The sequence below is a fragment of the Empidonax traillii genome, unplaced genomic scaffold (assembly GCF_003031625.1).
Source record: "Empidonax traillii isolate 1590-97213 ecotype Southwest subspecies unplaced genomic scaffold, ASM303162v1 scaffold174:size915687, whole genome shotgun sequence".
NCBI lineage: Eukaryota > Metazoa > Chordata > Aves > Passeriformes > Tyrannidae > Empidonax > Empidonax traillii.
The window spans coordinates 441,936-511,006 of record NW_020955367.1 but is presented as its reverse complement, the minus strand read 5'-3'; the positions used below and the strand labels follow the sequence as shown (position 1 = coordinate 511,006).

Sequence of the window (69,071 nt, the reverse complement as noted above, 5' to 3'; positions counted from 1 at the left end):
GACCTGGGAGAGCTCTCCAAGGTAACTTCATGCCTCTTTGGTCTCACAGTCAGATCCTCCTCTCCCTGTGGACATTTGTCCAGAGCAGCTCTGCAGCGTCCCCTGGCCAGATGGTGATTCCTGAACTCAGCACTGGAAGTTTGTGGACTAACAGAGTCAAGATTCTGTCAGCACTTTCCCGGGTTGCTTTCCTAGAAGATTTGTGCTCTTTTTAGACAGTGACACTTTTGCTTTTCTTTTAGGAGTGTGGAGACTTTTCCTTTAGGAGTGAAGCTCACACCCCTGTGGAACTACTCTGTAGTTTTGAGTGAAATGCCCCTCCCTTCACTTTCTTAAAAAGTACTCAGGAGCTCTCATCAGCTGAACACTGTGTCCTTAGTGCTGCTTGGTAGTTCTTCCTTGAAGTTCTGACTCAGTGTGTCTTTTCTGGTAAATGCTGTGGGAAGTTGTCTCATTCCTTTGTTTTCCTTTCCAGGTTACAAAGGTGAAGACAGACCGTCCTTTGCCTGAGAATCCTTATCACTCTAGAGCCAGACCAGAGCCAAACCCACCCATTGAAGGGGAGCTGAAGCCTTCTCCCTTTGGCAGCAGGTTCTTTTTCTGGACCTGGTGAAGTGGGCAGGCTGTGCCTCAGGTGCAGGGATGTGTTGCTGCACGTGTAAATTGTCCGGTGTGCGCTGGGTATAAGTAACGATTAAAGAGCCCCAAACCGTCACGTGGCTGAGCAGAGTTCTTTAAACTCCCCCTGACAGCAAGGAGAACAATGCATTTCCCTGTTTGCTCTGCAGTCACACAGCCCCTGGGACCCCCTGAGCCCCAGTCACGCCAGCGGGCTGGCGCTCACACAGCTTTGCCCATGACGTGTGCAGATGTAGCCCAGGTCTCTGACTACTGTCCCCATCAATCACAAACTGGTGTGAGACTTCATTTACCTACTGAGAACATTGCCATTTGCATCAAGGAAACCCTGGGAACAAACAAGTCGTTAATGCCTTCCTTTAGTCCCGCACCTGATAATTGTGCGTTTTTGCCAAGGGCCTCCTGCAGGGATTTGACCTGGAATCAGTCTTGGAGCACGTGCTTAGTCTGATGAGCTCAGTGCTGTTTCTGACGTAGAGAGCCCTGTTGTACTTGCCAGCTGCTCATTCCTCCTGCAGCAAGGTCAGTGGCTTCCATACTTTTTATTTTTTTACTGGGGCAACCCAGGCTACTTCACTGTAAGAATCTCACTCTGTTTGCAGCACCTTGAAGGAAAAATGGCCTTCTGAAGGATCTTGTGTCCCATTGAGCAGACACAGATTCCCTGTAAGAAAGTGGCTTCCATTCTGTCTCAAGGCCCTGACTTGAAGGGTTTGGGGCAGATCCTTCCTGTTGTTCCATTGTGATGTTCTTTTTGATAGAGGAGTCAATCAGCTTTTTAAAATCCATCTTTTCTGTGATATCTGAAAGTGATACATTTCGTGGGAATTGGATCTGATCTCCCATTCGCCTCTACCCAATAGCAAAAACATTATTACAAGGTCAGAAAAAAATCCAATGAACTTGTTTTCCCAAAGCAGTTTAACTTGCTCTGGGTCAAGTTGTGTCACCTGAGCCACGGCAAAGAGTGGAACTGCTCCTTGAGTAGCCTGCTGTTACCGGGATCTGGAGACTTAACATCTCCTTGTTTGAGGTAGGATTAAACCGTAATGGGTCTGTAGCTGCAGCATATGTTTCTGATCCATGGAGCTGGAGGGAAAATTGTATAACATTTATCTAAAAATAGCTCCTGCACTGTGTGGCTCCTGGGTTCTTGCTACTCTCTGCTGGGGTGCGTTGACTGAAACTCAAAGCAGGTGCTCCAAGTGTATACATGTTTGCATTTTAATGTCCATGTCAGGCTGTCTGAGCAGCTCCTTGTCTAAACCTGCTAGAACCCTTTGCAGTTTCTCCTCTGAGGTCACTGCCAGCATCTCAGAGCAGCCACGTCTTGCTGAGGAAAGATAACCACTGTCTGCAGAGACTGAAATCAGGACAAGCTTGGGGTCTAATTACATTCAGCTGAGTGAGTGAAATGAGGTTTGGCCCAGCAGAGGATAAATTGTTCTGGGATGTTAACATCAGATCTTTGGTTGCTGACCCACTCCAACAGTTAGGCCACCTCACAGAAAGAGGTTTTAGATATTAAGATATCACCATGTTTCACTTACAACATACTGTTGTCAACAAAATGCACGAACCATTGCGCTGCTGAACATCTGCTTTTGAATGAACAGGCGTGGGCATTCCAGTAGTCAGCCCCTAATCATAATTAAAGAGTATTTTTTCCCAATTAATTGCTTCTGAAAAGAAGGATGTGCATAAAATAGGGGGGGCAGGTTTTTTAGACAGCCTGTTAGGAACCCCACCCTTAAGTTGGCTAATACTGTAAGCAAAAAAAAAATAAGAGTGATTTATGCTGCAGCCTCAAAGGTTTTAGATTGTTCATCTGTTTCATGACAGCTGAATCTACAGCCTCCTGGGTCAGGGGTGGGGGATCCAGGACTGATGCACTGACTGTTAAATGTCAGAATTAACTGTCTGCTGGCCTAAAGCCCCTCTTCAGTTTGAAGCAGGACTGGGCAGGTGAGAGTACAAAGGAGATCAGCAGAGGAGGACAATGAAGTCATGAAGTCAAGTAGAATTCAGCTACACAGTGAGCACTTCCTTCATTAACCTCTCTGAGATAATTGCTTCTTGTCCTTATCTCTTGGCTAAATCTCTACAAAAAGAAAGCGTTGCCAGAGGTTTTTCATGGTGCTTTGGATACAGCCTGTATGTAGCTATTTCTGCTCAAAATCCCCAAACATAGATGCTCCTTTGGAGCAGTCATGTTTTCTTGGAAACTGGAACAAGTGGATGTCAAGACGGAGTAAAGACCATAAAAGTGTTTTTGAGGAATGTGTCTTGACAATTTTTTGGCAGATGGAGAGCAGACGCCACAGATTCAACACAAATGTTTCACTGGTGCTGTGAGAAGTGTTAACTTGTTTTGCTGAGGGCTCTCAGCTCTGCCAAAGCTTCTAATCACGTGTCAAAATTAACAATATGTGAAGCCAGGGTCGTGGCAGCGTGCCCCCAACCATGCTCCTTTCTCTCAGATTATGGGTGGGAGGAGTAAAATCCAAATGTAATTTCTAATCTCAGGAAGGTGGGAGTGTGTGTTTTCTAGTGCAGCAGGAGCACAACAGCACATTTCTGAGGAGAAAGTGCCCCTCCAAGACATCTGGGAGTTTGACGTGCCCTGATCTCAAACAGCTCTGCTCGAATCTCGAGGAAAAACGCCTGGAGAAGGTACTGTTAGCAAAGAAAATCCCTGAGTCCCACAGCAGCTCCCACTCTGCTCCCAGCCATGGGGCTGAGCAAGTGCAGGGAAGGAACTGGTTTTATTTAGCTCCCCTGCAAGTTCCACAGTTCTGTTGCACCCCTGCTGTAAAACACACTGCTGGGTGGCAGTTTGGGCGGGACAAGCCTTTGAAGTATTTATAAACTGAGACTGGGGAGGGCAAAACCCACTCGTGTTCTCCTTGCCCCCTGGCTGGGGTTGCAGTCTGGTTCTGGAGTGGATCAATAAGGTGTTTCCCCACTCCCTTCAAATGAAAAGAGAAACCTGCATCTTTTTACCAAAGGTTCAGGATTTTAAAGAACCTTTTCCTTCAGAACAAGGACGCTCCTGTAAAGCTAGAGAAGAAATGTGGAGCTCAGGATTGTACAATCCTTTGGAAGGTGGTTGTGTGCTCTTACACTGGAAGAGTTCAGAAGCCAGGATCCGTCTGGGCCTTAACAGGAGATTTCAGACTCCCTCTTGTGGCTGTGTTAAGCTGATTTTGGGCATCTGTGGGAAGATTTTGCCATCGTGTAAATCCAAAGGCTACTTCAGTATAGAAACCTGATTAGATCTTTTGTCTTTGCTACAAAATTCACTTGAACGTTGTGGCAAGTTGATTTTTTCCTGCATGTAAAAACTCTCGAGTATGAAGTGAGAGGAGGAAGAAAAATGGTTTGAAAACATCCTGATCAGCTCGATCACGTTTGATGTGATTTGAGGAAGTTAAGGCAGAGTTGAAGTAGATGGAGGTGGTTGGGAAATCCCAGTGTACATTGCATTTGCTCCTCTGAATCCAGAAGGGAGGTGGGCCTGGTGCTGCAGGGAACAGGGTGGTTCTGAGCTGGGGGGGCAGCGTAGGCAGCGTGGGACAGGCAAGGATGGGGAGCTGCTCAATTGCAGAATTTACCAAAATCACACTATTTCTCTTTGTTAGGATCAGACACGACCACGCTGAGTGGCCCTGATAACACAACCCTGTGCTTCTGTTCGTGCTTTTCTGAGAAACACCTGAGATCACGTTTGTCTGTTGCAGATGCCTGAACAAAAGGATTCCAACCTGTGAGTTCCTGTGCTCTTGGCTGGGCTCGGCGAGTGCAGGTGGTTCAGGGGAGCGTTTGGTTCAGGCTGTGCTCTGCAGCACAAAATGCCAAAGCAGCTTCTGCAGTTTTGATAGGGTTTAATTTCATTTCTCCCTCCTCACCGGGGTAAATGAGGGCTGGGAAGAATGGCCTGTTGCTTTGTTAAGCTCGGCTTTGGCTCCAATTCTGGCACCAAGAAAGGAAATAAAATAGAGGGAAGGGGAGCTCCATAAAAGAGCTATGGGTCTGCTCCTAAGTTGATACGTTAAACCATACAAAACCCTGACTCTGAGGCACTGCTCTAATATTTGTAAAATCAGCATGGCAGCTCTGTGAAGGGCTATGAGTCACCCTGAGGGTGGTTCAGCTCTTTTTAAGCAGCAGCACAGCCTTCTGCTTCCACGCAGACAGGAGTGAGGATTGTAATGGAGTCAGAATTACCCCTTTGCTTCGAGCACTGTCTGACCTCTGCTTTGTGCTCGCTGCCTCCCGGGTGCCGCTGTGCCGAGAGGGAACCCGGCACATCTTTGCCTGGGAGGGAAGGGCTGGCTGGAGCCCCTGCACGTGGATCCCAGCGGTGCAACCCGCTGTCCCCGCTGTCCCCACTGTCCCCGCTGTCCCAGCCGTGCTCTCCACGCTCGGTGTGGCGGCTCTGCCTGGCTGCTCGTGCGGGATGGACTCAGGTGTGGCCCTGCTTGGCCCTGGCGCTCGGGAAGGCGCTGACAGCGGGGCTGACCCGGGCCATGTGCGCGCAGCGGGAGGCTCTGCCCGGCCCCAGGCGCGGCCCCAGGCGCTCGTGGCCAGCCTGGGCTCCAGGCTAAACAGAGGAAGGTGAGGGTCAGCTGCGGAGAGCTCTGCCCAAGGCTCAGGAAGCACATTTTGGCAGAGGAAAGAAATACAATACCGGCAGGGAGGGAAACTCGACTTCCATCCAACCCCCTCCAAGGAGCTTTTGGCTCCCTACAGCTGCTGGAGTCTTTACTACCAGTTGCTGGGCTCTTTATTTTTACAGGCTGTCGCGTGTTTGTTTTCTGTCTCTTAACACCAGCGCGTTGCAGAGGGGACAGAGCGGGGCAGAGCAGGAGCAGGGGGACTGGAGGGTACAGCCCTGCCTGGGGGATAGGCAGCCCAGCTTCCCTTTCCTGCCTGTCACTATCTCATTGTGTGGCCTTGGGGCACTGTCGCTTCCCTCTCTGCCCTGGCTCCTCTGCGATGGGGTGGTTCCACCCAACACACATCTCTGCTTGTTTACTGTCTTTGTCCTTGGCAAGGGCCTCAGAGGAGTCTTGGGGGAAGCTCTGCCTGGCCAGGGCAGGCACAGCCCCAAGGCCCAGCACTGCTCTCCTTCCCCAGAGCGGGAGCCACACCCGGGGATGGAGTGCGGGTGGGCAGAGAGGTGGCCGTCACCTACCCTGGCCGTCACCTACCCTGGCCACTGAGCCCAGCACGTTTGAAGCTCGTTCCTCTGCAGGTTCTGCCCAGCTTGCCCTTTGTGGGTGTGCTGGTGGGCAGCTCTCTGGCTGGGGAGGCACCTGGAGACCGTGCTGAGGGATGGAAGATGAGGGGTGTCCCTCTGAGCAGTCTTGGAGAGGTATTTCCAATTCTGAACTCCTCAGGTCTCTCCTGCCTTTCAGAGATCGTAAGGACACACCCTGCCTTCCCCTTTGAGCTGTTCTTTGCCTCGGTGGCCAGGAATGGCGCAGGGAGCCAGGGAGGTGGTTCCAGGAGCCAAAGTCCCCAGAACACGTGTGGCACCCAGTCCTTGCAGACCCTGCTCTGCTCTCCATCATCGCTTGCCTTTGTTTCTTCTAACCATGAGCGAAACCAGTTGTGGGAGGTTGTGTTCAGGCACGACATAATCTGAGTCTGGGACTCCCCTGGAAGAATCCTCTTTAAGATTTATGAGTCTGGCTGAAACCATGAAGGTGCCGTGCTCTAAACGATCAGTAATTAATAAGGGGAGGTTTCTGCTTTCTTGTGTTCTTTGTTAGGAAACAGAGTGTCTCTGGCTACATCAGTTGTGTTTTCCTTCAGGAAGGTCTGTCAGAGGCACATTAACATGTTCTTAGAGCCGCTCTCCATTCTCTGTTGCTGGTAGCAGATAATTTGATTAAAAATATGTCACTTCCTTGCTCCTTTCTCTGAGTGTTGCCTTTCTGTGTTTGTTTCAGCTTGAACAGCAACAAGGGCCTGCAGGATTTATTTGCTGTTTATTGACATTTTCCCTTTCTGATGTGCATCCTTACCTTACCCCACAGAGTTCAGCTTGTGTCAGCCACAGAGGGGTGGTTTGAGGAAAGGCAGCATTAGCTGGAAATGCCTCTTCCACTTTGTTCCCTCCCAAAACATCCACATTAACAATGCACTTAAAAATCCTGAATTCGAACACCTACTTCCCTTTTGGCTGTTATTGACCTTAAAATATGTATTGCTATCCATTCCCATCTGCATCCTACTCTTGAGAGGATGTGTCACTCCATGTCATCTGGAACAGGCCTGCAGTGCTTCATTCTTTGAGCTGTGGATGGATCTGCTCCACCTCGGTGTTCCTGCCAACCTGTTCCTGCCACCTCCTCTCCTGCTTTTCCCTAGGGTTTGTAGCTGGGGTCACACAGGTTGCTCTCCCACCTGTAGCTTTAGCATCCATGCTTTCAGATGAAACCCTGTCTTAAATCAAGACTGGAGCTGTGGAGAACCTCGCTGACTCCAAGCCCCCTCTCGGTGTTTGTTTTCATTGCAGGCCCAACTGCCCCATGGATCTGGGTGGGGGGAGAAAGGCTGAGCCCCAGCAGCACTGCTGTAGCCCTGTGTCCACCTGTCTCCAGCACTTCCAGAGCACCAGCAGCTCCCAGGCCCTGGCGCTGGGCCAAGCCCGTCGGTGGGATGTGGGTGGCTGGGCCCTGGTGGGCAGGCAAAGCGCTGTCGGAACAAAACTCAATTGAAGCGATTCTTTTCCTCTCCCTTTGGCCTGCGAGGAAATCTTTTTCCATTTACTATAAAACATGGTCCTTAATAGTGCTGAAGTGTTCTACATATTTTAAATAAACATGAGTGGATTTGAGCCCAGGAGGACATGAAAGAATGCAGCATTTGCGGGGTACCGGCCCGGCACACATGTCAGCAATTTGGCTGCCTTGTGTACTTTGGCTTTTAAAAAAGCATTTAAAAGTAAACAAACGAAGGAAAATCTGGCAGCTGGATTTCAAAGTAAATTGCTTTCAGCTGATATACCCCGTTTCCAGCTTGCTTGGGTAGTATCAAGCCATAGAGATCCAGCGAGAAGAGCGAGCGGCCAAGGAGAGGAGCGGGGGTGGGAGGGAGAACAAAAGCAGGGAAGTTCTGTGGATTTAATTCTTCCATTTCCTTCCTTTGCAGCAAACCCTCCCTGCCTGTCAGTGCCCTCACATCAGCCGGGCAGGTTCATGCTTCAGACGGCAAACTGTGCTCCATCTTCCCTCGGGCCCTGCTCTGCCAGGCTCTGCCTCCTTTCCATCAGGCCTGGAGCTGGGATGGGATGGGGTGGGATGGGATGGGATGGGATGGGAGTAGCATCCATAGGAGGGTGTTTGTTGGTAGAACTGTGACCTGCAGCTGCTCCATCAAACCCTCATCCCAACCAATGCCCCACTGAGCATGATGGAAGTCCCACCCCAAGCCCATACCAGTGGGATGAATCCATCCGTGAGGGGTTTGGGAGGTGTGGGCTGGGATGCTGCTCCCCCCGGAGTGCCAGCCCGGGGAGGGCATCACCCCTGTGCCGGTGGAGGGAAGCGGGGCTGGAAGTGCCAGAGATAAGAGAGCCATCAGAGCGGGGCTGTGGGGAGGCCCCGCTGCTGCGGAAGGGCCTGGTGTGTCCCCGAAGGAGGGGACTCAGCAAATGCTGACACAGATGATAGTGAGGTCCCGGGCTGGACAAAGGGGGAGGTTGCTGAGGTCACGCTTCGGCTCAGCTTTGGGATCCTTCTGCTTTGACTTGCGTTTCCTCAAGTTTATAAAACTTTCTGCGGGCTGGTTCAGTGGAAAGGGCAGAGGAAACTGGTGGGTCTGGAATGGTGGTGGGGCAGGGCTGGGGCAGGGCAGGGCCAGGGCTGCTCTGAGCCCTCCATCAGCCCCACACGCACAGCATTCGTGCCTGGGGCTGCGAGGTGGGGCGAGGGCAGCAGCCACCGAGTGTCCCTGAGGGGCTCCCAGAGGTGACACGAGTCCTGCTGTGGCACAGGAGCGCGGGGGGAGTGTCGTAGTTTTGCCAGGGCTCATCCAGTCCTCGGCATGTGCTGCTGCAGCAGGACTGGCTGTGCCCGTGCTCCAGCACGGCTCTGATTATCCCTTGGCACAGGAGGCCCCTGGCACTGCTGTCAGGGGCTGGCAGTGCCCACACGCACCTGCCGGCACCAACGAGCTCACTGGCCCTTCCTTGGCTCTCACTGATGTGATGGAAAGTCATTTTTTGGGTTCTCTCCCCTCTGCCACCCCCCCAGACTCGAGTGGGAAGGGGCTGCCCCTGCAGCAGGGTCTCCAGGGAAGGGGCAACACAGAGGATTTATTCCATGTGAGGAGTGGCCATGGGTGGGAGGTGGGAACACTGACGTGTCCTGTGGTGGGACGGAAACGACCCCCAGGAAGAGAGTTGCTCTGGAAGTCCCCAGAAAAGATATGTAAATGTATATGGCCGTTGTCATGGCTACCCCAGGAATCCCGGGGGAGGCAGAGCCCCTGGCCCAGCCCAGGTCAGGATTTGCATTCCTGGTGCAGCAGGACCCCACACACCCCACGGTGCTGGCACGGGAGCGGCCGGACTGTACCGACCCCTGTGCCACTGTCACCTCCCCAGCCTGGGCAGGGGACAGTGCCCCAGCACCATCCACTGCTCACCATCCTGCAGCAGCAGCCCAGGCACTGCAGCCCCTCACCGAGGTGGGTGCACCCCAGCCTGCTGAGGGGGTCTCCAGGGAGAGAACACCCTCAGGGGAGGGGGTCCCTCAGGTCCCATGTCAGGCTTTGTTGTGCAGCAGCAGCAAGCTGGGTGCAACCAGGAGGGAGATGAGGATGAGGATGCCAAATGTGCCCCTGACACACCTGCTCCAGGTGCACAACCCCCCAGGATGACCCAGCCCACCTCCCACCAGGCCGAGGAGGAGGAGGAGGAGGCCCTTCCCTGCAGCTCGTTTTCAGCTGATTCTATAAAGCTGTGAGGGAAGAGGGGCTTCCCTTCCCTGGTGCCTGTGGAGCCTCCCTGCCTGTGGTTCTGGTGAGTGCTGTGGGCACGGGGTTATGGTGGGGTGGATTGTGCCACAGGTCAGGCTGTGTCACCCATCAGCGTGGCTGTCAGGAGTCCTGGCAGGATTTGTCCCTTTGTGGGCACTGCAGGTGCTGTTGGCAAGTGCCTTTGTGTGAGCTCTGTGCCTGGGATGTGCCAGGCAGCAGCAGCCAGAGGGAGGCTGCAACTTGCTGGTGCCCTGAGTGCTGAAGTTCCTGGTGACCTGTTGTTTGCACATCCCCTCCAAGATGGGCAAAGAGGGTTTAAAGCTCCGTAGAAGAGACTGGTTGTTCCTGTAAACCGAGAAACGAGGGAAGGAGGAGAACCTGAGCCTGCTCCTGGTGTCACCTGGCTGTGGGCAGCATTGTCAGACCCGGCCCTTCTGGGTCCCCAACCCCCTGTGCAGAGGGACCCCTGGTCCCAAAGCCCCTCCCTGGCCATCCTGGGCTCTCTCCACAGTCCCAGGCTCGGCGTGCACGGCCGGGCTCTGTCTGCTGGTTCCTTATAATTTACAAGCCTTCCTCACATTAATCTTTTTATTTTTATTTTGACAAATGTATGTTTCCAGGAAGTTGGTGAGGTCAAAGCAGCATCTGTTGCTCGTTATTTTGGGGGATGCAGAGGGTCTTTGTGAGGGTTTCCAAAGCAACAAGGAATTAAGTGGTTTGTAGAGCGGAGAGCAGGAATGAGGAGTGGGCTGGGGCTTCCCGAAAGGCGCTGAAGATGCTGATGAAAATCAGATCAGCTCGGCTCTATTTTCTTGGAAACTTGATCTATTTTTCTTGTATGACTGTCAGCCTGACTCCTGTATTCCAAGTGCTAGGCCACTGCCAGCTCCACGTTTCAGCGCTGGGATTAGCGTGGCCCCGGCCAGACTCACTTTCCCCGGCTCGTGCCGTGCCGGCAGGGAGGACACGGGCTCTGTGGGATGGGAGTGGAGCTTTTGGGAGTGGCAGGGCAGGTCCCCCTGTCTGGGGACACAGGTCAGAGGCCTCTGGGATGGGCACCAGCCCCCTGTCCCCTGCCCCAGGGATGTCCTTCATTCCCCAAAGTCACACCATACACCCCACAGGGGGCCCGTGGCCAAAACTGCTTTTTCTTTCAAAACAAGCTGAGGAGAATCCAGTGCCAAGGCGAGGGCTGTGAGGAGCCCAGGAGATTTATCGCTGAGGAAATACTTTCTCCAGCGAGGGCTGACGGCCGCAGCAGGAACAATGGGAGATTCGCAACGTGAACAAAGCTGATTTCGTTCTTCTTTTTATCAATGCGTTTTCCTTGCGGATCCTCCCTTCCTGGAAGTGGGAGATGCAGCTTCCCCCGCGCGCCCGGCCGTGTAATCAGCAGGAATGGCCATATCCTGGCTGGGAAGCGAGCTGTGAAACGCTGTCGCCCGCGGTGATTTATGAGCCCGTGGCAGCGGCCAGCGGCGGGGCTGGCCCGGGGACAAAGGTGCCAGGGCGCGTGCAATATCCACGTATTCTTTCTGCTCCTCGCCGGGTCCCCGGGGAGCCGCCGGAGGAAGTTAATGGATTAGACACACACGTTCCACTTGATTTTTATTTTTTATTGCCGTGTCTCTCCAAATGCCTTTAGCAGATGCGCGAGCACAATGGGGTCGGGCGATGAGCGTCCCGGCCGGGCGGGCAGCGGGGCAGCAGCCAGCCTGGAAAGGTCAATGTGGAGAGTTGCTTGCGTGGGGACACAAGGACAGCCTGTCCTGGAGGGTACGGTCCTGCCCCACCGGGGCCGTGATCAGCACTGGTTTGGTGACTCCAGCTCGTCCGCAGCTGGGACTGACCGATGGCCTTGGGCCATCGCAGGGTCACTGGCAGAGGCAGTCGGTGCCAAGCGCATCTCTCGGGTCTCTTGCCCTGCCCGGAGCCACAACGTCCTTCCTGGGGGGCTCACGCCCGTGGAAGTGGATCGTTCCACTCCCCGCCACGCGCTCCTGCCGCATTATGCAATCCTCACCCGATACTGGGAATATGAAATAATTATTCCAAGTGATCAGATTTTAATTATGCAACACAGAGGATGATTATTGTACGCCAAATTGGTGCCGAGTGCTTAGTTATGTATATGCCAAATTTAGTCTATACTATTATACCCAGTGGGTGGCCGTAGACAATCAGGAAGTAATTAGTTTTGCTGGAGGTTGTTCGCCTGCCTGGTTCGCTGTGCCGTCTGGGGAGCGTCTTGCTGCGCTCCGTGAATACCGCGGGCTCCGAGTTCAATACCGTCTTTTTGTGACAAGCTAATAAGCTGTCTGCATGGCGGCCTGTAATTAGCGCTGTCGATATTCATTTGGAAACGCAGACCGCGCTGAGCGGCTCCGCTGACGGCGCTTCCCTTTGTGGAGGCTCCGGGCTGGTCCCTCCTCACCTCCGAGGAGCGCTGGTGGGAGCAGAGGGATGGGGATGCAGAGGTGTTGGATGTGCTGGAGTGTGTGTGGGACACGCTGAGGGAAGCACCAGCAATGAGGGTGCTGAGCCCCTGAGATCGAAACCTGTCCCCCTCCCACCCTGTGTGATCCCGTCCGTGTCCTCCGTGGAGGAGCTGCCACTGGTGCCAGGTGTGGGGTGTTCCCTGGGCCCTGTCCTGTGGGGCAGATGGGAATGTGGAGGGGGCTTTGCCTGGGATCGTGGGGCACTCAAGGAGCCCCAAGGATGGCTGGGACGAGCTGTGTTGCTGCGTGGTCTCACCTTTCCAGGCAGCCTGATCCCGGGGGCTCCCATGCAGAATTCCTGGGGGGCCTGGGGCTGCATGAGCTGGGAGATCACTGGGGCATCGTCCCATGGGGTGCTGTTTGCAGCTGGTCAGTGTTGTTTGTGGGGGCACCAGGAACCACCCCCTTCTGTGGGAATGGCCTGGATCTGCCGGGCAGGAATTGTCTGAAGTATGGAGCAACTTTTACCTCTGTTACACAAAGGAAACTTTCCTCCTCTTTCTGTCGGAGATGCTCACTCCACTGAGATGATTGGCATACTGGAGAGCTGAGAAACTAAATTGTTTATACACTAATGAATAGAAGCTTGATTGCAAGATCCTGTTTGGAAAATTATAGTGCTGAATTGAAGCCGTACAATTACATCCAAAATGCTGCATATTCATTTCATCTGCTTTGCATAGAGATTAACAAGCGAGCCCTAAAGCAGACTCTGAAATTAAAGCTAACACCAGATTTAGTCACAGGTTACAAACTAAATGGCATTGTTTGATGGATATGAATCTTTACCACCTGCCTGCCTGATGATTGCTAGCAGCTTAGCAGACAGCAAAGGAAAAAGTTTCTTCCCATGAAGGAAGCATAATAAGGCTGTGGGCTGGAAGTGCCCCCTCCCGACGCAGGCAGCCCCCCCGGCAGATGTTTGCAGTGGGCCCGGGGAAAGGGCTTCCTGTGCCCCACTCTGTCCTGCTGGAGACTGTGCCCACTCTGTGGAGGGATGGAGAGTAGCCCAGAGGTCCTGGGTGCTGGGTCCCTCCAGCTGAGTCCCCGCTCCTGCACGGGGGGAGGATCTCCCAGGGTCTATCCTGGAGCCTCCGTGCTGAATCCCACTTGGGTTCCCTTCCTCGCATTGCAGGGTGGGGATGCTGAGCAGGGCAGGGGGTCTCTTGCCTGTCCTGGCTGCAGGCAGCCCCCGGGGGGTCCCAGAACCCTGGCATGTCACTGGTCCCATCCCATCCTGCACCAGGCTTTGCCACCTGCCTGCCATTTGCCTCCTCCCGTCTTGCACTCCCATCCTGTGTGCTGGGGCCAGGATTTATTTTGGGAGCAGAAATGGGGACTAGAAAGGGCAAAGGGGGTGTGTGGGGAGCAGGGCCCTGCCCCGAGGATGCCCATCCTGGTGGAAGCTGTGGCAGGTGGTGATTGGTGCCATGCAGCCCGTGGGGGTGCTGCTGGGCCCGGGACAGGAGGGGTTCACTGGAGATGGGCCCTATCCCTATGGAATCTCCCTGCCCTGAGGCAGCACGTGTGGGGACACACAACCTCCCACTGTCCCCAGTCCTGCCAGGGGGAGCAGAGGGGGCTGCTGGGACCTGCACTGGGGCTGTAGGATGGGGAGGGTGTAGGGAATGGGCTGGCAGCTCAGGGACTCCACTGTCATTCCTAGTGTGGATCTTTCCTCTTTGGGAATACCTGTGCAGTCCCCAGTCTGACCCCACAGGCTCAGGACTCCCTCTGTGTGGGCCCCGTGGGGCAGAGACACAGCACTGGCTCTGCAAATCCAACACCTTTATTTTTTCCTTTAAAAGCCCGTTATGGAACTGCAGTGAACGGACACATCCTACAGACGGGCTGGGCGGTCACTACCGCACTACAGGGCAGCCCAGCCCCACTTCACAGCCCCCAGCCCCGTCACCAGCCCCCTCCCACCCTGTCACTGCCATGGCTGGCTCTGGGGTGCAATCACCCCCATCTCCCCCTGGGAGCAGCACCGTGCCAGGGACAGGCAGTGTGGCTGCTCCGAGTCTCCATTTCCGCTTGACACTTCCCAACTCGACTCTCCAACACCTTCCCAAAACCCTCTCACAACCAGCCAAGGTGGATAAGCATCCCCTTGCTCTCTCCCCAAAACCTGCCCTTTCACCCAACGCTCTTCCTCGGACCTTAACTCCTTCCAGGACACTCAGCTTCTGAGATCACACCCAAACCACGCTGTAACACCCTAAACCAGCCCAAGGAGCAGCCTCCTGCCTGCAGCCACCAGCAAGAGCCCAAGACACAGGATGTACCCATGGGTCCCCCCCACTGACACAGGCTCCCAGGGCCAGTCCTGCACCCATCTGTGGCCTCGGGGGGGGGTGGTCCCAGCCTGTGTGGGCAGTGGGTGCTGGGGAGTGGGAAAAGGCACCTGTGGAGGGAGGCAGTGGTGGCTTCGCCGTGTGGGGACACAGTGGTGGGGCTGCTGTTCCCAAAAAGCTGGGCTGGGCACAGCGTGGCACTGGTAGGCACAGACTGCCCTGGAGAGACACAGTGGGGTGGCAGTGGGGACCCGCCTTGGGATGGTGGGCAGGGGAGTGACACCGTGGCTGTGCCACATGGCCTTGCTCAGGATACCAAGGGCAGCAACCCCTGAACCAGAACAGCCTCGTGTGAGGGTGTTCCCAGCCCTGCACCGTGCCCTGCCCTGCCCAGGGCTTCCACCCTTCAGTTCCCAGGGATTTTCTGCCATGGAGCATCCCTGGCTGTGAGAGCAGGGACAGGACAGTGGACGGCAGTGTGAGCTGGTGCAGACCGAGGGCAGGGCTGGCCAGGTCCCATCCTGTGTGGTGGCCCCATAGGTGGTGGGGGAGCTGTTACGTGGCATGGGGACAGCAAGGGGACCTGCCTCACAGCCTGGGCACAGGGACACCCAGCACAGGGTTGTGGATGGAGCCGCTGGGGCTGCTGCCACCAGCTGCCACCCACTGCAGTCCCACTAAGAGAGGACCCTGCTGGGCCCCACGGCAGCGTCCAGCTCATCTTCGGAGAAGCTGATGTGCAAGCAGGTGTCGTCCGCAGGGGAGAAGGGCAGGGACCTGTCCGTGGGGCTGCCCAGGCCTGCCAACTCCTTGGCCAGGGCCCCGCTGGCTGCTGGGTCACGGCTGCTGGCCAAGGGGGACATTGGCCCGCTCTCTCCAGTCCTGTCCTTGCCCAGGCTGCGCTGGCACGTCCCGGCAGGGCCTGGCTCCGTGCTGGAGGCGGCGCTCCGTGTGGGAGTCCTTGCCTCAGAGTCCAAGAGGGTGAGGGAGCTGGCAGCGATGCTGGTGAGGCTGGAGATGCTGGCACTGGGCAGGCTCAGGTTGGCAGCGCTCTCAGGCTTCACCTCCACCTCCAGGCTCGGGGAGGTCTTGCTTGACCTTTTGCGTAGGATGGGCGGTGGCGGGTTGAGCTTGGGAATGGGTGGCTGCCGCCTGGGAAGGCAAAGAGAGTGAGGAGGTGATGGGCAAATACTTACCTGCACCGCTCAGGGTGCTCCTGGGCCAGCTGGTGGGAGGCAGAGGTGGCACATCCTACCTGTCCTCGTCCCCTCTGTCCGTGTCATCCACCTTCTGCCGGCCGCTCCCGTTGAGCAGAGTGAATTCACCGACCTCGGAGCCCTCCACGCGCCGGCTGAGCCCATCCTGCCCCTCCAGGCACTCGTCCCCCTCCTTGCTGCCGTAGCGGTGGCTGCCCCTGTCCAGGCTGACGAGGTTGAGGTAGGAGTCCCTGGGGCCCAGGGTGGGCAGCGAGCCGGGGCCCACGGGGCTGCCCAGGATGCTGGCGGGGGTGGAGGTGGACGGCAGGTGGACGTCCAGGCTGTAGTGGTTCTTCAGGTTCAGGGAGAGGGACTGCGCCAGGGACAGGTTTTGCAAGGAGCGGTCAACTGTGAGAGACAGACAAAGGGAAATGTGAAAACTGGGGACCTCCAACCCAGCTGCTCCCCTAGACTGCGAGGGGTGCAGAAATGCCCTGAAGCCACCCAGAGCCTGCTGGGATGGTACTGGGAGCACCCCAGTTGCTCGCTGCGATCACAAGGGCTGTGGTCCAGAGGGATGGAGCTGGGGGCAGGCCAGCACCCAAACAACCCTAGTGGGGGGGTGTCACTATGCTCACCCGGCTGCCGGTGCTCGTCCCGGTGCTCCTCGCGGGCCTCCAGCACCGTGAGCTGCCGCACCAGAAGCGAGACGTGCTGCAGCAGGTCGCGGTTGGTCAGCAGCAGCTGCCGGACTCGGGCCTGCGCCTCGATCCGCGCCGCCGTCTCGGCCGCCAGTTGGTCCTTCAGCAGCTGCACCTGCGGGCAGGGCCGGGGCGATGCGGGGAGGGAAGGGATGATGCGGGGAGGGAAGGGATGATGCGGACCGGGCCGGGCCGGCCGGAGCATCCCCGGGAGCGTCCCCGGGACCGGCGGAGCGGCGGCGCCACAGCGCCCCCTGCCGGCCCCGCCGCGGCACCCCGGTGACCCCCCCGAGCTGGTCCAGGGGCAGGCGGGGGATGCGGCGGCATCCCCGGTGTGTGTGTGTAGGGTCTGTTGTCCCCCCGCTAACGAGAAACGAGCAGGGAAGGTGCCCAGCCGCGGGCCTCCCCACGCTAATGCTGGTTTGGGGGAAGAGGCACTGAGGGGGTGATTTCCATCCAAAAATGGGATGAAACGGGGTGAAATGGGAGCTGGGGGCTCTGCCGGACCCTGCCACGCTCCTGGAGCGGTGTGAGGTGGTGCGTGCAGCCAGCCCCGGGTCTGGGGCAGCTCAGCTGTGCTGCAAGCGATGCCGCACGGGACGCCACAAGCAATGCTGCGAGTTGCGCTGCAAGCGATGCTGCGAGCGGAGCTGCAAACCCTGGTGGGAGCTGTGCCACAAGGAATGCTGCCAGCAGTGCTGCCAGGGCCCTGGCCCCGCTGTCAGCCCAGCCCAGCCAGGCTGGAGCAGGGAGAGGAGAAGGGCTGGTGCCACCTGAGGGGAGGGCAGGACGCGTACCTGGGCCACAGCCACCTGCGTCTGCTGCTGCTGCTGGAGGAGCTGCTGCTGGAGCAGCTGGAGGCAGTGCTGGGAGGCCAGTGGGGTGATGGAGGCCGAGGAGCAGGGGCTGCTCGGGCTGAGCAGCTGCTGGGAGCTGGCCAGGTGGAGGGAGCAGTTCTCAGCATCCTGGGCACAAAGAAATGGGCAGGTGAGCGGATTGACCGGCTCAGGCTGGGATTTGGATTGTGCTTCCCCACAGCTCTGACCCCAGTGCAGCAGAGGGGCCCCTGCACCCCTGGCACTCAGGGGGATGTTGAAGGGGCAGCCCTGGGCTCGGTGTCAGGCTCTGCATGTCTGTGTGATCCCCAGGACAGTGTGTCTGGAGTGGCTCCTGCTCACAGAGAGCTGGCAGGGCTGCACTGGCTTTCTGGGGAGAGCAGGTCCCCCTGGGAGGAGACAGCAGGAAGTGACCCCAACACCCCACCACCTTTCCGTGATGTGGCTTCCCAGGCTGGACAGTATCCTGGTGTCTGGAGCATTTGGCAGTGCCTGCAGCCCTTCCTGCCCCTGCCCTCCCCTGCCTGGGCAGCGCCAGAAGGAATGCACAGGAAATCCCGGCCTTTCCAGGCACACAAATGAATCCCATGGAGTGCATGTCCCTGCAGCCGTTCTCAGCCAGGCCCTGCAAGCCATACAGTTGCGTGAGCTGAAGTGATGCCTTTCATGCCCCTGGGAAGTGCTCCCAGAGCTCTGTGGAGCAGCCACTCATTGAGGCAAACCCACTACTCACGCTGAAGTGCCCCAGGTAAATGCGCTGTCGGGGCTGGGCCCCTTGGGATGTTGCTCCCTGGGCCTGCGTGGTGAGGGGAGCTGGGGATTGCTGCTGAGGGAGTTGGACAAGCAGCTGCTGCAGAGCAGCTCTGGGGGCACAGAAATCCACCCTGGGATGTGTCTGAAGCCTGCTCAGCCATGCGCCGCAGCCCCACTCCTGCCTCTTGCTTCAAGCCCTGCCCCAGCACTGAGACACAGCCCTGCCGTGGGGAAACTGGGAGCTGAACAGCCTGTCCTGAGCAGGGAGCCAAGGAGGAGGGGGGTCTGCAATGGGGTCTCCATGAAAGTGCCTCCAAATCAAGCCATGATACAATGACCCTGAGCAGAGGGACCCCAGCAGCAGCAGAGCACATGGACCAACACTCAGCCCTCCCCCCATTACCTGGCCATTCTTATCCTTGGAGGCTTGCCCAGGTTTCAGCATGCTGAGGTCCCCCCTGGCACCTGGCAGCTCTCTGGGTCCCCTCTCGGACACACAGATGCCGTCAGTGTCGATGCCAACCTCGTCCACATCTGTGATCTTGGAGCCCTTTATCTGGTGGACTTCAAACGAGATGGACACGTGAATCCAAGCCCCCCTTCCCTGTGCAGGAGTGCAGGAAGAGCCGGGGCCCCACGCAGGGCTGGGAAATGGGGGAAGCTCAGGGACAACAGCTAGGATTGCTCCAAGTCTTGGCATGCGGTGAAGGGGCTGGAGGGAAGGGAGCAGGGCAGCCGAGGGGCTGCAGAACCTGAGCCTGCTGGATGAGGGGGCTCTACCTCCCCAGCCCCAGCGGGCAGACAGGGCAGATTCCCCATGACCCCAGAGGGGTCCCAAGCACACGAGGGACACGAAACCTTGCCCACCCCAGAGCACCCCCCCAGCCACCGCCGAGGGGTGGGGGGGTCTGCCCGCGCCCCAGGGGAGCCACGAGTCACCTTCCAGCGGCTGCTCCTCGGCCGACTTGTCGCTGGCCCCGTCGGCCTGGCCGTCGGCGTTGTGCAGGGCGTGCTGCAGGCTCAGCTTGTGGCACACCTCGAAGGCCTGTCCCACCGTGCGCACCACGCGCATCGCCTGGCTCTGCGGAGCAACCCCGCGCCGCTCAGCCCAGGGTGGCAGCGCTGCCACTGCCACCTCCCCGCCACCCCTGGGGCACCCGGGAACCTCCCGTGCTGGGGGCTCCCCGTTCCCCACTCTGGATCTTGGTGTCCCTATCCCTGCATGGACTGCGCCGCTGCCCAGGCTGGGCAGGAGGGGACAAAGCACCAGGCACATCGTTCTGGGGATGTCCAGCACCGGCGCTGCCCCCGTGTCTCCCCAGGGGATCTGCACCCCCTGCTCCATCAGCTGTTTAGGTTCCTGCACGGGAAGGAGCGAGGTCCCTCGGAGACCTCTTTCCCAGGGGTGGCCCGGGTGCAGCCCTGGGAGTGTCCTACCTTCTTCTTGGATTTGAAGACGTTGCACCTGAAGGAGTTGTTGGCGCCGTCCCTTGCGATGTAGCTGAAAATCTTCAGGTCTTGCGAGTCATGAGAGACGTAGAAGATTCTAGGTGGGAGAGAGACAAAGGGAATTGAACAGCCAGGGGATTTTCTGCCCTCCAGACCACCTCAGCTCCCGTGGGTCCCCAGGATGGGTGGGCTCACAGCCCCCAGCGTTGGAGGAACGTGGTGATGCTGCTGCAGCCCCTCCTGCAATTTTGAAGGCAGGAGGCGATGGATTCAGAGAGTGTTTTTCAGGCTTGATGGAAAACCTTCTGGTTTCTGAGGCAGGCAAAAGCTTTTTAAAGATGCTGTGGGAAAGTGAAAAAAATCTATAGTCTTGGAAAGCTTGTGGCTATTTTTAGCCCCAGCAATTAACCCCTGCCCAGGCTGCAGCGTGGCAGAACTGCCTGTATGATGAGTGCCCTGCCCCTCAGGGCAGCCAGTCCGGGGACCTGACAGGTTCCCCCTGGGCAGCAGGCAGCTGGCACAGCACAAAAGCCTCTCCCAAGGATGCTGAGTGCACTAGGAGCGTTTCTCTCTCTGACATTCAGGCTGACTCTCTCCCCTGAGCTGCAAGACCATTTTTGAGGACTGAAAATGTTTGATTTAACTGGGTAAAAACGTGACAAGTGAGTTCAGCTCTGAACGGAGAAGAAACCAAAGGGATTCTTGAAATTTTTTTTTCCCTTCTCTTTTCTGTCACTGGAATTTTTTGGGTGTTGAACTTGCAATTGGAGCGGTTATTGTAGATCCTGTAATAATCTTTAAAGGAAGTAAGAGGTGAGAAGTGAGTGGGGATAATGCATCAGCATGCCCTCTGCCCCTTATCTCCTTGCCAAGGGCTCTGACCTCTAAAACCAGCGTTGGGGATCCCAGTCCTGTGGGCTCCGTGCTTGTGATACAATTATTTACTGGCAGATCTAACAGCCTGGAGCACCCTGTGCTCTCACCTCAGGCCACACACCATCACTGGGGCTGCCTTTCCATCCCTGAGGGCTCCTGAGGCACCCGGGGGGGCTTGTGGTCTCTGAAATGCCTCAAAATTCCATGGCAGGGGCTATGGAAAGTCAGTGCTCTCTTACCACCTCTGTAAGGGTTAATTCCCTGCAAGCACTTACACCTGAGAGCAAGGCCCTTCTTCAGAAGCACACAGAGAACCATGCTCTGAAGGAAAACTGTGGGAGGCCTGTCTTCAGAGGCAGAATCAGAGAGTAATCCGGGTTGAGGCACCTCTGGGGGTCACCTGGGTAACCCTGTTCAAAGCAGAGCCGGCTTCAAAGCGAGATCAGTCCATCTCGCTCTCAAAAATGCATGAGAAGGATTCCCCATCAGCAGAAACTCTGTACCCTCGTTAATTTTAGATGGTCCTTTGGAAAGCCGTGGAGGAGGGATCTCAGCAGGTGGGAGGATGGTGCACATCACCCAGGGCTCCCTGGTGTGAATGCCCTGCCACGTACCTGTACACGGGGTCGTGCATCACCACCATCTTACTCTCGTCCCAGGTCCACTCCTTTCTCTGTTAGAAGAGGGCAGAAAGAAAATTACAGTAAGTCAGGCAAAGGTGAAACTCCACCATGCTGATGGGAGGAAACCTGGGGAATGGTGTGTTTGACCCCAGCCAAAATCCAAGCTATGCTGTGACTAGATGAGTAGTGGCTGTTTTAACAGTAGCTTGGACGGAAATAGATTTATTTGGATCATTTATCATATCTGATCACAGCCTTCAGGGTTGAAAATGGTCTGTAAGATTAATTTATAGCATCAAATATGCAGAAGAGTTCCAGGTTTTGGGGAAGAAGGCTCTGAGCTGGGGCTTAGGAGATCTGGATCCAGCTGCTCGGTGGGAAGCTCAGTTGGGCAAATAGCTCAGGGGTGCTCAGACCAGGCAGCATGAAGAAAGCTTACTGGTATTATCAACAAAAAAAGACTGTATTTCTTTAGAGCTTGGCATTTTTTTTTCATAGAAAAAGTCAATTCTCTTCCCACAGTGTAATTTTCATACTCTTTTTTTCAGCAAGGTTTTGTCATTGGTCAGAAACTGGAGTGTTTTCTTGTGAAAATTCTGGGTGGTTTTTAAGAGAAGGCCAGTTTTGGATAGAAGTAACACCCAGACATGGTCATAGCCAACATCCCAGGTGCCCTGGCCCCAAGGGCACCGGCCTGGCTGCAGAAGCCTCACCTTCTGCTTCTTGCGCAGGATCACCTTCACGCCGTCCACGGACACGACGATGCTCACCTTCTTCTTCTTAATGTTCTTGGCTTTGAATTCATACTGGTGGGAAGGAAAATCCAAGTTTAAAAGAGCATTTGGGGGGTACCTGGGACAGCGTGTGGTAGTCAGTGTTTTACGTGAAAACGTCAGGTTTTAGTTTAATCCCAGCTGCGGATGGAGGTGGGAATTTGTTTTTATTCCACCAAGAAAAACCATGTCAGGAAGGACCTGCTGCTGTAGCTGGGATGTGGGGCAGTATCCTGGCTTTGTCAGGAGCATCCCTTGGGAGAGGACTAATGGAGCTCAGTCCTCTGGACTGCATTTAATTTGGATCTGGGAAGAACTTTCCTGATGTGTTTTGGCCATGTCTGGTCCAGCAGGATTCTGCTCCCGAGGTCTGATGGGGAGGTGGCATTGCAGCAAACACCAAGCAGTGATTTATGGCGTCTCTGGTGCCCTTGTGTGTCAGTGCTGCGGTGCAGGGGGAATATAAAATCACTCAGAGCTGCAGGGAGGGCCAGATGGGCGGCAGTAACGCAATTATACCTCAGCCATTTGCATAATCACATTAACCTCTGTGGGATCGGGATCTCCGGAGAAAAACCCAGCTCCTCACCTGCAGGCGTCTGCAGCCTGAGCTCACCTCCATTTGTGTTAAAAATTAAACGCTGCCTTTCAAATGTTGCTTTCGCTGACAGTCAGAGGCATGGCAGAGCCCTTCCGCTCTGGGGACTGGTGTTTACAGCACTCATCCTTCCTGCCCCCATTTTAGGCACTATTTTCAGCTTCCAAATACAGCATTTTGATACCCCATAGTTTTTGCATTCCCTATCTGAAATCCACCACTTTGTCAAGTCACTTTGGAGAACCAGTGCAGACCCTGTGATTTGTGGATGTAGAGCACAAGGTGATGCCAAGCAGCCAAGCGCAATCTGAAGTCTACCTAGGCCATGTAATTAGACACCTAATTAGAACTCTGATCTCTTTGTATAGTCAATGGAGGTGCAGGGAGCACGTGAGATGTTAACAGAGTCCAGGCACCTCTTTTGGGAGGCTGAAGTTGAAGGACTGTGGGGCTCTGTCACCCAAGCTCTGCAGGGAAGATAGAGATCTCCCCAGCTCCTCAGCACCCATTGTAAGCCCTACAGACAGAAAATTGGGTGGCTTTCATGTGGATCAGGCTTTTGATGCTGCTCATTGAATTGTTAGCACTCTGCGAGGTTTATGGTATCAGACAGACCCTGGATTAAACCACAGCCTTTTGATCTCCCCATGAATTATTACTTTCAGACAAGCTCTTTAAAAATCTATCTATAGCGCTATTGCGTGTGAAGCTGGAACTAAATTTGCTATACACGTCTTTTATTTATGGGGAGGAGTGAGAGGAAGGGTGAGGTGGTGAGGGCATCCTGCAGACTGCCAGGGGGGCCCACAGGGGTGTACTGTGCGTGGGTCTGAGGCCAGGCAGATGGGCCAACCACGGCCAGCACCTGAGAGGGCTTCTCCCACCCTCCACCCAAGCAGCCCCTCGTGCCCTGTGCCCCCAGCCCAGCTGCTCCCCCTCCCCTGCACTCACCAAACTGTTTCTCCTTCCGTGAATGTCAATAAACCCGGGATAGACTGTTCTGCCCGCTAAAGAGCTGTTTATCTTTCTTTATACACAAATGGCTGGGAAAATACTAGCTGAGCTTTCCAAGAAAGAGCAATACAGTGTATTTTCCCATTGTAGCAACAGGGGTGCAATTACATTCAAACAAGGCTCTTTACTCAAAGGCTTTAAGCAAAGTCCAAGCCTGGATTTTGCAGAGATGCTTTTTGTTTCTCTCTGGGACAGAAAGGAACAATTGGGAGCAGCGGCAGCGCATCTGTGGGTGCCGCCAGGAGGGATGGCAAGGCTCTAATCCCAGGGAACTGCAGCCAGCTCCCACACAGCACCTCCCCAGCCTGGCTTCGGGACAGGTACAGGGATCAGCTGCAGGCAGAGATGTACAGCACTGGAGCTGGATGTGGCCCTTTGCCACAGCATCCTCAGTGAGGAAGGAGCTGGTTGGTTCTTCTCACTCCACACAGCTCGTGGCCACTGCTCATCCTCCTGGGAGCACATGGACAAGGCACAGGAGGGCTGGGGGCCCAGCTGGGGTCAGAATTAGCTCGGCCTGAAAACAAGTTAGAACTCAGTGGGACCCAAAATCCTCTCTGAAGGGTGAAACCCCTCAAGCAGCAGCTGTAGGAGGTCGCAGCACAGGCAGCAGGAACACCAGCTGGATGAGAGCACCGTGCTCCGGGAGCAGGGAGGGGCAGAGCCCCACGTGAGCTTGGGCTGGACTCTCTCCCCACCTCTCTCCACAGATGGGATACAGCGTCACTCATTTAATTGCTTCCTATCGAGCAGGAATCAGTACTTTAATGAACTGTGATTTATGTAAGGACAAAAAAGCACATGGAAAAATGCACCCAAAGGCTGCAGACTTTCTCCTATAAAATGGTCAACCTCCATCCCAGCACGGGGCTCCTGGCTGACCTGGCACTGTCATCAAGGCAAAGCCTAGCCACTGATCTTTTTCTTAGTGTTGAATTGAGGAGGTTTTTTTTCCCCCAGATTTGTCAAGGTTATGACAATCCAAACCCACACAGCAGCACTTATTTGTGCTGCCTTCCACAATTCAATCGTTATTCCCCTGCTGCTTGTGCTGTCCTATGGGGGAAAGTTTTGTGGATGCTAAAGGATCTGCAGTTGCCCTTACAGGCAGCAATTCAGCAGCCTGGCAGCTTTCTTAACTAGGGAGACAAGATGGGAGACTTTATAAAAAAAAAAAAAAAAGCAGGTCAAAAAAGGGCAATTAATCTCATTTATTTTAGCAGCGTCATTAATTCTATATCTGCTATGTCTGACCTGAAATAGTTTCCATTCCTGCTTTTAAATCCCCCATGTTCAAGTCCTCGCCTTTCATACGGTCCCACACACTGTTGGCATGTAATATTAACTTACCCACGAGCTAAAGACTGTATGACTAGAAATGTTAATGGTGCCGTGTGATGCATATTTCATTGGATAATTCCACCCAAGCAGATATAAATTACACATGCAGTTACCAGCTCCCATCTGCTGATGAAAGTTGGGCTAATGCGCATTGGAAATCATGTGCAGTTTCCAGCACTAGGAACAACCTGCATGAATACAGTTATTCAAGGAAGCAGTTCTTAATGTGATTAATTACCGAAGGTATCAGGGCCTTCATTATGCAAATGAAAACTGTCATGAAATAGAGAGTTTGCAGGTCTTGGAGGCAGACTTTGCTTCCAAAAAATGCATCTTCCTCATTAACAAGGAGCAGCAGGGCCAGAACATGCTCCTGGCCATGGTCCAAATGGTGTTTTAACTTGTATTAAGGGAAATCAAGGCAGAGGCTCTCCAGGTTTTTAAAGGGGAGTGTGTCAATGCTCCCAACCACAGCTGGGTACGGACCTATTTGCATGCCCAAAGGAAGACGACACAGGCTCGGAAATGGACGACTCCTTCCTGCAGCCATAAATTCTGCAGCCAGCCCTCAGCCTGCTGCCCTGCCCTCGGCTCGGCCCGGCCCGGCCTGGCAGGGTGCAGGATCTATGTGTCCATAAACAACCCTCAACAATAACCAGTCCCAGCCCCTTCCCGAGCCTGGCCCGTCAGACGGACACAGGGAGCATGGCAATGAGGAGGTGGGAATGAGCTCTGCTCTGCCCCCCGACAGCGTCCCCCTGGCAGGACCCCCGTCCCTGCTCCCAGCCTGGCATCCTTCCCTCCACGGTGGTGTGTGACTTCCAGGATTATACCAGGGCCACCTCAGGAATTAAAGCCATGATGAATCCCAGCATTTCCAGCTCAGGAATGTGACTCATTTCAAAGTGACTGAGGCGCACAGCACAAGGACAAGACATTCTCTCTGCTGCTGTTTGAACACTGATGCTGGGAGTGCTGCCCTTGGAACTGACGTTACAGAAACCCCCCGAGTTCCTCTCTCAGCCAGTGCGGCTTAGCCGAGCTCTGCGTGTCGCCTCAGAGCTGACAGGGAGCGGTGTCAGTTCCCACACCACTGGGACAGCAGGCTGTGCTCCAGCCTCTGATCCCCCCTTCAGCATCACATCCCACCTCGCCGTGACAGCCACTGCCATCACCGGGCAGCGCTGCCCTCCCCGCAGCTCCGTCTGGACACCGCTGGCTCAGGGCCTTTCCTCTGTCCCCCTGGGGAAGCGTGTGCCTGTCTGAATCCTCTGAACTCCCCGTGCCCGGCAGAGCACACGCTGCTGGGGCCGTGGCCGGTGTGAAATGTGGCCAGGCATAGTCTGGGGCTGCGCTGCAGTAACTGGGCAACACGGACACAAAAGCGACGCAGGAAGCGCTGCAGACCAGGAGAGCACCTCCTGCCCAGTGGAAAAATGAGAATTTATGATCCTTGGAAACATAAAACTGTTCAGTGGAAAGCAGAAACCGAAGGGGGAGTACAATAGGCAAGGAGAATGCTGGCAACGTACCCGAAGTCTTTTTTTCTCATTTAAATTAGCTCCCTCCACCATCCAACAAACCCTCTGTAGATGCCGCACACCGCTCCCCACGCAGAGAGCTGAGGGGGCTGAGGAGCTATCACAGCCCTCCTGGGTTTCTGGGAGTCCCTGGATGGGTAGCGAGGAAATGTGACCCCAGCCCACCGCAGAGGACCCCTGGGTGGTCAGGTAAGGAGAAGGAGGGGAAAGAGCTGCCTTTTATCCAGGTCTCCTTTGCCATCTGAGGAATCCTGCTTCACAGCACTCAGATGGACACGTTAATACAGGCCTTTCTCTTCATCTCCTTTCTCCTCATCTTCAATAGATCTTACCCTTGGGGGGGGTCTCAGACTGCCTTTAAGGCCTCACAGAGCCTTTAAGGATTGATTTTTCCACCTAAGGTGAGATGGCAAAGGACGTGGCTGGAGTTCAGATATTCCTCTGAGCAAGTCACAAGGATGTGGAGCAGAAAGAGATCAGAGTTACAGGGGTGAGTAGCGCTCCTGCAGGTGATGGGAGCTGGTGGGGAGACCAGGGCTAGCAGAGGCTCTTTAATTAGTCTTTTCCACCTCTGAAAACCCGCAGACTGTTCTAGAACAAAGCTACTTCATCTGCTTTAAAAAAGGGTGGGATAAAAGCAGCCTTTTCATTGCCTCCTCCCTATTAAAGAGATAGTGCAATGCTGCTGAGCTCCATCCTGAGAGGCACAAGCAGCCTCACAGCCCCGCACAAGGTGACATCATCTGGCCTTTGGTGCCTCTCTGACAACAGCACCATTGTGTGACTGTCACTTCCAGGAGCTCCCTGCTGTCCCCAGGTTTAATAGGGAGCTTTCCCACACACGGCCCTTCGCTCCTTGTCTGGCCAGGCCAGGCCAACCCCGGCTCACAGGGAAGCTGAGTTTTATTTTCCTCCCTACCTCCATTCACTTTGCAGGAGAAAACAAATTACCTCTTCCCTCTGCAGTGCCTTGGATGATTAATTAGCTTCAGTAACGAAGCAGTGTCTTGGGACCCCACCCCAATGGAGCCCATGTACCAGGCAGAGTGCACACGAGAAGGAAAATGGTCCCAACCTGAGAGACCTGCTAGCTTATTGCAGATAAAAAGTGCTAATTTCATTAGAAGCAGGTCAGATTCACCTGAAATAACCCTGAGAAGTGAAACTGCAGTTATACCCTGCGATACCTTCAAGTAATTCTCTATTTCCCTATAAACACTGGTGACATGAGGCCCTGCAGAGAAAGTCCTGGTTTAGTACGTTTCATATCCTAGTTGTCCTCCAGCCTGATATGTAGGACAAGAAGCAAGGTAGGAGATTGGACTGCTTTAAACCTTGTTCATCAAACAACAAAGCTCTGAAGAGCAGGAGCCAGGACTCTGCAGCAAGCTCAGAGCTTCGTGGAGAAGCCCCAGACCCCCTGCATGGCGGTGGGAAGGTACCGGAGTATTTTGTGCGGCTGTTTCTCACTCACACAGCAAGAGTGTTCATTTTCTACTTCATTCATGCAGTTGTTCTGGTTACAGCCACTCTCTGCCAAGTGACAGCTACCCAGCACCTCGCTGGCAGGGCCAGGCCAGGCCACCAGATACTGCTCCTACAAAGGCATGAGCAGGAGGCAACTGCCGTGCTGAGGCTCTGACAAGGGCAGGTTTCAGGCCTCTAAATAATGCAACACTTTGTGTTTACGTAAGGATGCTATTTTAGTGCAGGTAGGACGGCAAAGCGGAGGCGAAGGCAGCAGAGAGGCAGGCTGGGAGCCCCCTCAGTGCAGGGATGGAATGTCGGTGCTCCTGAGGTCCAGAGCAGGCAGGTGAGGCAAAGATGGAGAAGGCTGAGAAGGTCCCACGTGTTCAACTCAATAATCAAGTCAACCCAGCCCCTGCTCCCAGGAGGGCCAGGTGTGACCTACAGTGGTTCCCCACTCCCAGCACCTGGTGCTGCTCTGCAGCCTCCTCCTTAAAGCCTCTGTGACCTTGGGATGTGGGGGAGATGAGCTGAGCATGTCCTCTCAGCATGGACACTTATCCAAAGGAGAAGGAGGAATCTAGTTTGCTGTTGAGAATCTGGAGGAGCTACATCTGCATGACTAACACCTGCTCTGGGTAAGTGCTGCAGGGAGGGAACATCTCCTGGCTTCCAAACTTGCTATCACACCCCATCTGCAATCTGGGTGCTGTCCACCAGCTCTGTGCCTTGTGGTTTCTCCTAGCCACCTACTAGGGAAATTAGCATTTTCTTTGCATATCAACAGTGGAGTCAGGAAGCTGGACTTGGCATCTTTATCTTTGAGCAAGCAGAATCCAAGCTAGAATGAAGACTTGGTCTCCATTTGCATTCAGAACCAGTACTCGATTACAAACTAGACCAGAATGAAAATGGGGGATGCTGAGCTCTGCACAGACCAGGCTCCATGACTCCTTTGCTAGGTGCAATCAGGCTTTGTCCTGCTTCATGGCAAAGAGTTCTTTGTTAGCTCAAGCCCTGGGTGCAGCTGAACCTTTCTGCTCCTCAATGCCAGCAACTTCCATGAACAGCCTTGCTATGTGCTGGTCTAAGACAGTCAGGGACCGAAATAATCTGCTTTATTGCCAGGCAAGGAGACTTTTTCTGTGTAGCTGTTAATACTATCGATCTCCAGCAGTTCCACTTGAGAAAACATTTCTAACAGAAAGCCCAGTGACTTATAGTCGACCTCCAAGCACCGCACTGAAAGCAGCGTGTTTGCATCTGAGAGCAGCAACAGCACAGCAATTCCAGCCAGGAACAGGCCATTGAGCTCGGAGGGGGTCGGTCCCTGTAAGGCCACAGGGACTGTTTGGGGAAGGTCTGTTAGTGAAGACTTGGCAAGCAGTGATCAAAGGTGCTGCCTCCTTAGGAAATCAGCAGAGTCAGGTCCAGGGCTCAGATGCAACTATTAAGAGGGATTTTCTAAAGCAGACAATTCTTAATTCCCACTGACTTCAGAAAGAGTCTTGGCTGTTCCAAACAACACATGGGGCACAAATGTCTTTTGAAATCTGCCCAAGAACTCTTGTATCATGTGCATTTCTGGAGCACAGCAAAGTGAAGACAAACAGAAGGGAGCTCACCCCTCTCAGGTGGCATTGCCCAGGTGTGCAGCCCTGAGCAGACCCAGGCACCACACAGCTGACATGACACGCTGCTTCTCACCACTTGGGCCTTGGTTAGAAATTACTGAGTGCTAATAAAACTGCAATTGCTAAAGGAAGGTCTGTAGGTTCTCCTCAAATTGTCCATGAAGCCCTACTCAAATTTGGAAATGAGACTGCTACAGTAAGAGAAAGGAAATTCAATGCTAATTGTGTCATTTCCAAAACTCCAGAATATTAAGCAGTTCAAGGACACCATTAGCCTCAGGGGAGCTACTGAGATTACTGAGTCGTGATGAGAGGAAAGCCTGGGTTTAGATAGTGGGAATTATAGAAAAAGAGGGTTTTACAGTATCAGTATTTATTGTCACAGAGGTCTTGTCATCAAAACTGTACCAGAGCATCACAGCCAGGGGCACAGGCAGAGGCAAGCAGATGGGGCCAGTACCTGGGTGTGCAACTACTTCACAGACAGGTAAAGAAAGACAAAGAACTCAGCTACAAAAGCAGGTACACAGAGTGGGAACCCACCTGAGTGCACCTGTTCTCACTGCAAATACAGCTATGAAACCCTGATGTTCCCCCACTTGGCAGTGACCACCCTGAGGGCTGATGCTTGTTCCACTTTCCCGACCCCTGCTCTCTCCCCAGTGCCATTCCCGGTGTCCCTGGGCTATCAGTGGCGTCAGCAGCACGGTGTGAGGCTGTGGACATCAGTGCACCTGCACTGCTCTCATACAGGTCAGTGATTAACCCCACAGAGAGTTCCCTGCCCCAGCTCACAGCTGCTCCTGCCGCCAGCTGGGCTGCAAGGAAGCGAGACAAGCAGGAGACCAGCACTGCCCTGGAGGGGAGTGACATGGAAATAGGGGAGTGTGCCTGGCATGGAAGCTGATGCCCTGCAAATCATTAGCAGCAGGAGCACAGGCTGCAGCAGGACTGAACTGGTCCATGCTGGTTTGGGATCACTGAACCTCGGTGCTTCATGTGCTGCGTGTGGCTCTGTGGCAGGCACAGGGTACTCCACAGGTAGCAGGTGGTTAACACCAGCATTTGGGACAGTTCTACAACGTGCCTGAAGCGTACCTGTGTGCCTCACCCCCTCCTGGAGCAGCTGTAACTGCCCTGTCCTCCATCACACTGCCTCTGATCCTAACACATCCCGCTGCTCTTCTTCACGTGACGGAAAGGATTTGATTTTCAGAAAGCAAGCCCCGGAGCTCAGAGGGTTTGGTGGGATTCCTGTGGGCATGCTGGACCTGGCTGTGCAGGGAGCAGGTGATTCAGGGCCCTGGCCTGTGATGCTCCCCGGAATGCACAGGGCCACATCCTCCCCCCCAGCAGACCTACCCACAGGATCTCTGCAGCAGCAGGGACAGAAGGATGGAGGAAGCGGGAAGTGACTCAGGTGTCCTGAAAACTGTCAGGCTGTTGCCAATTAGTCCAAATAACCCATCTGGCCCAGGGAAAGGACATTTAAAGAATGTCTAATCACTGCTGCAGGAAAGAAAGAAAACCATTCCGTAATGCCTTTGAAAAATCCCTGCTCCCTCATCAAAGCATCCTTCCTTCCAGGGACCCATTCAAGGCTTTGAACTGTAGGTTTAACATACAGTTATTTGGTCAAAACACGAAGTAGCTTGTCAAAGTATTGTGTTAAGTGGCACTGATCCTGTTTGCCTTCGGGCCTCAGTTAGTACAGAACAAAAGCAGAACCAAGAAGGCAAGTGTAGGACCAAGCTATTGTTAGCAAATCTTATTTATTTTACTAGGCTGAATTTGGCTTTGTGGCCACGGTCCCTCAGGGTCCCATCTCCTCAGAACACTGATCCGTGAGGACGAAGTCGAGACAGCATCTCCAAGAGCACCCACTGCTGTGGCACTGGGCATGGCCTTCCTGCTGTGTCCAGCACAGACTCAGCCTAAGGACTCAACCTAAGGAAATCCACCTGTGCCCTTGTATCAGCTGCACCAGGAGGGTCTCTGCTCCCCACCACAGGCAACCCCAGCTTCTGTGCCTGAGCAACTGTCCCCCAGACTGAGGCACCTCCTCGTTACCAAGCCAATCCAATATCCTTGCTACACTCTCCTTACCATCTCAATTACATTTTTTCAGACACCAGCAGAGAAGCAGCTTTGAGTCGTGGCTGAGTGTTCTCCACCAGAACATAATTTGAAAGCCATTCTACTTCATCTCTGTAATACTCATTCTACTTCATCTCTGTAATACTCTACAACCAGTAACATAATTGGTGAAAAAGCCTCTCTGTTTCAAACTGGATAAAAGCTTTGCAGAGATCTCATACTCTGATATCTTAGCTGGTGAAATTAAATGCTTCAGTAATATAATGATAATTCTGTTAAGGGCACTTTATTTTACAATTAAAAGGTACCTGCTCCATTGCCAAGATTCAGCCTTAGACAAAAAAAATCTGTCTTGTTCTATTTCGCACCAACATTTTAATTTAGCTTTTATCTATTTAACTGCTGCTTTTATTAGCCTTCAGATGAACTCCAGTCCACCATGACTCTTATGCAAAACAGTATTAATGTGCCTCCCTGTTCCACCCCCTCACTGGAGAAGCCATGGAGTTCTGAGCACTCTGAGGAAGGCACTAAAGGTCGCCGTTGCCTAGAGATGACACATTTCACTGCCTGATCCCTCCACCCATCTGTTATCAATCGTACCCTGAACAGGTTGGAAGAACTGAAGCATCTCTAGTCACTGGCCACTCCTCAAAAACTGGGTCATGGCATGTGGCTACTGAAAAAGCCCTAAGCTGTCTTTTGTCACAGTGGCCTGCATTCACAGCTTGACCAGTCCCCACTTGTTTCAGCTCAGAAGTGACAGAAGGTGACTAATTATTCTGTAGCAAGAAGTCCAGGGGTGATTTAGGGTTGGAGATGAGCAGGGTGGAAATCTGCAGGAGTTTCTAAGTCAGTGGGGCAGCTCTGTAAGACCCCCAAGTAGTGAGCAGAAGGCTGGATTCTTGTGTAATCTGAGGTGTTTTTTCCTCTCCTCCCACTCAAGATGTACAAGCAGAGCATAGCCAGTTCTCCACTGCAGTCACACAACGCTGCCTAGAAACACTGTAAATGGTGCCACCGCAAAAACAGCTCATTAAGAGCTTCTTCCCTTTGTGTTATGATAATAGGAACAGCAGAAAATGGGTAAAACAAGACTGGGTTAGTCTGAGACAGGGTAGACTCGATTTTTCTAGAAAAGCAGCTTCCACATTTTGAAAGCCATTTCTTCAGTTTATGAAATTATGAAATTACACTTTCTGTCAGGCTAGGAGAGCCACAGGTGTGTGGAGCACACCTGAGCCTGCCAAGGTGACCGTGGACTGGGTGAGATGTGTAGAGAGGCCTAAGGAGCTGCACCTGCATCACCCACCCTTCCAAACCCAACCTTGGGCCTTCATGGCAAGGGACATTAGGAACATTGGTCCCACTTGGTGTTTTGGCTAATTAGGGCTGCAGGGCAGACTGGGAGAGGGGAGTGGCTATAAAAGTCAGTGGCAGAGAACAAACCTCTTTTTGGAGGTGAGATGGGAGCAGGGTGAGGAGCAGTGCCTGAGAGGTGCTCAAGCTGAGGCTGCTGGTTTTGCCTGGAGAAATGGATTCTTGCCACACCTTCTGCCAGAGGGCTCACCTCCTTCAGCATCCTGTGCTGCACAAAGGTAGGACCTGAAAGGTGTCTGTGATCAGTTAATGTGGGCTGGCAGCCCTGTCAGGTCCCTTATCTTCCTAAAGAACAGTTAACAGGCTGTGGGAACCAAACTCGGGGCTGTTTGCGGTGTGGAAGAGTAAAAAGCTTTCCAGTAGAGCAATGCACTGAAGGTGATGGTTTCAGGGTTGCCTCCCCTCGTTACACCCACTAACCAACCCTCGGGCATGGGAGAGGGCAGAGAACCTGCCGGGGGGCCTGGGTTGGGGAAGGGAAGGGGTGCAAAATCTGCTGGTTCATGGAATTGGGCTAATGTGTGTGTGGGCTCACTAGATATTCTGCAGGGCTGCTGCCTAGATTCTAATTAGAGCCTAATTAGAGGTCTAGGGGTCTCTGGCTCCACACCCAGTCTCCTCCTCTTGGATGGGAGCGGGTAAGAGGCTGCCTGGCAAGGCTCAGGTAGGACCTTCAGATCACTCGGTGGGAATCCTGCCTCCTGGGAAGCCCATCCTGATCCCCATCCCTGAGCAGGAGACTCTGCTATAGCGGTAACAAATAGAGGAAAACAAACTAATGAGGCATTAGGGCTAAACTTAGCTGCAATTAACACTTAATTACCATCCTGAAAACACTTGCTGTATTTTGCCAGGGCCTGGAAAGGTAAACCCAATTAGCTTAATCTTGTGTGGCAGAAACCTTAAACTGGCTCAGATGCCTGTAGTGGATGGGACCCTGGGAGAAACTGGTGTTTTTGAGACGATAGTGCCTGGAGCTGAGCAGTCTTGCGGGTGTGTGGGACAACGGGACACATCCCTGCTCAGGGTACTGGGTGCCTGGAGAAGAGAAGGCCTGTATGGCAAGGATGTCCTCAGCCAAGTCATCCCCTCTCCTCTCAATGCCTTTGTGCCAGTCTGTCTTCTCAGCCTGCTCGCCTGAGAGACTGTTCTTCTCTGTGCCTGTAGCTTTGTTGTGTTGACAGGTATCTTCCCTTAATTAAGCAGATGGCAGGGGAGGTTGCAGGCAGAGGTATGTGGGCTGCTGGACAGGGAGACAGAAGCACAGAAAGATCCAGAGAGTAGGCAGAGGACTGAAAGACACCCATGATCACTAGAAAATCTCCTTCCAAGTCCCCAGGGTGAGTTCCTTGGGGTTTTTTGGGGGGTAGACTGGTAGGCTGTGCTGGGAGGATTGCCTACAGTCCAGTCATGTACTGCCTGTGTGAAGCTGCAGGAGCCTTTCTTAGGCCTCTATTTTGGAGAAGAGCCAAAATTGACAGCAGATGTTCTGCATAAGCTACCAGAGCAAGTTTGTACATGCTCATGTGCACTTGGTGTGGATGTCTAAAAGCACAGCTCTCTCCTGGAGGCTGCAGCCTTCTGTCTAACATGTATCAGTGTAGGAAACCCTTGCCTGGTTCTCCAGAGGTGCAGGGAATGTATCCTAGAAAAAGATGCTCTCTTGGAGCATAGTTTGGGGTGAGTACGTAGCCCTATTGGTATGGAGGAGAGGGAGGAAGAGAGACTTGTGTTTCACTCTAACCGTGTCAGAACTGTCATCTGCTCCTCCTGCACCTTCCTGTAAATGAAAGGAAGGTGCACAGCGTTCTGAGAACTAAAGAAAGGTCCACCCCAGCAGTCTGAGGATGCTCAAATATTTTAAGACACTAGGATTGGTTTCTGTCACAGCTCAGGGCTATCATTAGCTGAGCATTTGGATGCTCTTCCAAAGAGGCTGAGAGGGAAAATCCTCCTGCAGCAGAACAAACCCCCATCCAACAACAACAGATCCTGCTGTGCAGCTACAGAGGTCTGCACCAGGGCAAGTGCTCCAGCAGTTTGCACTTCCATGTTTGAGTCTGTGCCTCAGCTGCAGCCCAGCAAATAACGTCACTGTAGTGGGAGAGGCTGCAAAGACTAACCAAGAACCCCATCAGATTCTCTCTTTTTGTACTGATTAACATGAAGCTGGCAGGAAAACTTAGCTCTGAGCATAAGAATTCAGGAAGGGCTTATAGGCAGAGGATGCAGCAGTTTTCTTGGTGAATTTGTGCAGTGAGAAGGCTGTCTGCCTGGGAAAACTGAGGGAACTGTTCTAGAACAATCTCACTAATGGGCCTATGAAACATCTCTATCAGAGTGATAAATTAAGCTGAGATGACTGAAGGCAGTCGCCCTGCCCTCTGCCAGCTGTCCACCTGGTTCCTCTCCTCCTGCAGCAAGAGCAGATAAATCACATCCACATTTGCTCCTGAACCATTGCAATTTACAGCCTGGCAGGGCTCTGAGTGTGAGCTGCTGTGTGAGCCAGCCCAGCTCTCAGACTGGGAGCTGCTGGGAGTGCAGAGGCAGGTTCTGTGTGGCTGTCTCTGCTGCCTCTGCCTCACAAGTTTGCATTGTAGGATTGTAACTTACTCATCCTGATTTAAATTGCTGTCATGTCGCACTTCAGCACTACCAGTTGATATTTGGCAGTCACTCTGACTTACAGTGTGGCAGGATTGCACTTCCTCACTCAAATACCATGTGGAGAAACTGCAAAGTGGCGAGGCTCTGCTTAAAGCATGGATGTAGTAAGAATGATCGGGGTAAGAGGGGGGCTGAAGTGAGAACCCAGTTCTCACACCGAGGAGAACTCAGGCGCTTCTGATACATCCTGTGTCAAGAATTATAAATGATTGTTTCTCTGGCACACTGGCCTCTGGGGAAAAAAGGCTTATTGATTAAATTAAGTGCAAGAAATGTGGAGGTAACAGAAGAAACAGTAGTCTGGATGCCTGCCTGCTGTTTGTTCATCCTGGTGTTTGGATGGGCACTGCACCAGCTGGCTGTTCCCTTATGGAATGATTAAATAATCCAACATCTGGCTCCGTTCTCAGTGTCAATACCTGCTTAGGTCCAAGCTAGACCTTTCAAACAGAACTGAAACTTCTAGGCTTCACAGATATGTAAGTGCAAATTCCAAGGAAACTGATTCTGTGCCTTAGAGGTATTTAAATGGAGTGTCTCAGGGAATTGCTGGCAGCAGGCTGTCTGTGGGGATGACAGGCTTTGACACTTACTCCCACTGTGTCCCTGTACAACTCACCACTCAAAATAGCAGCATTTCACTAGTGCTGCTTGGCTGGCTGTGAAGGGCTGGACTGAGGGGAGTGTTGCTCTAGGAAGGGAGCAGCTGACTTTCTCCTCTGGTCAGTGCTGGCTCTGGGGAATGGATGCAGGATAACGTGGTGATGTTAACTTTGCACTTAAAGCCTGGTCTCCCAGACTAAGATTTTTTTTTTTTGAGCAACCTCAGGAGCTTCAAGGAAACATTTTGTGTTTTACGAAACCCACCTTCACGTTAGCTACCACTTGACTTGTGCAGGAGGAGAAACCTCGTACATAAGCTCCCTGGAGGGCTGAGAAGGCTCAAATACCTGCAGATGAATCCACTCCAGCAGAAAGCCAGCTCCACCAGGATGCTGGTGGAGTGCAGGAGCGTGAGCACGAGCTGTCAGACACCCAGACCTGGATGGCCTCAGGCAGCCAGAGGCAGCAGATGCTGCTCCCTGGGAGGTGGAGGAATTCCTGCCTGGGTGCTTGGAGCTGCAGGATGAATTGGACTCTTCTAAGCAGACACTTGACATGTCTATCAGAATACAGTGTACTTATCCGAGCAGCAGGCTCATTTCATCACCCCCCCTGCCAGGGCAAGAGGTAGAGGGATTAGTTTGAACTCTGATCATATAATAACAACACGGCAGCTGTATGCAGCTAATAATCCACTGGGAGGATTAGCAAACTTAAAGTTGTCTAGCTCTGCATAATGGGAAGCTAAGAACAGCAGCTTCCCTGTTCTACCTATTGCATTTGCATTCCCTCCAGTGGAAACACAGAACATGATGAAACAAGGTTTTCCAGTCTGTTATGAAATGGGGATCTAATGTGTGACTAATGGAGTATTGCTAGCAATTCTACAAGCATCCATTCAGCCTGGAAGATGGATTTAAGCTTTACTAGGAGAGTGCATCTTAAATACCTACTGCCAGAGAACAGGTCACAATTTCAGGAGGCTAATGCTAAACTGTGTTGTTTGAGGCTCCCTGAGAGCGATGTCCTGAAGTCTGTAAGCAGACTGCTCTGCTAATGCATGGAGAATCCCACTCAACCGCTCCCCAGTTCCCTGGCATAATTCATGTCCAACTGGTGGAAGAGCTCGGCACAAAACACAGGACAAGGCTTAGCATTTGGAGTTGCTACTTCCCTTATGGCCTACTCGGTGATGAGTAGCTGGAGGCTTTTCCCTGGGGAAAGAGCTTTTAATCACAGAAATGAGACATTGTAGTGGGAAGGCAGTTTTGGAGCTTGTATCAATTTTACTCATGAGTAACTAGAGTAACCAGCTCTGTGACAGCCTGGAAAAGGGAGCTGTGACTCCTCACCCTCCTCCCCGGTGAGTAACAGCCCTGCTGTGCCGCGGGCTGGCTCCCACCTCTCCCAGGGCACAGGGAGCAGCACAGGGAATGTTGTGCTGGGGCTTGTTCCGTGCGACTTTTCCCTTCCGCTCCAGTAGAGGATTCCAGTGGAACACTGGAGAGCACAAAGGATGAAAAGCTCCAGCACGACGTGCCCCTGCCAGCGCTTGGCAGGGCTGCGGGACCTTCCTCACGCTTGCAGTGCAAACAGGCACCACCGCTCACAATAACGTGGCAGCAAAATACTCACTTCCCCCAGCAGCTTCTCCCACTGTTTCCTCCCAGTTGCAACTGGTGCTGCTGAGAGTCCATGGGAAAAAACTCCAGTACAGGCAAGGCCTCTGCATGCAAATGAACGCTACATAAATAAACCCCATCTTCCCTCAGTTCCTAGGTTGGGTACTCTGTGCACTAGAATTCTCTTCAAAGACCTCCCAGTTCATTCTTTATGCTCTAATTAAGGATCAGTGCCAATTAACTATCTTCAATAGAGGAGCATCTTCCGCTCAGCAGCCAGGAAGTGTCTGAATAAGATCCTGCTGTACAATGTGCACATGAAAAGGGAAGGCCCTCCCTTTTTGGAACAGGCTTCCAAGATTAAAAACCCACGACAGAATACAGGATGCCTACTTTAAAAATATTGTGTGATAAGATTAACTGATGGCATCCAGGAATGCAGAGTGGGGGTTTTTTATGTTTCTTGTAGCACTCGACCATGCTGTTGCACTCCAAGGCTCTGAACCACGAACCACTGTGGCAACAGCAGGTGTGAAAATGGAATGCAGCACTTTCTTTTAAGTGATATTAAAATATTATTTGCTTTTTCAAGGCTTTCTGACAGGGGTGTTATCCAGTCAAAGATCAACAGAAGCGCAGTGTCAAATCTGATGATAAACACTGATTCAGATGAAAAACTGTCAGTAGTTATGCCAGCACCTACAATGCCCTGGTGGTCTTCACCTACTGCCTTTGCTTCCTATAGATGTTCACCTGTTCCATAAATAACCAGGCAATTTAGACTGCTGCTGCACTGTGTTCTGAGCAAGAGCTGTGCTAATAGTCTGAGCAGGCAAAGGGAGGGGAATGTCATTTCTGAGCTTGGCTGGAGATGAATACATCAGCTCCCCAGCCAGTTACAGGCTAAGTTTAAAAAGCACTATTCTGAAGGAAAATTAGATGGTTAAACACTGTGGGGGGAGGGGGGGAAAATAGGATAATCCCTTCAGAGCTTTAAATGGAAGTGTCTCAAACCTGCTTCAGCTGATGTGAGACATATGAACAGCCTCAGAATTAAGACCCCTGCAAAACTTCAGCCAGACACAGCAGCTGCACTGCCTTTTGGGGGAGATGCACTTGAACTGGTTATACACGAAGCAGATGTGAGCTACCCACCCTGCTAATCACAGCTAAATCTGGTGACCATTCACAGCCTGCTCTGCACAACAAAGGGGTAGAGGAGGAAGAGCACAGGCTTGGTGATGAGAAACAGGAACTGTAGAACTGTACTGCAGGATGGGAAAAGCAGCAAATTATTCCACGAGCAGCAGAATCCACAAAGTCTAGTCAGATGGGATTTACATCCATCACATCTGTCAGGCCACTCTGATGTGTCAATATATAATAACACAGTATATTTGGAACTGTCAATGAATTTAAGTGCTTTTGTGGAGCAGATTGTGTTCAGCTTATTTTTCACACACTCAAAGCTCCATACAGGGTAAATAAATCTCTTAGGGTCAAGGAGAAGCACCATACCTCCTCAGCACAGAAGAGGGGTTTATGTTTGAGTTTTTTTAATTGATCCCTTTGCAAAGAGCAGCGGATGGATCTATCCTAAGGTGCCTTGGGAATTTCAGGAGACGCTTTGTTACAAACCTGACTGTGCTGAGATTTGAGCTCTAGACAGGAAGGGCTGGGGGGAATGCAGAACAGCCCACTGTGACCAAGTCCCTCCATGGAATGCAACCCTTTCTTCCAGGTGGGCTCAGCTCTTTTGAACTTACCCGGATCCTCCTCATGGCTGCCACAATCTCCACGCGGCTGTTGGGCCTGGGGACGTCCAAGCTGCCAATGTACTGAAAGACACAACAGTGAGATGTCTGTACAGCAATGCACGGGTCAAGGGTGTTTCTTCAAAACAAACAGCGTGTCTCATTTATTTAGTCCCTCCTTGGCTAGACTCTCTTGACCTGGGACATGATAAGAATATGTGTTGTGGATAATGTTATCAAAGTCAGTGAGTTTGTGGGTTTCTCAGGTCGGGTGTGAGGCTCTGACCTCATTCAGATTCTGGATGTGCCTTTCTGAGTGCTTTGCAGGGCAGTGTCTGCTGCTAATCGAGTTAAAATCTTGTGGGTCTGAAAATGGGACTGTCCATCCTTTGTTCTTCTCTGCTACACCTGCTTTTAAAAGGCTCAGAACTAAAAGCACGTTAAGAGTTGGAAAGTTGCCAGGACGTGCAACAAACAGCTTTCCTGGAAAGGTTTTATGATTCTGGCCCAAGTTTTCAGTCTGGACCATCAGACTGAAGGTGTTTCTCTGGACACCACTGTCCCTGCTTGGTTGGACCAGTTCAGCTGTTTGTAGAATCCTGGTAAGCCCACCCAAATCTGTGTCCTGCACCCCTGTTTTTAACTCTGCTCAGAAGAGCTGCAGTCCTAACCACTGCTAAGGCTGGGCAGCCCTTGCTGTTGAGTGTCAGCATTTCAGTGTAAGCTCCAGTTCTAACTCGGCCCTTTACTGGTGTCTGAGACATGGCAGATGGTGGGTTCCCAGCACCTCTAGCAGCACACTTGGAGCATCCTGTGAGTTGGCTGCCTGTTCTCCTGCACGGAATGGCAGTATGTTGCAGGCATTCCACAGGTTGTCGGGGAAGACCTGGAGGCAGCTTCCTGCTGCTCCTGAGCTGCCTGTACTCTGCCCTTGCGCCGGGTTGTGACGCTTGTGTGCCAGGGCAGCCCCTGCCTGTGCACCTGTTGGCAGGAGGCAGCTGCTGCTGCGCAGTGGGACCGGTGGCAGCACGTGTGGCACAGAGGCACAGGAGTGCTGCCTGCACTGCCGAGTGGAGGGGGCACAAAGCTGCCAGCTCAGGCTGGGGAACGAGGGAAATGCTCAGCACCCTGGGCAGTCAAAATGTGTGGGGAGCAAAGGCCGCTCATGCTGTGAGGTGGTGTGGCTCGCTGCAGGTCAGGGGCATGTTGGTGAGCACAGGAAGAATGTCATCTGAGGGAGAGGGTGAGGGCCAGGTGACAAATGCCAGCGTGTGCCAGGCGTGGCCATGGCAGTCAAGCCAGACTCAGCACTGGCAGGATCCCAGTGGGGCCCATCAGCTCCTTCAGGGTGACACAGCCCGTCTCTGCTGTTAGTGGGGGGCCAGAGGGCAGTTCCCAAAGCTTAGAGAGCCTCCCGGGAGCATTTGGTTCATGAGCTGCATCTGGTTTTTAGTGTGTGGTTTAGTTGTGGGGTTTTTTTTGGAAGTTGTTTCCTTGCAGAGAGGAAAGGAAAAGAAGGAGCAGCTAATCAGGAGGCCCCTGCAAATATTCAGGGTTATAATATACATATGAACAGAGACAGAATAATACCCCAAGAGCAGCCCCATAGCTATTGCTGTTACTGACACAGTTCTGGTTTTTTTTCTCCACTGTAACACTTGCAGCTTGCAATGGGTTTTATCTTGTAAAATGTGTACTTAAAAGGGCTTTCAGAGATGAGCTCTCCTCGCTCAGTATTTACTGCTCTTTCTCCTGCCTTGAAATAAACACCGCAAGCAATCTGAAAGGTCATCTGGCTTTGCTGCTGCTTCTGTAAATGCCTTTGTAAAATGACATTTTTAAGAGCAGTTAAGTTCAGCTATAGCCTTCAGTAAACCACAGGAGAGGCAAACTCAGCCCACAAGAGCTTGAGGGGAGCGGCAGAGCCAGGGCTTCCCTCTGGGCTGCTGGGGAGGGCAGGGCTGTATCGCTCCAGATCTGTGGCCTCTTTGGTGTGCAGATCTCCTTCCCCGTTCTGCCACGGCTGTCAGTACAGGTAATCCAGAGGAATTCCACACAGCCAGCTGGCCTTTTGTCTGCCACAACAGAGCTGCAGTGGGGAGCGGGCTAAATTGCTAAATTTATTGGGGCTAGAGGAGAGCTGGTGACTGCTTAGCCAGAGGAGACTGTCCCAAACTCCCTGCTCTGGCCTTGCTGCAGAGTTTGGGTATCTGTGCTCCCCCACAGAGCCGTGAAGCTCTGCCCAAACAGACACCTTTCCACAAGCAGCTCCCAGTACTGACCCCCCGAAGATTATAGGGGATGTAAGGCAGTTTGGAATGTGGAGATTAGAGAGTGAGTGTGGTCAGCAGGATTGCCTGTTGAGGGACACCTGCAGCCAGCTGCAGCCTTGTCATTGTCAGCGTCCCAGCTGACTGATGTGGCCACAATGAGCAGCCTAATTGGAAGAGACAGACTGTAGAGCAGAACCAAGCAAGCTCAGTTACTAGGGCAATGCAAACCCCCCATCCCAGACCCACACATCCTAACAGCGTGTTATCCACTCTGGATGCCTGCAGCTGTCAATCTGAAGAAGCCAGTTTCACTCAGTTAAAGGTACAGTTGCTTCCCATCTTTTAAAAATCAAAATAAGGATTTTTTTTCTTCTCCTCGGCACAGTGTGCAGCACAGCGAATGTTAATTTAACTCAAGAAATCACAGATTAATTGTTTTTCTCCCCAAGGAAGAGAGATTTTTTAAAATACATGATTAGCTGTCTATTCAGATTCATCCCATATCCTGCTTAAATCTTACAGCTCTTTTAGTAGGAAAACCAAAAGGCACAAAATCCGTATTTCAAAGCTTTATTGGAATGTATATGCCCCTTCTTTCCAGCTCAGGAGACAGCAGGCGTGAATTCCATTTCTAATCTGTGTTAGGCCACCTGCAAAGAGGGGAAGGGAGCCTGTGAGTTGCTCCAGCAAAATGCAATTCTTCTTGTCAGCTGAATTATAAACCCGTTCCCTGTGCTGTCTACAGAATGCCAATTCCAATGGAGTCACTCTCTGAGAGTGCTGCTGTGCTGCCAGGCTGTTCTTCATGATCAATACGAAATTTCTGACGATATCAGGATTTCTTTCTGATGCCTGAAGGCTGCAGACCTCCCCTGCCCTGCTTTTTGTGCAGGGAAGGGGTCAAATGGAGTGAGGTGCTATTATTTAAGCAGCACACAGCAGTCTGCTGGTTTCCAAGGGAGCTGTTACCCCACCGTGGCACGAGTGGGGTCCTGCCCGATGGGGGACAGGCAGAGAGGATCGGGCAGGGACAGTGTCCATGGTGCTGTCAGGAGGGGTCATCCCAGACCAGCTCCCAAACGAGGCGCACAAGGCAGTGCCTAAGGATTACACACAGCTCACAAAATACTGGGAGAAGCGCAAGAACCTGTTTGATTGTGCTAATTAAATGTAAGGCTTTCATAACTGATGGCTGTTTTCTTTAGGCTCCCTCAGACCTGGCCCACGGTTGCCTGGCCCAGGGGCACCTGCCGAGCTGAAGGGGGACAGCCCGTGGCAGGGCTGGGGGGCTGCGGCGAGCCTGGCCTCGTGGGCGCCACCCTGGGGGGTGCTGGACAGCACCGGACCCCGGCCCGCAGGGACCCTCAGCCTGCAAACTGGCTGCGAGAGGCAAAGGGGGGGAGCCCGGGGGGCCGCTGCCAGAGCCCCCCGAGCGCGGGGGGACGCGGGGCTGTGACAGGGGGGGACCCGCTGCGCCCCCGCCCCAGGGGCTGAGGAGGGGAGCGCGCCCGGGGCTCACCTTGGCCTGGAAGTGGATGCCGTGCTGGAAGGCCTCCTCGTTGTGCAGCGGGACGCGGGAGTCGCAGCCATCGTCCACCAGGTTGTACCGGTTCTTCACCGGCATGGCGGCGGGCGGGCGGCCGCCTCAGCCCGCGGCCGCGCCGGGCATCGCGGCCGGCAGCGCCCGCCCCGCCGAGCCCCGGGCGCCGTGCGGGGCTGCGGGCACCCGAGCCCGGCCGCGTTTTGAATGAGCGTCCGCGGGAGCGAGCGGGGCCCCGGCCCCGCCGCGGCGCCATTGGCCCGAAGTTCCCTCATGTGATGCGGGGGGCGGCGGGAGCCGCCCGGCCCTGCCTGGCCCTGCCCGACCGCCCCGCCCCGGCCCCGCCGCGGGGCTCCGCCAGGGACCGGCGGCAGCGACCGGAGCGATGGTGAGGGGTCTGGAGCACCGCTCTGAGGAGGGGAGGCTGCGGTAGCCGGGCCTGGTTAGTCTGGGGAAGAGAAGGCAGGTGACAAGAGGATGGTGGCAGGCTCTTTTCGGTGGTGTCCCCCTCGCAGCCTTCTCCTCTCCAGACTAACCGGGCCCGCAGTCTCCCCTCCTCGGAGCGATGCTCCAGGCCCCTCACCATCGCTCCGGTCGGTGCGGGGCACCCCGAGCGCTGCCTGGGGCACTCTGGAGGGAGCAGAGCCCTGTGAATCGGGAAGGGAGGTCTGGCCTCACAAGGATGGGTCTGGTGGTTTGAACACACCTGAGGCACCTGGTTGAAGGTTGGTCGTGGAGGGTTTCTGTCCACATGTCTAGGATATCCTGGCCAGACTGTGCCCTTTGAACCAGAGAAGCAATGCCACGTCAGACTCTCGTTGGGCTCAGAGTGCCAAACCTAGGTGGTAGATTTACATTTTCCATGTTAGAAACTCTAAACAGGCAGATACACAATAATCTGGGATCACAGCAGCTCCTGTGTGAGTGGTCACCTGAACCCATTATGCGTGTCCAGTGTTAATGTGACTTACAGCCCTGTTAGTAATTAGCACGTGCCCTCTCTCAGAAGCCTGACGCACAGTCATGTCCATGTCTGCTGTGTGACTCAGTATAGTCTGAGCATTTGTGGCACCCTGTGTGCTCAGAGTGTTCTTTTCTTCCAGTTTCATCTCAGTGGCAAGGCACTGCCAGGCACAGGTAAGCCCTCACAGATGCCACTCTGGGACACTGGCACACCTGAGCGTGACATTCCTCTCAGTGGGCACCAGCACGGGGAAGGGATGAGCTTTGTGCACAGCTGTGATGGCAGGACCCAAGGTTTGTCTTCTCCATTTACAGAAATCATCAGAAACGTGAACTGTGTAGAATCCAAAGGGTGGAGGGTTACATATACTCCAATGGATCTCATCTGGGTTTCCCCAAATTAATTTTCAAGTGATCAATTGTAACTTTCTGTCATACAAATAACTCTGCAGCCGGATGTTTGAACATTGTTGGACACCACCTTTTATGTGGCTTTCACATTAGCAAGAGAGAAAATTCTGGCCACAGGCAGACACTGCATAAGGCCCTGTCTCCATCTCAGAGGCATAATCACCCTGAGCTTCTTGGCATCTCTGATACTTGTAAGGCAGTGGGAGATGGGCAAGAGCCAAAAATCCAGAAACTTATAATTAGGAGAGGGGAAAAAAAGCTCCAGGAATTAATATTGGTTCACAGACTGTGACCCTACATGTTCAAGTATTTTGTGGTATTAGCAGCTCCTCCTGGCACTGGTGCTGGTGAAGGTTCTGTGGTCAGCCTCCTGTCTTTGCTATGGTTTTCTGTTTCCAGACAGGCTTTTTTTCTTCCAAGTTAAAATGTTGCATTACACTGCGATTTTAAATATTCACATGTTTATGCTAATCCTTCTTCTATGCAGCATAACTCAATATGAGTTTTGTCTCAGGTATGTAAATACATCAGTTGGTTTCTGTCCAAGATGCTCCTCTAGATACACATCTTGCCTGCAGATGCATGGGTTTAGTTCTTCGTTGGTGATTTTTTGTGTGGTCTTTTTGCTGATGTTTAGTGCGTACTTAGAACGTTTCATGGCTCTTATCTTGCACATCTCTTGATTAAAAAAAAATATCTGTTGACCTGAAAGAATAGCCTAGATTTTGTGTGCAAATGTCCTTGGACTGATTGAGCAAGATTCAGGTCTTTGGTTCTCCTAAGCCCAAGGAGGAGGAGATGCCACCCAGTCAGCCTATGCTCATGCTTCTTTTGATGCTAACGCCAGCAAAGCTCAACTCATAAGGGGAAAAACCTAACACAGCCACTACTGGTGAGTCTGTGCATTGATTCTGCAATACTGCATTTCAGCTGAGGCATGCATGAACCTGCCATCGTGCTGAGCTGCTCAGAGTTCCTCCTCATTACCCTCCCATTGCCACAAGAGCATTCCTATACACGTGGGAGCATGTGGACTCTGCTGGGGATAGTTCCATTTTTAAATCCGACAGAAAGTGCAGGATGAAATAACAAGAATGGTCTTTTTATTCCCATCCTGGTGCTCTCCAGTGTCCCGCAGATTACAAAATCCTTTGGGTAGGAGGAAAGAAACATCTCATGAGAATCCTGAGAAAAAGAAGGCAACTGTGATTTCAAAAAGCTTGCAGTGCCAGTCTCTGTTAGATCACAATTGAATGGAGATGTTTAATATTCCCTGTTCATGAACTTCTGTGAACTTTTCATAGGTCTTAACTCTCCCAAGGTTAATGGTTTGGATCTGTGTTTGAGAATTGGGTTTGAAGGTTTCTAGACTTAAAAAGCTGTTAACTTGCTAATTTGTTTGTTGGGCAAAGAAAATTCTTTGACTCCACTGGAAGCAAGAAATCTGTATGCCTTTTCTTCTGGACAATAAACCTGGCAAGCATGTGGAATGAAACAGTTACACAGGACATCGTCACGGATTTAGTATAAACAAACCCTGAGTAGCATTACCCCTTCTTGACCGAGCAGTTGGCCAAACCCCATGGTGGGTGTTTGCATCACATGGAGGTACTGAGGAGTTATTCCTTTGATGTGCAAAGCACTCACAGAAAGTCCCGTTTCTCTGAACACAGTAGGAGTGAAGCACCAAGACAGCTTCTTGGCTCAGAGCTGCAAGTGTTTTTTGCAGGGAACAGGTTTGGATCAGCTTTCTTTCTCAGGCACCGGCTACCAGGATTTCTTTCCTTCTCTTTCTCTCACATGGGTGCACATTTCTGCCTGCACTGCCATTTACTCTGTATGTAAATCCTTCTTCTTCATTTTTTATGGAGACCTAGACTGTGGTCATGCAGGGTGTTCTTTTATCAGTTTCTCAGCTGGTTTACAGGGAAGGGAGCTGTTGCTCCCATCGGATCATGTCATATTTTTCCATACCCGCCTTCACAACTCCGATAAAGGAGCTGCAGAGCCACTGTATGCTTTCTGCTTTCCAAAGGAGACCTGGTCTTGATGCCAAGGAATTTTCCTCCCTTCTTCTAACCATTTTAAGTGCTTATTTCTGCACAGCAGTGCTGCAAAGATTTAAAATGATAAGTAAGATGTGACATAGCAAGAACAACCAGACAGACATCCAGTAATGGCAGACAAAACCTCTGTTACAGGGAAGCACTTCCATATTATCCTTGTAAGAGCTGAGAGATCAGTGCATGCTTTATCATCCTGGCAGATCTGGGGTTGTCATGCACCTTTATCAACATTATTAGTACTTACTTGTGCTGGTGCAATTTTTAGAGCAAAGTTTCTGGTGTACTAACACACCAGCAGACTTCCTAGAAATGCTGCTGTGGGATGAAATGCGGAGGCAAGAATAGATAAATTAGCTACTGTTGACTGAAATTGTGTGTTGTTACCCTCTGATGCATTGGGGATTTGAAGAACACCAAGAAAACTCACAAACAAAATCTTAAGGCGAGTCTCTGAAGCTGCCACGTGACGTGAGCTCAGCGGTGACATGTGGAACTCGCGGTTTCAGCCCCCTCAGTTAGTGTCGTACGTGCCCTCTGCGAGCAGAGGGGCTGCTTGGTGAGATGATTATTGCAGATTTGCGTTGCTCAAGAACAAACAGAAGTTTAATGTCTCGGTGGTTCAGCACAGGCGATCTGCCCCTCGGGACTGCAGCCTTTTTCATGCATGGCCAGCTCCAAAGGGCTGTGCAGCAGGACTGGGGAATGAGAAATGTCATCTACAATTATGCATATTTTCATCATCTTCTATCATGCAAATCCCCCCCCCCCCAAATATGCAGCAAATGTTTTGTTTGCATATGTAGGTCAACCACAAATCTTCCGTGGTCTAACATAAACATGGGCAGCAGGGGTGATGTATATGGATTTAAACCCAGGCTGAAGCATAACTCCACCACGGACATTTTCCAAGAGGACTCAGTTTATAGATTTGTTTTCTTATGATTTTTCATTCTATAAAGCATTGCTTTCTTACTGATTTGTGAAAGTACAACTGACAGAAGTTGCGTTGTTGCAAAAAAAAACCCTATTAACTTCAGCCACAGATGGATAGTTCTTCATGAGTAACTTTTTTTAATAATAGCTTGAGGAATGTGTTCTTTTTCAGAACAGTACACTAAAGTATTTCTGCAAATTTGCCTCTGGCAGGGGGCCAGTTTTATATGATATTTTAAAAAGATGGTATGTTCTTTTTGTAAATTACATGTTAACATGGTTTTTCTTGGCTATCTTTAAAAAGGAAAAATATAGAAAAGAGTGCAGTTATTGTCTTTATGATGCTAGGGAAAAGCTAGACATTTTGATCCCAGCTCAGAAACACAAAAGCTTACTAGAAGAACACAAATTTATTATTAAAGAAAAATGTTACTTAACCTCATAAGTGTGATGTGTTCACACGCCTAACTCATGAATTCCATAGACCACGGGTTGGCAGCACAGTTCAGCCTCAGTACGAGCTGCTGGGATCAGCACACTGTCAGGATGGGAAACTCACACTGTTCACTTACTGCATCTGTAGAACTGCTTTATTCCCAGATTCCAGCTTGGACCTGGAAGTTACCTGTGCACGCAAACATCAGGTTAACCATGTTGTGGTATAATGACCCCATAAGTGATGATTTAGGGTAAATGAGAGTGAAGTTGTTACTGAGAAATGAGTAAAATACCGTACAGTCAGACATTATCCTTCCCCGTTCCCTTAACATTAGACCTCTGTTGTATTTGACATCCTGAATTTAATGAGAGTACAGGGACATTACAGTTCTCCTGGATGGAATGCACATTCTTGTTCACTTATTATCACGAGATAGTACCAGTTTGTTCTTACCAACAACTCCCTCTGAGCAAGGGTCTCAGGAAACAAGCTTGTGTTTAACAGCACACCATAACTTTAAAGTTTCCCTCTCCTCACAGGGCACAGATGATCTGAAGTTTTCTATTTCTCTCCAGCTGCTAGATCCAGCTTGCAGTATCCAGCGGGATACGCTCTCCTGCATTACCCTGTACCTTGTTACTACCCAACCTATACTTTACTCTCCACCCTGCAGTACCTGAATGCCACGTACAGCCTGACCCCACGCTGCACACTGCAGCCCATCTCTATTTATCTCAACAGGAAATGAAGGTTTTATCCAACAATCCAGGGCAAACCAGGTATCTGATTTATTACAGCTTCTCCGGTAGAGAAACAACCAGTCCATTATTAGCCTGTAAGAAATGTGGATATATCATAATTAGATATAAAAATATTTCCCCTTTGCAATCATTTTGTTTGGTATTTCCCATGCTCCAAAGCCTCTTAATGCCTTGGCCCATCTTAACTCTTTCCCTGGCTTTCCTTCAGCACTGCTGACGTTGGTGAGGATAAATCTTTGTGTTAAAAAATGTTCATGTGGGAGCCTGGCAGTAAAATAGGAGACAGTCAGAGTCAGGTCACTATTTTAAATCCAACACTCCAACATCTTTGAATTGCTTTTCTTACAGCTGAACTTTTTGTGCCAGTGTTAAACATATGCAAAATATTCCTTTTTCTTCATGATTTGTTCCTACCCATGGAAGAGGTTTGGAACTGGATAGTCTTTAATGTCCTTCCCAACCCAAACCACTTTGTGATTCTGTGATCTGGTTGGTGAGGCCAAGGATGTGCCTTCAGTGATGAACACAGAAAAGACACCACCCAGAAAGCTCCTCCTGCCAATGTTACTGTCCCCTCTGAGCTCCTGCTGGCACATGGAAATGCTCCCAAGTTTTTTATTAAAAACTGTCACAGCTTTTTAAAAAAATAATGCACATCATTTAATAGCAACCTGGGAGGAAGCAAGAGCGAGCTACATCGCCTCAGCCTTCCTCATTACTAAATTAGCATTAACTAAACTTTCAACTTCACATTGAAAGTTTAGTTAATTAATTAATTAGTTTCTTCATTGCCTTGCAAGGGTAAATGGCAGAAGACTGGTGAGGCACTGGAAAAATAGGGGTGTAGAAAACTTTTAACATGTTCTGAATTTCATTGCCTCGTAACTCTATTGTGAGTGTTGCAGGTGAAGCTCTAGTTTGCTGTTGAAATAAGACAGTGTCTTGGTAGTTAAATTTTCGTCTTTATAAAGTACTGCTGACTTTTGGAAAAGGGTCCAGACGTGCAGAACCACCGTTACTGGCACGTTGTGTCGCACGTCTTGGCTTCTGTAAAACACCAGGGTGTGTATGAGGTGAGACTGAGAGATTATGAATCCAGCTGTTCTTAAAACCTGATCTAGCAGATAAAAGATACATTGATATCTCCTGTCTTGGGGCGCTTCACAGTCAGGAGCATGGTCTTGACACAACCTTTTTATTTTAATTAGCAACCGAGTCCCAACTTTTGCAGCATTTATTTAAATTTTCCCCTCTTTTAAATGGCTTATTTGCTGCCTTGATACAGGGTACGACTCTATTGACTGCTCCTTCACACAGAATCCTGATCATTCTTGCCTTTTTTCCTCCCCGAAGTCTCGGAATTCCCTGCATCCAGGCTGGATTTCCCAGGGCGCAGCGCCACCGCCTGCCCACTGCCCTGCGCTTCCTTAACTCCCCAAATCTGCTCTTGCTCCCTTTTAACACCTTCTCTGTGTCATTGCACCTATGTCTTGAGGGATTCCTGTATCACAGAATCACAGAATCCTGCAATGGTGTGGATGGGAAGGGACTTTAAACAGATGGTGTAATTCCAACCCCTGCAGTGGGCACGGACAACCTTCCAGCTTGCTCAGGTTGATCACGGAGCTGCTGTTAGGGTTATTAATTCCATTATTAGTAGCGTTAAAAGCTGTTTTCGTACTTTCTTGCAGTGCGTTTGAGTCGGGCAGTGTAAGTGTGTTTAAAATCCGGTGATGAGGGGCTGTAGCAGCACTTATTGAGGTGAACACGAATAGACCGTGGGGAACACCCTTTGTGAGGAGGCAGCGCTTTGTAACGGCGGCGGGACCCCCGCCTCACATGACAATCGCTCCACCACACGGTAAGGAGCGAATTTAGTGTCTGAGCCCCCCGGGAAAGGGCTTCGGTGTTGAAGGACACAGCGGGCACAGGCAGCCGCACCCAAGCCCCGCCTGAGGCGGAGCCGCCATGAGGGAGGAGCGCCGCCCGCTTCCAACATGGCGGCCCCGCCCCGCGCCTTTCGAAATGGCCTCCCCGGGAGTGGCGGCCGGCACTGCCCTTTTCCAAAATGGCGGAGGCGGCGTCAGCGCGTCATGGCGGCGGGGGGCGGGGCCAGCGGGTCACGGGCCGCGCGGCTGCCATGGCAACGGGCGGGGAGCGGGGGCGGGGGGGGAGCGGGCCGGGATGGAGCCGGCGGGGATGGGCATGGAACCGGCGGGCATGGAGCCGGAGCCGGCAGGGGTGGGGACAGCGGGCATGGGCATGGGGATGGAACGGGCGGGGATGGAGCCGGCTGGGACGGAGCCAGCCCGGGAGGCGGAGGAGCCCCCGGGGTCCCCGGCCCTGCCCGCCGAGCCCCGGCAGGCCGGGCCGCCCGGCGCGGCGGCCCCGGGGAAAGGGGCGCTGCCCGGCGCGGGCGGGCGGCAGCGGGAGCGGGGCCGGCGCGGGACCGGCGCGGGGCAGGGCCCGGGCGGGCGGGCGGCGTGGGGCAGGGCTCGGCGGGCCCCGGGCCGGCGCGGCGGGGACGAGGGCGGCCGGCGGCCCGGGGTCACGGTGGACAGCTCCAAGGCCAAGACCTCGCTGGAGGCGCTGAAGATCAGCCTGAGGCAGCTCCGCTGGAAGGAGGTGAGCGCCCCGCGGCGGGACCGGCCCTCGGGGGGCTCCCCCTTCTTGCCCCTGCTCCTGCCCGGCCTGGCAGCGCTGCTGGAGAGACTCCCCTGCCTTCCCCCGGGTCTGCCCCGGCAAAGCCTTTCTCCCTCCTCCTCCTCCTCCCCTGCCTCCCTGAGCTGCTGCAGCCGGGGGGGGGGGTCCCGGCTGGGCCACCCCGACCCTGGGGTGATTTCACACCAGATGTCCCGTTCGGAGCTGGTTCCATTCATGATCGCGACCTTTCATCGCCACTTACACGGGGCAGCACAGGGATGTTCCGCTTACGGAAAGGGCGAGGAAGAAACCTGCTCCTGTGTGGAAATGTTCGGCGTGTTGTGTGTGTGTCCGCGTTTCTCGGGGTGTGGGTACGTGGGATGCCGCTCGTGGCAGCGGCAGGAGCTCTGAGCCGGCAGATCCGCTGCCTGATCCCGGGGCAAAGCCGCTGCCATCATCTCCAAGAGCCTGGTGTAGGAATGAAAGAGTGCTAAGCCACCGAATAAATCATGCATAACAGGCTTTAGCCCGCTAATTTACTTTATGCAGAGGAGCTATGGCTATTTTTTAATCTGCTGCTTGAGTCATGTGTTTTTTCTGTGCTATGTGAGCAGTGCCTGAACTGGAATCATAGCAATAGGGGAGCTGGCACAAAACTGATGCTTTGGAACTCCTTATTTAACTCCTCAAGAGATTTTTTAGATATATCTTACTATAGGTGGTAAATATTCTCAAACTGTAAAGATTTTCTTTCACTAACAGCTTTATAAATGGTTTTATAGGAATTGAGATGGCTTTTAGGAGCTTTGTGAGGAAGTTGTATAAGAAAAAGGGCACTTGTAATCCATTTGGAAGGGGGAAGCTGGAAGGGAAGGGCGGGATAAAACCTGAGGATGATCTGTTTCTTGCGTGCAGAGCTCACACGGAGCTGTGTGATCTCTCACCCGCACCTGCTCCACAAAGCTGCCTTTGGGATCCCACTCACAAGATAAAGACAGTTCTGTGCACCTTGTGCACTTCAAGCGAGATTTATACAGACTTGGGGCAGACAGTATATTCTGTGTTGCTCCTAACCTCAGAGTCAGGTGCTACGTATGTATTTTCTGGAGGATTGAGTGGCAGTAAATGTTACTGTGTTTATTCATAATGTCCTAAATACCTAATTCCACAAAGACACGTGTGCTCTGTCCAAGGGAGTGTAATGCTTTCTCCTTCTCTGACTTCATAAAACTTTATTTCAAGAGTTTTGTTGTTTAAATCCAGCGGGAGAATTTCAAAACCTCATTGCACGAGCGCCCCAGTTCTCAACTTCTGCTTGTGCAGCAAAATAGTAACAAACATCCCAGGGCCTTGAAATTAAAACCTGCTACATTTACCTCTCTTAGCCCCCAGTGCACCTGTGGAGTGTCTGTCAGCAGCCTTGCTCCATGTCCTACGTAGGGACATACGGAACAGGGGGGCTTCACACTTCATTTCTTTGTTTTTATGGTCAAGTTTTATGTTCAGGGTGCCCAGAGCTGTTCCAGTGAGTGTTTCTGGACCACTGGTATCAGTTAGCCCTGCAGACTGTGCTGGGAACGAGCCACACTTAGTGGTAGTTTGGTCTTTATAGCTTCCTGAGACTTCACTGCTTTGCATGTGTCTTGCACATGGTCTTCTGTCCTGCTAATTGACTTGTTTCACAGGCTCTTGTTCCTCTCATGTATCTCTCCACTGCAATAATCAACTTTTTCCTTCCTGCTCTGCATTCTCCAACAGCAATCGCTGCTGCCTTTGCTTCATCTCTCTGTTTTCTGTCTCCCTCAATATCCTTTCTCCTCCATCTCCTTCCTCAGTCAATATTTTCCATTTAGTCTGTTGCTTCCTCTTCTGACCACTTTGTATCTTAATAAAGAAGAGGTCTAATATGGAATGTTGTGGTGCTTGGCTGCACCATCTGGGTGGCTGATAACTCATTGCTTCAGACAAGTCGCTGTCAGGTCTCGCTGTATGTTCAGAGCTTAGAAATAGGTTAATAACATGAACGTGATGTTTCCTTTTGTTAAGAAAGTATACACTGACACAAGAAAATGTGTATCAAATCACATTTTCCCTGCCCTTTTTTCCACGCCGTCCTGAAGGTGGAAAGAGGAATGAACCAGTGTTATCTCTGACTCTGAACTAGTGCTGGTTCCTTTGTGGGAAACACCAAAGTGAAATTCTTCTGAGGTGGGAGCAAGGCAAACTGCTGCCTCCCAGCTGGCAGACTTCAGGAGACACAGGGAGTCAGCAAGATCTGGTCTAGATCTGAAGAGAGAAATAAACGAAATTAAGAAGAGAAATCCAAGGAAATCTTTATTGAAGCTGCGTGTAATTTTGAAAGCTCTCCCTTTCAGATGTTTAGAGAAATAGCAGTAAAATATTTGTTCAAACCACTGTCACCTTCGGAGCTGGTTGCACTGTTACAGCAGGACCAGCAGAGGGAACACGGATGTTGCTTGTAGGATCCATGCAAATATGCAAGAAAAGGCTTGGAAGCAGTAATGAAATGCAGATATTTGAAATATTGATGTTTCAGTGGCTGCTATTCTACTGTCATCCCTTGTACAATACTTCTCAAGTGATCCTTCTTCTCCCTCTCCACTTCTTTTACATTTTTTTCTGTGCCCTCTGTTTGCTGCTGGATGTATTGGCTGGAGTATTTTATTGGGCAGGAGACAGTATAATGTCCTTTTTTAAAGTGGGCTTCTTTTTATTCATAACTTTTTCTCTCTACTATTCAGCATTTTATGGTGCCATATAGCCTTTTTTTTAGTTTGTTTTTTTTTGTGTGTGAAGTTGTACATTCCAAAACCTCCGTGCTGTAGTTTCCATGACTTGCTGGAAGGCCTTGGTTTCAGTCACAGTCTGTTCCCTGCAGCGTGCCCCATTTGCAGAAGTAAGACACGAATGCATTACAGAATTGGCCACATGGTAGTGGTTCATTAGTGAACTGACATATGGTAAATGCCATAATAAGACACAAGAAAAAGCAGGACTACTCTGAACGTGGCTGATGTTGGTGAGCAGTTTATTCTGGGGCACCGATACATGAGGAAGGGGTGAAGGAGTCCAAGACAGAGCAAGTTGACCATTGAGATTCTGTTACCAGAAGCAAAAGACAGGGAAAAAAACCCCCCAACTTTCTTTTTTCAGCTGGGGGAATTTGGAGTGAAATAAATTATCAACTGTGATAGGCCTGTCTGGGGCGGACCTTTTAAAAAGCACTGCAGAATTTCCACGTGCCAATGGAGCAATTCCCATCGCTGCATTGGACCATCTGATCCAGCGTGACAGATTCTTTAAATGAACATGATATGCCAAATGAAATAATGGGCACAAATTGAGCTTGCATCCCGAGTTTATTCATCACTTAATAAATTATTTCTTTAGCAAGCTTTCAATTACCAGGAAAATGGAAGAAGCAGATGTCTCGGGCATCAAATATCCCAGCGTTGAGCGTTCCATTTGTCTCGCTGCCCTGTGCCTGCGTGGAGATGTAGGGATAGCTTGAAATTCTATGCTGGGAAAGGCTGACTAGCAGATGAGTCATTTAACTTGTCATTAAACGTGATGGAACAGGCTGATGTGACCTGTGAGACAATTTAAATTATCGGCTTCTAATCCAAAGGTAGAAATGACCTGCCATGCAGATTTGACTGTGATGGATTATTAATGGTGTCAGAGTTGTGGAAACAATGCCATTCTCTTTGTGGCTCCTTGTTTGTTTGTTCTGACAAATGTTCTCCAAACGTGAATGAAAAAGATTTAAAAAAAGGATGGCTCCAGTCACCTTTACAACCTCTGTCCCCCTCTGGCTGGGGCCATCCTGGCTTTGGCACTGGATAGTGAGGCTATTCCGGCTGCCACATGGGAGGTGAAGATAGGAGGCTTTATATCCATCTTTCTTTTTAGCCAGTGCCTGCACCAGGAGCTGGAAATGCAGTGAAAACTCTTCTTGTACCACAGTAACATTAATTTACATCTGCCTGGCACTGCCAGAGGCGCCGAATAATCAAACTTGTTGGCTCCTCTCCAAACACTGCTCTTATGTAATGGTATAGTGCAGGGGATAGAGAATCCTCCCCAGCTCACTCAGATGAGTTAGATGCCACTGGTGGATAAATCCAGATAATCTTGGCTCCTCAGGACGGTGCCGTGTTGAGTCGCTGACGTGGGGCTGCGGCTCTGCCACGTTCCTGTCCAGAGCTGCTCACTCCTCATCTGCTGGGGAATGATTTCTGTGCAGTGTTGGTAGAGTGCTTTGATATCCTCTGCAGATGAAAGGTGTTATATAAATGCAAATTTCGTTCCTTTCATTTCAATTTCATTTAATAAATAAATAAATTGTTCAGGTTTTGGTGGGAAGGGCGCTCTCAGACCGAAGGCTGCATCTGTATTCTGGATGTACCTGTGGAGAGAGGTTAAGGCCACTGATTGTCTTTCAGAGCCCAACAGAATTAATTTTCACTCATACAAAAACAGGTTTTGCAGTCTGAATAATAATGAAATAAGTGTAGAATCCGCTGGCTCTGTTAAATTGGGTTTCTCATCCCTGAGAGTAAGGAAACAGAGAAAGGATGCATTCCTCAATTAGCATTTTAAATTAATTTTTCAAGGCTATTTACAGAGGAAGCTGAAATTTTAATTAAAGTAGCAAATAAAGTAATGCACTCAAAAGCTTGATGAGATTCTTTTTTTCTGTCATACTGAAAAAAAAATAATCCAGTGCTTAAGAAATGTTTTAAAGCAAGAAAAATCGCATTTGGAGTAAGGAACAAGAAGTTTCTGCAAAATACTGCGGTTCTTTCAAAGAGTAAACGGTACTGGGGGATGAGGGTGGTAGATATTTAATGCAAATGTGCCCTAAAAATGCTAAATATAGCATATTTATATGAAAAAGATATAGCCTAGTCATAGAAGTGATTCCTGTGAATATATTCCATATGGTAGTTAAATGGCATCTACATGGAGCTGCAGATAAAAGAGGGTTTTTTTTTTTTTGGATGGATAAATGGGACTGTGTCTAAGAGAACAAGCGTGAAAAAGAAGAGAACCTTCTTTACACAAAACTAATTGGGTGTTTTTTAAACCACTTTACTACTATTAGAAACTTGCTCTCAGTAATTGGCAGCGCTGCTTCTGAGCTCTTCAGGCTGCTTAGAAGAAGGTTGGTCTTTCTGGTAATAGAAAACAAACTATACAGTTTTCCAATTTCCAGAGAAATCTTGTGTGAATGGGAAAAGAAACTGGAGCACTTAATAGTGTTGAAATAATCGCCTTAGTTCTTAATAGTTGAAATATATACGCTCAACAAATGATTAATGCAACTGCAAGCTTTTATTTTAATTACAGGCTATTAGTACCAGAAAGGAATTAATACTGTATAAATTAATACTTATAACTGAATATACATAAATGAATAATGCAGTTATTTCACTTAAATATCTTGCTTTGAGTATCCATTTTACATTTATTGCAGCTTGGACACCAGTGTAAAGGGGCTTGCTCAGAAAGTGCTTTGCAGTTTTAACTTAGCGTAAATTTAGAACAATATTCCTCCCTATGTGTGTTCCCTGAAATAAAGTACCAAAGAACAGAACTGGTTTGTGCTCATGTGAGACTGGGAGCTCGTGGAGATGCCACAAGGCTGGGGGTGAAGGGCCTCTGGGTGTGGGTGCAGTCTGGGAAAGGGATGTGGAGAGGGGAGCATGGACAAGGCATTAAACGGTGAGTTTTTTAGAGTAGGAGTTGATTCAGTAACTGCCAGTAGTGCCAACTCCTCCATGGCCTCTAGTGCCTGTGTCCCTTGGTGCTTGCTTGTCATCCCTTAAACTGGGAAGGGAAAAACCCCAACTCCAAAAAACCCCAACCCCAAAGCCAGCATTTACTTCCCAGCTGTGGCACTTGCTGTGCCTTCAGGTGCCAGAATTCAGTGCTTCTTAGTGGAATTTTATTGCCTGTAACAGTATTTTAAATTACAAGTGAGCCAAACCTTGGCTGTGGTCCCTCAGATGGTATTTCCAGTACAGATCACTCCTCTCAGTCACTTGGGTTTGGTTTCTGAAAACCTTTCCTGGTTTCTTAACTTAAGAGCCTCAAATTGATCCAAACATTCTTATCTTTGCACACAGATACAGAGCTTGTTTTCTACTGACAGTCAGAAGACTATTCTGAGGTGGTTTGTGCTTACTGTGAGTGTTTAGAAAAGAAAGGAATGAATGGGTGTTCCCATCTTGCTTCAAAACTTGGCTCTTCTCTTCCAGTTTCCTTTTGGCCGCCGCTTGCCCTGCGATATCTACTGGCATGGGGTGTCGTTTCATGACAATAATATCTTCTCAGGTCAAGTCAACAAGTTTCCAGGTACTTCACTTCTGTTTCTGGTTTAAGCAAATGCTTTAAAAATGTGATTATTTGGCCTGTTTCTGTGTTTTACTGTTTTTAGTGGGAATTATCTACCTAATGAGCTGATAATATTTTTAGCATGTTCCTGGGCTTGGTAGGTGATTCCTGCTTAGGGGATAAGGATATGAGAATAGGTCTCTTGAACAGAGTCTTAACTGAAACTTGCTTTGGAGAGAAAGTGGTTTTGATGAGAAGAATACTTCAAACACATGAATTTAGGAAATATTAGAGTGTCAGGCTATAATTTAAGTGAAGTATGCAATTGCTATCTGTTATCTGGTGCTGATAACAGTGCTGCATCTTTTGATTTGGTTTTGATTCAAAGTGGAAAGAATCTGTTTTGTTTCCTACTTCAGCTTATCTCGGGGAGAAGCTCGAAGCAGAATTCCTTAAATGGATTTTTTAATATTGAAGAGTTCATGTCAGTCCTCATCTTATGATGACTCTTCTACTTTTTTAAGCTCCTTTTTCCCCTCATTTAATCCCTGTTGAGATCTCTCTAAATAAGAGCTAAGAGCTTAGGTATTGACTTATCTAAGCCCTTTACTTCAGATTTATTGCTGCTTGTTAGTATGCTGTGAGCATAAGAACCTCAGATATCGAACTCCAGGCTTTATTTCACCTTGACTTTCTCGTGCCTGAGGGAAGTTCCCACTCAGGTGTAGGATGCTGTAGTTTTATGGATGTTACCTCTCTACTCTGGCTTCTGCCTGCTGAGCAAGTGGCTGCACAGGAGTCAAACCAGAGCCCTTCAGAACCACACCTGATTTCCAGGAATGTTGTGCTGACTTGATGCTGGGTTTTACTAGAAACTTTTCCATAAAAATAATGCCTTAGTCATGTTCCCAACGGATATAGGATTTCAATAAATACAAATAAATAATAATTAAAAATATATATATGTGAGTTTGTTTTTGCTGTTCACAAAATAACCTGTTCTTTGAGATTGTGCAGCTACTTAAATGACTGCAAAGTAAACACAGAATGGTTGATTATATTCAAATGGCATTTTTACACATTCCTTGGAACAATAGGTAATAAAAATAATTTTGGATTGTGGCAAAGACAACAGTTAATATTTGACTAAAGCTTTCTGCCTTTTATTCTGAGCTGTATTTTTGAGAGTTAATTTTTTTTCCACTATGCTGCATTAACACATACAATGGGAAATATGGCAGGGGAACACTACAACTATTTTGTCCGGTTTTAAATTTTAAAAGGTGTTCATCTTTATTGGCAGCAGTGACCAGGGTGCCTTCCCAGCAGGGTGGGTAGTGATTAACCATTCACTTTTCGGATGAGACTTGGGAGTGGATTTTTTTGTCACTTCTGGACACTGTTCCTTTCCCAGGCATGATGGAGACGGTACGGAAAATTACCCTGAGCCGGGCCATGAGAACAATGCAGGACCTGTTTCCTCTGGAGTATAACTTCTATCCTCGCTCCTGGATCCTGCCAGAAGAGCTTCCCCTCTTTGTGGCTGAGGTAGATCGCTTTTACTCTCAGGATCGTACAACTTGTTGGATATTGTATCCGTGTCCTTCTTTAGTTTTCTACCGGGTTATTTAAAATCTCCCTAAGGGGCTGTGGATGACATCTTTCTTTTCCAGTTTGTCTGGGATCAGTCATAGTCTGGATGAGCTCCTTTTGTTTGGTATATTCTGGAATAAACATCAAAACAGTTCTGCTTCTCTGCCATCTCAGGAAAGAGGTCTGACAGTTGAACCTGGTATAGCCATAAGCTCCTTCCCTGCACATTTTCCTGGCCTGAGAAGGTTCCAGGGCAGTGAGGGGAGTGTGGTGCTTCCCCAGCTTCACTGGCACTGCAGTCTTTGTAGTCCATTTGGCCTGTTGTATCAAAATCCTTCAGAAGAGCATTTTGTACTCTGCCTTGTTAAACACACATCTTCTGTCACACTGTTGCTTTAACTATTCAGCATGGGATTAAATACCATTCTTTTTCAGCTTTTTGGAGGAAAAAAAAGCAAACATGATTTGTGTTGGTGTTTTGTTCTGTTATTACAAATATTTTTCAAACATCCTGTGTGTTTACTTAACCCTGTCTGACTCACCCAGTCTCTTCTTGCATCCCACAATGTGCTCTGCTTGGAAGAGTGAGGAGAAAAAGGTCTGGGCTTTAACAGGCTCCTGTACTGTGTGTTACCTTTTAGATAATCGCCATATTCACAATCCAATTGAATCCATTAACATATTTTTATTGTTTTTGTTTTTTAATTAATGTTTTAAAAATTGTATTTATTTTTTTAATTCTTTTTAACACGCTCCTCAAGTGTGCTGGGTCACTGTGCCATGGCACTGCTAGGAGCAGCGAAAATGACTAAAATGAAATGAATAAAATAAATAAAATAAAATAAATGAATAAAATCCCAACAGCACTTCAGCCTTGTTGCTGCACAAACTGTAGGACCAAGTTTAGCGACGACAGGTCGATCAGTGCAAACAACCTGGCAGTAAACTCGCAGAAGGGTGCAGCGGGGGCGTGCTGAGGAGTTTTTTGGGAGGTGCGAGGTGCTGCTGACCTGGGCTGAGCAGGAGAGGCTGAGCTGCTGAGCCCCGTGCGCTGGCAGCAGGTGGCACTGCGAATGAACACTGCTCTGCCTCGGCGCTCGCTGCGGGGAAAACGAGCCGCGTTTTGTTCCAAGAGTAACAGATGTCCAGTAACACACTCTGAGGAGTTTCCTCTGCATATGTTCTTCCATCTGTGTTGGAGAAAAGCATAGTTCTTGTTATCAAACATTATATTTTATGTTGTAAGAGTTTTATGTTCTACTTAACACGAGTTGGGAGTGTAACCCCTCCAGAACAGGGAGGAATACAAACCGAAACATTCCAAACCCACTGTGAACCGTAAAAGGTTCAGAACGCTTTTCACTTGCAGTTTTGTGAGTTCTCAGTAGGAGTTCTCCAGTCTTTTCTGTTGCTTGTTTGTTCATATGTGGTGTTGTTTGCTTTGCAACTGAGGGACCCTAATGCTGCCAAAAACGTCAGCTCTGCGAGGCTGCATTTCAGCTTGTTCACAAAGAGGAGCTCAGCACTGATGGTGTCTGCACGTTAGACGTGTCCCTGCAGGAGCTGGAACACACTGCAATATGAATTACCAAAGGTCACAAATGGCGTGTCAGTGGAGCTGTGGGTCACACGTGGGAAGATGGTTTGGTGCTGTTTGTAGTGTAGGATTTTGTTGCAAAGGGCTGGACTGAAAATGAACACCTGTGAGATTTTGCCTGGAATAGAAATGATTACTGAAAGAAGAAACTCCTTGAGAATTAAAGTCTTGCTGCCTCCCCTGATGCACTGCAAGATCTCAAAATGATTTCTCTCACATATTCTTATTGTGCCTCACTTCAGTAGTCATGATTGTGAAGGTGTCAATAATGAAATCAGATGTTTTCAGCTTTTCCCACTTTCCCCTATGCCTGGATTCAGGCAGAAAACACTACAGGTAATATTAATCTTCCGTGCTTTGAAAGCCAGTAGTGGTGAGTAAACTACACTCTTGAGTTTGTGGTGGATGAGCTTCAGATTGGAAATACCAACAAAAAGGTAGTTCCCTTAGTGTCATTTATATCGAAATGATGATGGATATTTTCAACAAGGGCTTAAAAGTTCATCTTACTAAGTAAATGTGTATTTAGCTATTTTCAGTATTCACCCATTTTTAACCTTCTAAAATACGTTGTACTAACATGTCCTTTAACAGAAGATGAGTTACAGGTAAGCAAACCTCAGGTGCTGCCGTAATTGCTCCTTCACCAGCAGAGGAGAATCTGTTGGAAGGTGTGTGTTAAGAACTTACTTCTAATAAACCCTAAATTTGAGTTTCTGAATTAGCTAGCTTGGGATTCAAACCAGGAACCTTGATTGTCCTGATACTTCTTTCTTTGTGTTGTCTGTAAGGATGATGAATAGGCCAGTATGATTAATTTTTAATAAGGATCTAATTTGGACAGTCTAATTTCTAGCACAGCGTATTTTTGGTGGTTTAATCAGGTTTTCAGCTTTTGGATACCTCTTAGGCATAGACATGAATATTCTGGTCTTTGTGCTGTCAAATCTTATAGCCCATTATATGCATTTTTCCCAGAACACTCTATTCATTCAGCCTGTGTCTCCTTAGGAAAGGCAAACCCACAGATTTTCCTCAAACTCTCCTCTTGCTGTTGACTGTAAATGGTTAACGTGTTTTTTAAAGATAATTTCCTTCTGTCCAGCAAAGGACACAGAAATATCTCATTTCATATGAACTAATTTTCCTACATGAGTGAATTTTCGAAGTCTGGACAAGCCTCCTCGTAATGAGAACTTGAAAGAATGTAGTTGAGGGGATTGTGGAGAATTTGAAGACGACTGTTGGGAATTTCCTTGAAGATCAAGAAACCATCTGTTTTCTTCAAGACAGTCAATCTGCTGAAAAGCAGACTGACTCTGGATTACTATTCCCCCTTTCCACACCAACCTATCTTCATCTGCCATGTGTAGGTTTTGACGGACTAGAAAGCCTGAATAATGTCCAGGCCGTCTAGTCCATCAAAAATGGACTAGAAGGAGAGGGAGAAAATGATGTGCTTTCTATTTTAAGAGTAGAGTTAAGCATGAGATCTCTGAGAGCAGTGGCTGTTACAGTGCAGTATTTTTGAAAAGCAGGTTGCTGTTGCATCTTTAGCAGTAGTCCCTGGAAAGCATCATCTCCTTGGAAAGGTGCTGCTGGAGCGGAGCAGGAGTAGCCTGAGGGGTGAACAGCAGATGTGGGTCTGGGAGGCAGATTGTTCCACCTGGTTTCATAGGGGTTCTGTGTAACTTTCTGCCCTGGCAGACCATGATTGGCACTTCACACATTCAACTAGAGTCACATCAGGGTCTGTTTAGTCGTGGAGGGTTCAGGTTAAGCAGGTCTGTCTCTGTGAACAACGGTGAACCAGAGAACTCCTCTGCTCTGCAGAGTAATATCACATCAAGGAAGATTATTCTACAGTGGTAAAAAGACTAGGGCATAAATCCTGCTTTCCTTCTTTGCACATCTAGGCTTGCTGATCTACTTGGACTTATTTATCCGTGTGCCATTTATGTAAGCCTGACCTCCACTGAGGCATTTTATCCCTCAAAGTGACCTATTTTGGAGAAGGATCTTTCACTGAGTCAGTGTGACACCTGTCTGTGAGAAAAATCCTAGTCTGGATAATGGATCCTGAGTTTCTCCTGCAGCTGGCAGGAAGGCTTTCAGCAGTGTGACTCTCAATGAAATAAATAACTGGATAGGGTGGAGCCAGAAGTCCTTCAGACCTTGGGAATGTCACTGCTGGCAGAGCTGAGCCTCTCGGGGGTCGGCAGTTTAATGTCACAGCAGAGAAAACCACAGTGATCTGACCACGCTCAGCCTTTTCCTGTGGGCTGATTTTTTTCCTCTCACTCTGCAGTGCCAGGCCTGATGGTGGCAACTGATTGCTTTTTCTTTGTTAGCTTGTGTCCTCAGGCTTCTAAAAGTCAATCTGCAGTTGTTGCTGGCGAGCCACAGGGCAAAACCAGATCTCCGCCTCGGTTCAGCACGTGCCTGGCTGAAGGGAGAGAGTAGCAGCTGCAGGTCTGGTGCCCCAAAATGTGTGAATGCAAGAAAAGAACGATCTGTGCTGCGACATCCCTCCCTCTTGAAGAGGTTTTAAGTGCTTTATTCTTCTGAATCCCATGAATAGCTGATAAACCCATAATCTGCATCCTTGTGTTTTCTTTAACTGCTTTCTTTGTTAGGGCTCCCCTTTCTTTCTCAGCTTCACCTCTGCTAATTGAGGCATCTCCATCTCTGCAGTTCTGGCTTTTGCTATACAAGTAATAAATAAACTGAAGTTTATTTAGGCAGTGAGAAATACGCATGTAACATGAAAGATCTGGCACTCAGCAGATGTGTCAGTGACCTGGTTGTATCTGTACATGGCTCAACATTCCCAGTTTTACTAACACTGGGCATCTGATTGTGAAAAATATTCAGTGTGGGAAAAAGTATTGTCAGTGCCAAATTTTTACTTTATTTTTCCTATTCTGGTATTGTTTTCATTCATACCTGAATAAATAAGGCATCTTTCCTTATGTCAATGATTATCCTTGTCAGTTGTTGTTCAAAATGTAGCACAAAAGTTTAACTTTGCAGTTTCATACACTACTAAAGTGGATCTCTTGAGATATACCACATTTCCTTCTGCCACTTGGTACTGAATGTGAAAAAGAAGTTCTTGAAATCACCTATGCAATGGCTTGTTAAATAAAATGATGTTCTTCTATCTGTACTAGTAATTCCCTACTCATGCTTTTTTGTTTCTCCTTGTGCTTCTCAGCACTGTTTATCATCTACCCTCTTTGCATGGTGTTTACTACTCTGGGGGTGTGATCATGCTGTTGTAATTTATTTTTGTTCACTGCCTTGCAGAGTATCAGCCCTTCTCCCCCCCTCCATCAGTGCCTTTCAGTGAATGCTTTTCCTTGCAGGTTCGTGTGATGAAGGACAGCGATCCGTCCTGGAAGCCCACTTTTATTGTGAAACCCGATGGAGGCTGCCAGGGGGATGGAATCTACCTCATTAAGGACCCCAGTGACATCAGGCTGACGGGGAGCATCCAGAGCCGGCCAGCTGTGGTCCAGGAATACATCTGCAAACCACTGCTCGTGGACAAACTGAAGTTTGATATTCGTCTTTATGTCCTGCTGAAATCCTTAGAACCCTTAGAGATTTATATAGCCAAAGATGGACTTTCTAGGTTTTGTACAGAGCCCTATCAAGAACCCACCTTAAAAAATTTGCACCAGGTTTTTATGCACTTAACCAACTACTCACTAAATATCCATAGTGAGAATTTCATCCATTCTGACAGTGTAAACACTGGCAGCAAGAGGACTTTTTCAAGCATTCTGTGCAGACTGTCTTCCAGAGGAGCTGATGTCAAAAAGCTCTGGTCAGATATAATTTCACTGGTGATTAAAACAATTATTGCACTGACTCCAGAACTGAAAGTTTACTATCAGTCTGACATCCCATCAGGAAAGCCCGGGCCAACTTGCTTCCAGGTAGGTTGGAATTTCTGCCAGGACTGCAGTTATTTCTATGCATGGATTAATTTTGTGGATGTTTAATGCCTTTTCCGAAAGGTTTCTTTAGTGGTGTTGCAGATCACAGTTGGGTGTCTGTGTGTGGGACAGCATTGTGGGAGCTCAGAGTTTATGTTCTCCTCGCCCAAGTCAAACCTCCTGACCTGTGTTACCACCAGCCCCAGACATATATGGAGAATTGTCAATGGGTGTAATTTGTCACTAACATTATTCACTCCAGTCCCCATCTTGTGCATGTCAGAACTGAAGATCTGCAGCTTCCTGATGCTCCTGTGATCATGGCAATGTGAAGATCCAGTTGTCACGGGTGCCAAGATTCCGTGTTGGCAGATGCAGTATTTAGGGGTGGGGGTGGCGTGAAAGGAGCCATTAGTATCCAAGACAAATGGCTTCTGTGATTATTCAGCAGTATACCGAGTTTCTCAGTTATTTTTCTCCTGCCTCTCAAATGTCTCCTCCTCAATGTTGCCATATGGACGAGCATTGCATTCTCTAGGAGAACTCTGGGAGTAAAACTGAAGTAACATATTGCTTGTTAATGCACAGATTTTAGGGTTTGACATTCTCCTGATGAAAAACTTGAAGCCCATGTTACTAGAAGTAAATGCAAACCCCAGCATGAGAATAGAACATGAGCAAGAGGTAAGACTTCTCAGTGTGAGGGTGATATTTGAAGGAAATTGCTTAGGTTGGGTTTTCTGGTCTTTTTTTCCCCATGTTTGAAAGATGAGAGCTGTCTGCTAATATGAAACCTCCAAGGTTCTCTGTAATTTTCTGCTTTGAAATCATTGCTAATCTTATACACTGGAAATATGACTTATTGGAATAGTGAAAGCTCTCCATCATCTTTGTCATAAATGCATTTATTCATCATCCCCTGCAGTTGTTAATTGTGTTTAGGGGATTGCTAATAATCTTTTTCACGTTTGGATACATGACATAAACAGTAACATCGGCAACAATGTTCTTTTTAATATTTCAGTTTCCTAGAGAAATTTGCCACAGTTTGTTGTAACATCGTACTGAAAACGTGAGGGTGTTTGTGTATCCTTGAAAGAAGTATTTTGTAATCCATCACTGTGTATTTAAAATACAGATGATGTGCGGGATGTTTGAGCCAGTGTGGACTAAACAACCCTTAGTTCTGCAGTGAGTAACTGTGTCCCTTTGTGATGTAAAGCTTTCTCCTGGAGTCTTTGAGAATGTCCCCAGCCCTGTGGATGAAGAAGTGAAAGTCGCTGTCATCAGGGACACTCTGCGCCTGGTGGACCCCCAGAAAAAAAAGAGGAAAGATGCCCAGTAAGTGTGTCTGTTTTCTCTGGGATTTGCATCTGTACCTTGCAGTAAGTATAAAAGGGAAATATTTTTCCCCAGCTGTATTAGTTTGTCCAGGACACCGAGTTCCCAGCTTGGCACTGGCCACGTGCTGCTCTCCTGCAGGAGTGGTGGAAGTTCGGGGGGAGCCGAGGCTTTGGTTGAAGGAACTGAAAAGTTCCACGAGCTGATGGGAAATCAGGATTCATCAGATCCCCTGGAGGATCTTACTCTTCACTGGTGCAAACAGTTTAGTAACTCAGATTTATTTATTTGTACTTGAGGCTTCTTTTTTTATTCCAAACAGTCACGAGATGTAAGTTTGTTTATTAATTTGCTTGAAAGTCACAAATTAGTCTGAATGAATCGCCCCATTGGAGCTGAAAAGTATTAATATTGTATTTAGAAATTGCTTCCTTGATCTGTGATAATAAACATGGTTAAATTTATGATCTAGAAATGAGAGGAGCTGCCTTAAGCAGCTTGCACAGAAATGCCAGTGGTGGGATAAGGCTGAGAGAAACCATATCTTCTCTTTTGATAAACCACCTTATTTTAAGCAGTTTCCTGGAGACATGAGAGGGAGATTTTTTAAATTTTTTATTTTTTCCCCAGAAATTTTTGCTCACAGGCCTGCCTCCATACCAGAATATCCATTTTGTGCTTCTGTTGGCACTTTGTGGCACCTTGAAATATGTTATTCATGTTCTATAATGATTTCAGGTACAAATTTACCAACCTTTTGGAGACCGAGTTCTACGAACAGGACATGACTGATACTCCTTACAAGTTCTTGTATTATTGTAATATTATTATAAGATCAAACTCTTCCTTCAAAGGCAGTGCCACACATAGAGGTTGCTGTGGTCAGTGTGCAGAACGTTTTGCAAAGCAATTTATACTCTGTACTTAACCTCCACCCTTAAGATTACTTCAGTGCATGGAGCTGAAAAAGATCATTTTTTAACCTGTAATTATGTAACTAGTCATGTCCTTTTTTTATGTCAGGCATTCATTAACTACATATTAGATATGGGGAAAAAAAAGGCAAATGATAATTACAAATAAATTGCTGGAGGAGACCAGTCTGTGTGGAAGGCACATTCAACTGAAGGTTCTTCTCTGATACATTTTGAGTGCTAAATAATTTATAACGGGATTAGTTGGTGATGAGATAAACCATTGGCTCTTCACAGCAAGAATTCATCAGTGATGCAGCTTTTTTTTCAGGATAATCTGGTTAACAGAGCATCTTTTTAATGAATATCTCCATGTCTTCACCATAAATCAACCCCATTTCTTTCTGCAAAGGGCAATACCCTGATAATTTTTTGTGTGGATGTGCAGGAACTCGAGGGACAACTGCCCACCCCTTCAGCTGAGATGTAGTCCCTCTGCTTCCAGGTGCTTTTTATTGAACTGGGGATGGTGTGCGGAGCTTCTTGAGTAAAATTTGACCTATTAGAAAAAAACCCTGGAAGAATTCCTGTTCTGACAGCAGCAAAGATTGTACACTCGAGTTTTGGTGCTAATTAAGTAATGGACATTAATCTCAGTAAAGTTTTAGTAATATGTGTGACACAGAGTTTGAACACACAGGGGAAATACTGAGAAGTCTGAGCTGCATCTCAGGTAAATATTCTGCCGTGGAGATGGATTTGATTTCCTTCTAATTATCTCCCAGATTAAAATAAATGAAGCATCTAAATGAAAGTGAGTTTTAGAAGTCATCCTGAAGTACTTCATTATCGGGAAAGATTAATAGCTCGGAATTTTTTATTTAGTTTAATTTTTCCTCATCTTCGTGGAGTTTTGATGTGTTTTTTCCTCCTTCTTTCCATGTGATGTATAATACTGAAATGAAAGTTAAGTTGAATAAAACCAGTTTATCATTCCACACATATCTATTAATTTTTCCAACACAACTCCAGTCTTTATGTGCACTGATCACTATTAATTATCTTGGCACTGCCGATAATTAATGATTGAAAATCTGCAGTTCCAGTCAATGTATTTAAATGCACATGGTGGCTGTTCCACAGTAGAACTGCTCTTTTCTTAGTTTTAAGAATTTGTCCTGGCCACTGAAGCACTGACATGTGTGGGCCATATTTTGTGCCTAGAGCAGTTTTAACCAGAACTTTGAATTCATGCTGAGATATTTTTTTTTATTATTATTTAATAGAGGAAATATCTTCTGTTGTAGAGTTTAGGGAAGATTTCATGTGGTTCAAAATGGAGTCAAAATGTAGATTTTCTTCCTGCCCTAGCTTTGGTTCCTAGACTGGTCCTGTTTTCCTCAGGCATCCTTCCTGTGGAACTCAAGTTTCACTCCTCACTGAGACAGTAAAACATTTCATAAAATAATCAGGTACTAACTGTTTGCCTTTGTTTGTGTGGCAGTGCTGTTCCCATGGATTTTAAGGCTGGAGTAGATCATGGCAATCAGCCAGGCCAGTGACATGCTGGAACAAACACAGTTATTGGGGGGATTGAAACTTGTCTAAAGCTTGCTCTGGGTTCCCTCCCGGAACAGCAGAGGTGCTGTTCACAGCCTGCTGGAGGTGGGAGAAAGCTCCAGCTACAGGAAATGTGCACAATTAAATGAATGGTCTAATGACACCGAACGACATGGAAAGTAAATCAACGTTACTTATGTAAACAGCAGTTTAATTAGGATAATCGCTGATGCAAATCATTGTGTATGTTGTGCCTCCAACAGAAAGTCCATTTCAAAAGGCTTCACAAACTTCTATTTTTCTGTGCCTAATTTGGAATCTTTATGGTGGTAAAAGGTTTTAGTTTCAGTGTTTGTTTAATTATTAGCAATTTATTGTTG

General features: G+C 49.9%; 3 protein-coding genes across 3 annotated transcripts in view; 2 read left to right on the top strand and 1 right to left on the bottom strand.

Moving 5' to 3' along the window:
- NDUFA8 (NADH:ubiquinone oxidoreductase subunit A8) overlaps positions 1 to 715 on the top strand; it is a 2,302-nt gene extending 1,587 nt beyond the window's left edge. The window contains exons 3-4 of the mRNA XM_027885886.1: positions 1 to 21; positions 476 to 715. The exon at positions 1 to 21 is cut by the window's left edge and continues 145 nt beyond it. Of these exons, the coding sequence (XP_027741687.1) occupies positions 1 to 21; positions 476 to 613 (159 nt within the window). The 3' untranslated portion in view covers positions 614 to 715. The remainder of the gene's footprint in view (positions 22 to 475) is intronic.
- A 12,839-nt stretch (positions 716 to 13,554) lies between these two features.
- Positions 13,555 to 43,485, bottom strand: LOC114058499 (carboxyl-terminal PDZ ligand of neuronal nitric oxide synthase protein-like). The gene is made up of 11 exons (XM_027885908.1): positions 43,146 to 43,485; positions 39,366 to 39,437; positions 21,573 to 21,665; positions 20,851 to 20,909; positions 19,349 to 19,457; positions 18,851 to 18,992; positions 18,315 to 18,475; positions 17,120 to 17,287; positions 16,260 to 16,437; positions 15,681 to 16,029; positions 13,555 to 15,577 (listed from the first exon to the last, which is right to left on the bottom strand). Exons 1-11 carry the CDS (start codon positions 43,248 to 43,250, stop codon positions 15,103 to 15,105), a joined length of 1,911 nt encoding a protein of 636 aa, XP_027741709.1. The 5' UTR covers positions 43,251 to 43,485; the 3' UTR covers positions 13,555 to 15,102.
- A 7,522-nt stretch (positions 43,486 to 51,007) lies between these two features.
- The window catches only part of TTLL11 (tubulin tyrosine ligase like 11), a 34,978-nt gene continuing 16,914 nt past the window's right edge, over positions 51,008 to 69,071 (top strand). Inside the window, exons 1-6 of the mRNA XM_027885876.1 lie at positions 51,008 to 51,364; positions 57,667 to 57,763; positions 59,157 to 59,290; positions 64,301 to 64,876; positions 65,465 to 65,560; positions 66,099 to 66,217. Coding sequence (XP_027741677.1) covers positions 51,008 to 51,364; positions 57,667 to 57,763; positions 59,157 to 59,290; positions 64,301 to 64,876; positions 65,465 to 65,560; positions 66,099 to 66,217 — 1,379 coding nt within the window. The remainder of the gene's footprint in view (positions 51,365 to 57,666; positions 57,764 to 59,156; positions 59,291 to 64,300; positions 64,877 to 65,464; positions 65,561 to 66,098; positions 66,218 to 69,071) is intronic.

What these genes read in the sequence shown, in the direction of transcription:
- LOC114058499 (XM_027885908.1), bottom strand. Translation starts at nt 43,250, where the DNA reads ATGCCGGTGAAGAACCGGTACAACCTGGTGGACGATGGCTGCGACTCC. An exon ending in CCAAGGATAAGAATGGCCAG is followed by an intron (nt 17,288 to 18,314) that starts GTAATGGGGGGA and finishes CTTTGTGCCCAG; the next exon opens with GATGCTGAGAACTGCTCCCT. An exon ending in GACAGAGGGGACGAGGACAG is followed by an intron (nt 15,578 to 15,680) that starts GTAGGATGTGCC and finishes TTGCCTTCCCAG; the next exon opens with GCGGCAGCCACCCATTCCCA.